This window comes from Mya arenaria, chromosome 4, assembly GCF_026914265.1.
Source record: "Mya arenaria isolate MELC-2E11 chromosome 4, ASM2691426v1".
NCBI classification, from domain to species: Eukaryota; Metazoa; Mollusca; class Bivalvia; order Myida; family Myidae; genus Mya; species Mya arenaria.
In genome coordinates this window covers 45,306,099-45,378,187 of record NC_069125.1, presented here as the reverse complement: position 1 = coordinate 45,378,187, position 72,089 = coordinate 45,306,099, and the positions used below count along the sequence as shown (strand labels likewise).

At 33.6% G+C, this 72,089-nt stretch overlaps 4 protein-coding genes across 11 annotated transcripts; 1 reads left to right on the top strand and 3 right to left on the bottom strand.

The window, feature by feature from the left end:
* Positions 1-1,969: 1,969 nt before the first annotated feature.
* Positions 1,970-10,366, top strand: LOC128232502 (universal stress protein in QAH/OAS sulfhydrylase 3'region-like). 3 transcript variants are annotated; one of them, XM_052946076.1, is made up of 5 exons: positions 1,970-2,175; positions 5,015-5,095; positions 6,014-6,094; positions 8,474-8,580; positions 8,759-10,366. In XM_052946076.1, exons 2-5 carry the CDS (start codon positions 5,029-5,031, stop codon positions 8,969-8,971), a joined length of 468 nt encoding a protein of 155 aa, XP_052802036.1. In that variant the 5' UTR covers positions 1,970-2,175; positions 5,015-5,028; the 3' UTR covers positions 8,972-10,366. The 3 variants fall into 3 exon arrangements, with proteins under 3 accessions (XP_052802036.1, XP_052802035.1, XP_052802037.1); XM_052946075.1 differs by lacking the exon at positions 1,970-2,175 and having other exon boundaries at positions 4,814-5,095; XM_052946077.1 differs by lacking the exons at positions 1,970-2,175; positions 6,014-6,094 and having other exon boundaries at positions 4,814-5,095.
* Positions 10,367-49,816: 39,450 nt separating this feature from the next.
* On the bottom strand, positions 49,817-50,454 carry LOC128230844 (uncharacterized). The gene is made up of 2 exons (XM_052943286.1): positions 50,166-50,454; positions 49,817-49,998 (listed from the first exon to the last, which is right to left on the bottom strand). Exons 1-2 carry the CDS (start codon positions 50,452-50,454, stop codon positions 49,817-49,819), a joined length of 471 nt encoding a protein of 156 aa, XP_052799246.1.
* A 2,279-nt stretch (positions 50,455-52,733) lies between these two features.
* LOC128232647 (universal stress protein in QAH/OAS sulfhydrylase 3'region-like) lies at positions 52,734-57,407 on the bottom strand. Of its 6 annotated transcripts, none has more exons than XM_052946333.1 (5): positions 57,335-57,407; positions 56,500-56,908; positions 55,703-55,783; positions 53,992-54,098; positions 52,734-53,783 (listed from the first exon to the last, which is right to left on the bottom strand). In XM_052946333.1, the coding sequence occupies exons 2-5, from the start codon at positions 56,564-56,566 to the stop codon at positions 53,562-53,564; spliced, it is 477 nt and encodes a 158-aa protein (XP_052802293.1). In that variant the 5' UTR covers positions 56,567-56,908; positions 57,335-57,407; the 3' UTR covers positions 52,734-53,561. The 6 variants fall into 6 exon arrangements, with proteins under 6 accessions (XP_052802293.1, XP_052802291.1, XP_052802288.1 ...); XM_052946331.1 differs by having other exon boundaries at positions 57,319-57,403; XM_052946328.1 differs by having other exon boundaries at positions 57,240-57,368.
* Positions 57,408-67,017: 9,610 nt separating this feature from the next.
* Positions 67,018-70,073, bottom strand: LOC128229664 (universal stress protein in QAH/OAS sulfhydrylase 3'region-like). Its single transcript, XM_052941441.1, has 4 exons — positions 69,831-70,073; positions 69,482-69,562; positions 68,057-68,163; positions 67,018-67,884 (listed from the first exon to the last, which is right to left on the bottom strand). Exons 1-4 carry the CDS (start codon positions 69,895-69,897, stop codon positions 67,666-67,668), a joined length of 474 nt encoding a protein of 157 aa, XP_052797401.1. The 5' UTR covers positions 69,898-70,073; the 3' UTR covers positions 67,018-67,665.
* Positions 70,074-72,089: the final 2,016 nt, after the last annotated feature.

Below are 72,089 nucleotides of genomic sequence, written 5' to 3'. Positions count from 1 at the left end.
TTGTACCCAGACAACTGTTGGTTGGCAACCAGAATTTAGGAGGTTGGGAATAACAGTAATTCTTCCAGAATGGTTTACGTGCCTTGTTTATCTGACTTATTCTATTTGCCATTGTTCCATTGGTGTGTTTGTCAATATTGGCTGGGATAAACCAGAGTCTTTTGGATTTGTTCTTATTTAATTGACTAATTAGAACTTTGGAGTCGGCTCTAGGCAGGTAAGTGGCCTTTTTTCTAATAGTCTTGGTACAATGGCACTGGGCAATTTGGATCATCTTAGAAATAAGACATACAACTTAAAAGTAACATATTATTGAGAATGGATGTTGTTGTTTTTTGTTATCTCTTAAAGTCATTTTTAAAATCTGTTTGTTCGACACTTGTTTTGATAATACTTCCTTTAATTTTAGTTTTTTAGAGAACTATTATTATTTATTACATACAGTTCTCCACACCTGGTTGTTGAAATAGTTTAGGCCTAAATGCTCTTGGGCCGGTGCCTAACCGTTTACTTGTTTTCCTTCCGACCTAAAGTCCAAGTCGTCCCACAACAGGTGGTTGTGCTCCTGGCGCCCTCGTAACCCAAGATGCATTGTTGCATTTAGCCATTACGTGTTTGTAAATGACTGCAGATGCTAAAATTGGTAAGATAAGATCATTAACGTATCAATATAAACAACGAACGTAATTGATAACACGTCGAATTGACAATTTCAACAATATTTCCGTACGCATCTGCGTACGGGGATTATCATTAACATTACTTAAGCGGGTGTTGCTTTCCCCGATGTCATAGCGAAGAAAACCAAGTTTGACATTTAACATCTGATTTGAATTGAAATGCGACCGGAGGAAGACAATTGCCTGCGCCTAGAAGATTCTTTTGATAGAGGATGTTGATTTCGTCTTTCGTGAAGGGGTCAGGCCTGTTTGGCTTGTTTTTTTAGCCATTTTTCGTTGGGGTCCACTGCCTTTGCCCGCAGAACGTCCCTTGTTTAAATTAACGGTTGTTGAAGGCGTTGTTTGCGTAACCTTTCTCACCAAGGTGTCTATTGAAACGTGTTAGCAACCCGTTTAGAGTTGAGGGCTCCAAAACGTTTTTGGTCTTCTTTTTTTGACGCTCATCAGGAATCTTTAAAAAATAAAATCAATAGTAATTGATACATTTTCGCGTGATTAATGTCTACATTTTAAATTTTAATTGCTTGCCATGGATGCATATTAATGTAGACTATTATTATTATTATTACTATTAATATTATTATTATTATTATTATTATTATTATTATTATTATTATTATTATTAGTATTATTATTATTACACCTGGCTATGTTCATATCGAGGTATTTCGGGGGATATCCGCCGGTTTCCCTAATCTCTTTGTCATCTAACAGCCAGCTTTGAAATCGATTAAAGTCACCGGCAGTTTTCTTTTTTTTTGCTTACATGTTCGTATTTCAATGAATGCATGTTTTCAAATAAATGGTCTAAATCTATACGTCTATTTGCCAACGACTCGAGCGTACTTTCAGCGGTAGCCATCTTAAATGAATACATGACGTTATCGGTCGCGTGCTGCAGATCCATAGGCCGCCAAAAATATTCGATAACCGGCTGGGGCCTTAAAACTGATAATCGCCGAATATTGCAAAAAAAACAAACGCCTAAACCCTGCACAAATGATTTATTATATATAGTAACATATCTATATATAAATATAAGGAAATAAGCCATTCAACAATAAGTAACACTTCCGAATTGGTGTAATTTGCCTCATATTAAAACTCCATAATGAAACAACTTTACGCGCACTTTATACAGACAACAGTCGAGTTTTACTACGTACGCGACGTTGCATGTAAATGCTCGTATTTAAGCTCATTTATATGGAATTTTTAATTGTTGCATTCAAATAACGCAACAAGATAAAACCGAAGCCAAACCTTGTTTAAAATATGACTAACAAATCCATGACGGAGTTAATCCTTTCTTATCGCTGCTATGTTTATGGAATAAACGCACGTTAAGTTGGTTTGCTATAATGTGTTCAGTATATTGATACCTCCTGTCATCTGAATGTTACTATAATTCAGAAGAAAAGTTCAAGAAAAATGTTTGACAACAAAGTGACAAGGGGAATCACTGTCGAATCAACGTGATTATTCCCGTGGCCAGGTATGTATATATTGGCCAGTTATATATTTATTATATATTTAATCAACCAGCTAATGATCTCTCTTGACGTACATATTTTCACAAAAGTTAGTTAAAACAGAATTGTCATTTTTCTGACATTTGCATGCATGGTTGTTACTTACCCAATTATCTAGTCAACCTGGACGTGCCTTTAAGGCCCGGTTGTTCCCATGACTATCTGAAGTCAAATATTGCAAATGTGTAAAAAAATATGCAATGAATGGTTGGACCTTCATGCATTGAATTTGTTTGTAATGCAGTTATATATGCACTAACAAGCTAAAGCTCTCGGACCATTATCAACCTGTTATGCCAATAATGACAGAGGGCACACCGACGCAGTTAATTTACTTGATTGAATATATGAAGTAGACTGTACTGTATAACATGTTAACATCACCGCAACCCATGTTAACATCGTGTTATAAAAAGTAGCATTTCATATCGATAACAACACGTAGAACAGGTAATATAACAAATTCAATATCTCTGTTTAACCTGAGGCTAATATTGCGATTTTAGAACTATTACTCATCCATACCAAACTTTGGGTAAAACTATGTCTTTAGGTAAGTTTTGTTCTGAGAAATAAGGAATTGAACCCAGTATTATAATACTGCTTATTTCTTTTATGCGTTGGCGAACCTACTGAATACTGAATAATATAAAAACAAAGAATGGCCAGGCTCTATGCAAATTTTCCCTCCTCCTGCCCATAACACTGTCCACGAATAGCTACGACTTACTAAAACTGAAAGTATAAACTTTACTTTAGGCAACCAATACACAACTTCAACAACTTGTAGCAACGTTGTGTATTATTTGCTAAAGTAATGTTGTCATAACGTAGAAAACGTCCAAATCCATACCTTGGTGATAACGTTTAGACAACGTTAGCGGAAACGTTGCTACATCGATTTCATAACATTATGGGTTGTTGCTGCATTTATTAGTTGCATAGATGGGGTAATAAAAACGAACGAAAAACCTCTGTCCAATACAATAGTAACAATATAATGAAACACATAGCGGATAATGTATTATCTTGCTCGGTGAATTTACGTAGCGCAAGTTACAGTTAAATTTATGCCACAAGGATGAATTATGTTTATTTTCATTTAACGTCTTGCACATGTCTGGTCGACCAATATAAAGTGCATGATTCAGAAGTTAGATACGTATAACTTACTTTTCTTTTCTCAAAACAAATAGAGATTAAAAATTCTTATTAAAAAAAATAAACTTCAATTTTTATAATTTTTCGATTAATAATTCGAGAGTATAAACTCACATATATTTGTTCTAAATTCAAGACTGCGTCTATCAAAACGAGCATGTTGTAATAACGTTAACACTATGACAACACTTTAGATTAAGGAAACCGCAGTGTTAGTACAACGTTATCATAACTTTGTCCCATCTTTAAAAAAATCATTATCAATTCAATACTTCCAAATCATTATAAGATGCCTTGTTTAAATTAGTTATTCCATTATTCCTAATTTAAATAATAATTAGTGGAAACGAATTAGAAATGAATTTAGGCACTAACATTGTCACAACTCTGTGAAAAGTTATACAATAACATTGTTATGACACAACCTTCACACAACGTTGTTAGTGTTTGCTGGGATACTACTCCAAGTGCACTACGTCATCCAGTAATGTGTCTACAACTCATACAACATTTACCAAGATGGAAAGTGATGTGATTGTGCGGGTATTAGTGAAACTTTAACTACAATTCGCAAACAACTTTCAAACTAAACTGCGACTTGTCTTTGTGAATTTACAAGTTTAATTTTGCAATCTCATAATCATAACGCATTACTTTTATGATGAATATTTTATTTCTACTACATTTGTTAAATTTGTCTGGGAGAAAATACAAACACAGTGATAGCTGTGAAATTACCCACGATTGAATAAAGGGACTTTACGAGAAAAGTTCAGAAAATCAGTCTTCATTTACAAATAAAAAACAATGGCGTACGGGTTAGTCATTTTTTAAGTCAGTTTTCCTGAAAGTTTATATTCAAACTTATATAAATCAGAATAACTCATTTTGCTACGGATTCCCCACTTCTAGATACCATCGCGTGATACAAGCAGGATAACGTGTGAAGTCTGGTCAATAGATATGTTCTTTCCTAATCAAGAAACTCATTTTCTTGGACGTTCGTCAATAACATGGCCTGATATGATATAGACAATGTTTTCAAAAGAAAAATCATTTAGTAAGATCGTGAGTGAGCATACCATTGAAAATAATATGTCTTATTGAACAGCTTCTGATATAATTTAGAACATGTGTGAACATGAAACTTGATTTTATGGCACAATATGATGTAGGTGATAAAGTTTGTTGGTAGTATTGAAAAGTAATAAAGCAAAATATACAATATGAATAGCACGTGGTTTATATTCATCATACAGTATATATTAATTGATCGTTAGCCTCATTCTGTACGTTTTTGAATGTCGAGAAAGGTTCAGTGGCCAATCTTTAACATGCCAGACGCTTCATGGAAATGTTCTCGGTGAAATATTTACATGGAATCGGTGAATGAATTTCTGCGATATCTGTCAGAAACAACATATGAAATCGTCAGTTTCTCTGGAAGCGTTGGATTAACAAATAGCCGCTTGGAAAGTTAACTTGATTTCTTTCAAAATGCAGTGAATGTTGAATGCTTTTTTGGCTTCGTAAAATAGCTTGTCTACGAAACAATTTAAGAACTTGTAAGCATTGTTGTATTTTACAAGAATCTTATCGACCATATTTCGTGTGTATCAAAGGAAAATTTATCTGCAACAGGGCTGATTACAGAAATGGAAAGCAAGCGCACGATTGTCATTGCTATAGATGACAGCGTACATTCGGAGTTTGCATTTGACTGTAAGTTTTAAATATTTTATCAATTTTCTTGAAGATTGAAATAGTTGTTCTCTTTGTTTTAATAATTCTTATTTTTTACTACTAATAATTTTAATAATTGCCAAAGCATATAATTCATGTTTCATTTCTATTGCCATGCAGATAAACTCGTAAAAAACAGTGTTTTAAAGACGCGCAATATAAGTTGATGCAAAAAAAAAATATTTTTTAATTATAATGCATTATCATGTTCTACTCATTTGACTTAAATGATCAAAACAAAACAAAAAACAACATTAGATTTGTGTACAAATGAATAAATATTAGCGACATCTTTTCTCTTTTTTTATCTCATTTTTGACCACGTAGCTATTAAATAAATAAACCAATTTTTAAGGCTAGTTTCATCCGTAAACAAATAATATGTTTTGTGTTGTTTATATCATTAAAACAAATGAGTTAAACTTAAGTATGCATTAAAATGAAAACAAATAATATATTTTTGCATCAACCTGTCTTGTGCGCCTTTAAAGCTGCACTCTCACAGATATACCATTTTTACAACTGTTTTTATTTTTTGTCTTGGAAAGTGCAAATTTTAGCGTGAATATCTGCAAACCAATGATATAAGATTGCTGACAATAAAAGCAGATCATAGATTTTCATATTTCCTTTCAAAAATGTTTTATGGCTTAAACCGTTACTAACGGTTTAAGAAAAACATAAATTTATGAACTTAAATATAAAAATCTGCGATCTAAGTTTTTGTCAGCCGTCTTATATAACTGGTTTCCGTGGATTGTCGCAAAAATTGGCTTTTTCCAAGACAAAAAATAAAAAAAATTCAAACATGTGAATGTCTCCAATTATAGACACATTATGTGGTCATGTAACATAAAATTATACACAAAAAATATAAGCACGTACGCTTTTTTACAGTTTACGTAGACAATGTCCATCGCCATGGTGATCACATCGTCCTTGTGCACGTGCCTGAATATAGCAACATACTGTCTGCTTGTGAGTACTTCTACATGTAAATTACAAACGTATCTTGATCGTAGTCTACTTGGCAAAATTGAATGTGATGACGCTAGGTTAAATATAAAGCTGTTTCCGCCGTTTTCATATTTTACTACAAAAACGTATATTTGCCATACCTTTAAATACTATTTATCTGAGTATATTTCTTTTCTTTGGTGCATATGGACAGTCGGGCCAGGTAAGGAATTCACGTTTTATTATTTTAAATGAAAATGTTATGATAGCCGGTAACGCTTTTTAATACCGACACAGAAAATTAATCTGAATGACCATGCTAATTGTCGTGGAATAAATTTTTCATTTGCTTTTACTTCATTATGATAAAATACCATCTTCATTTAGATACAAACAACATCTGGTTGGGATTTTGTTTTTAATAATTAAGATTGCAAATGAAACAAACTTTGGACTGAATGTGCTTCGCAGCCAGTGTTTCAGGCGATTAGTTTGAAAACATGACAAACGTTTTGAACTGTCAAAATAGTAGTTGCATTCAAAACAGCAGTTCCCCCCATCCCAACTTCTGACCAATTAATCGTGTTCGAGAGGGACAGTTAACGACGATCCCGTGAAACATGTCCATGTCATTGCTCAACACCACTGGTTCATGTTTATAGTCATGTTTATGTGTTCGTTTAATGCTAACGGTAGCTCACGTGAGCTTACTGTTTCGTTTTGTTTCCCTGTTGCTTCGCAGCGCATTTACTGCACGCGGGCAACGTGAGGTGCAAATACTTAAAGTAAGCCTTAACTAAACTCGGGGCAGAGGTAACCTTAACCAGGGTTACAATATGCCTAGGCTAAAATGGACAAAAAAACCTAGCATTATCTATAAACAAATAGCGTTGCAGTATTTTTCAAAATATTCGTCGATTTATTTCCACAGTAGTTAAAGCAATATTTATCATAATTATTGGTTGAACCACCAACATAAAGGTTATGCAAATTTAAGTCGTTACAATATTGTTTGTCTGATTGTGTTATATACTTTTGTTATGGAAATATTTCCGTAGCGGAAGATCGCGGATAATTTAACGAATTAGAGTTTACAAATTTTTAAAAAAAAACATGTAAAAAACTTATCTTTATCCTGAAAGCGGATTTCTATTTTCTTCTTTTCCGTTGTGAACACTATTTAATTTTACTGACCATTCCGGGGCAGTACCTAACAATCCTTGATAACCATACCTAGTTTTTTTATATATAGTATGTATGCACTGTGTTGCTGGTGGAGTTTTGTGCTGTTCTTCCATGTTTCTTGTTTGTGAGTTTGTGTTATATGTCTTTGGCGTTTGCCCGGTGCCGTTGGGCCGGGTTTATGTTTAAACTTTTTGCTACTGAGCTTGTTTCTGTAGCTTTTCGCATAAATATTGTCGTTTCTTTCGCATTAAGGTTTTTTTAGATTAGCAAAACATAAGGCGTGGTAAATTTTGTCAGAATTAAACATTAATCCGACCATTATGTAACAAAAAGCATTGCCTAAAATATTCACGATAAAGAAAGAAGGAGGGTGCAAGCTCTTCTCGGTAATTTAGATGTTAAACAATAATGTTCTTTATGACTAAGAAAAAAACGTGTTTTCTGCAGAAACAATGTAAAATGACGTGTGATATGTTGTTGTTAAACTGCCAGTCTTAACGTTTAAGCGCATTACTTATTTGAGGTCGGGTGGCAATTATGAACCTTGTATACGTTTAATACGTTATCATGTATTTGTATATCTTTAAGGGCATCAACCTACACATATATGACTATCTTTAAATAACAATAAAGATGAATTATTTCGTTGTATGCAAAATTAGTAGTAGCTTGTCGACGTAAATCACAATCATCTCAAGCTAAGTAGCAAGACTATGCATACTTTCATCCAGCATTTCTTGTATTAACAATTTACAGAACATTAGATCTATGCATAATCGGAAATGTTTATCATTTGCAATTAACTGATAATAGAGAACGTATGTAGCGGGAGCTTATCAATCAGGAAAATTCTGAATATTTGTGTAGGCTTAAAACATCGCAAATGACGGTACATTGCCTGACAATTGTATACATCCAATCCGCGAGAGCCCAGACAGTTTTAGGTTTCCAGACTAAAAAGACCAATCCATTACAATAGAAAGGCATTCAAACAAATGGATGTTTTAACAGCTTGTGTTCTGTTACTTGCATGTTTATCGAAATCAGGAAGCCTTCCTATTTTGATCAAGGCTACTTCATAACCTCATTTCCTTCGTTAATTGATTTGTATGTTTGTCTATTTCGCTTTTGAAATATGATACTAACTTAAATACACTGCCAGGATTTTTGAACTTGTAAACAGATTCTTAAGATCTTTACTTCTGTTTGTTTCAGCTTCTCTATTGACTGATCCGAACATCATTGCTGAAATGATAAAAGATACCGAAGAACGGACAAGCGAACTCGTCGACAAATACTCGTTTAAAATGCAACAAAAGCAGGTATTTTTAAAGAAGGTTTACTATAATACTGATATAGGAACTAGACCGTTGTAACATGATATGGTATTTTACTGCTTTGCTGTTATATGAATGTAAAACAATAAATTGGAAACAATTTGAGCATTCATTTCTCTTAAAACTTTTAACGACGAGTATTTGTACTACTCTTTTCTTACAGTTACACGGCCACGTGAGACAACAGTGTGGAAAGCCCGGGGAGGCGATTTTAGAGTGTGCCAGGGAAGAGGCCGCCACCATGTTGATACTTGGAACTCGCGGAATGGGATTAATGCGGCGGACCTTCATGGGAAGCGTCAGTGATTATTGCCTCCACCACGCCTCATTTCCCGTCCTTGTCTGCAGACATAAACCGTTCATAAATGACAAATAATGCTCATATCTATATAAAATTATATACTATCCAAGCTTCATATGGCTACTTCTATACAACATAAGTGCCGCGGTAAACGAGATTTAACATTAATACTATATTTGCTTTTGTAAAACCATCAGCTGAACGGGTATATCAAGCAAAAATGTTGAAGAGAAATCTTACAGAGCGTAATTTGAGAGCGACACGTGCTTTGCATTAGTGGCAAGGTGCTCTGACCGTTCAATGGTAGCGTCGGCGGAAAAAATGAGTTTTATTACAAACTATCTACAATGCATAGTCGTTCATGTCATTTAAGTGAACTACGTGAAGCACAAACTACAATACCTTGCAAATGCTCTATACCGCAGTTTTGATACAAATGAAAACACGGCATTTATGGATTAAATACGTACAACTTGCAAAACATAATTTACGGATGTACCTTGGAAAACTGGAACGGCAGCTCTCCTTTGTTCATTTATTTATCATTTACTGAGCTCGTTCTTAATGCCAAAGACGTGAAAATGGACAAAACAGTTATTAGTTAAGACTTTGTCTTCTCGGAAGTATGTAAATACTGTGTCTTTGTTGCTTCGTGTGTCTTGACAATCGAAATATAGATTTCCATTGTGTTCTTTTCACATTTTTGTATACAAAAGCGACAACACAGTCAGGCAATCTGATTACATAGCATACGTTTCTACTCTCCTGCGAATTCCTCGTCTGTGGCTTCGATTTTGAGAATTGTAATAAACTGACATGAAACACCCTCGAAATTGTTTTCTAGGTTAAATTGTTTCCTTTTTGTAGCGAATATAATGTTCATCGGGTGCGGAATGACCTAGTGGGTAAAAGCCGGGCGCCTTTAATAAATAATTTCCTATTGAAGTATGATTCAGAGTACCAATATACGTTGTAACATTATAATTAAATGTTGAAATTGCTTAACCAAACATCTATTTTAAAACATAATGTTGAAATTTTTGTGCTCTTGTTTATTCGTTTTACCACGTGTGTTTTAAAAAGTCAGACGAATCCCAATGTTCTTATAGGCAAACTTATCAACTGTATTAAGGACCAACTATAATACATACTTTTAAGGGTTGTACTTGCTATTGTACCTTCTGTAGTTTTTAAAATTTTGCCATTCATATCTGCATCTCTAAAAATGATGCAATTTAAACTCATCTGTTTTATTCTCTTACTTCTTTTAGTGCTTAAGACTTAATTTTGTCCAATCGGAAGGAAGTTCTTAAGGCCCATTTATTTTAGCTAAAGCATGCTTGTAAGCTTTAACCTTTATTCAAATTGATGCAGAGTTGAAGACTGAATAAAATTAACCGCAGATACCTTGTCGAATTTCATCATTAATAGTGTGTGTCTCTTGATGAATTATTATCACTAGAATCAACATCTGAGTTTGTGTATCATAAAGACGTTTAGATAACTGTTAGTTTATATACGTTGTGAGAAAATTTAAATACTTATATATATAGTTTAAATATTCATAAAATATGTTTATTGATATTGGTGTTTTTGAACCTTCACGGAAATGAATCCACTTGTAATATTGAACACAATATATGTGCACGAATTAAATCCAATATTCTTTCTTACAAAAAGTGATAAATGTAATCCCCACAAATTTATTTAACCAAACCAATGATTTTACAAATATAATTTTTGTATAAAGACTTCCTTACTTTTTAAAGAATATTTATACGAACAACTAAAAAAACAAGTACAGTAGTCGAAAGTTAACTTAATTTCCCAAAGACCCCAGATCAGAGAAGTTTGCCCTTGTAAAATCAAAACAAAAACGTGCCAGTACATTCTACAAAAAAATAACTCAAATTCTATACGAATCCTTTTAATTCCAAAACTTCTAAACACGGAAAATGTAGACAAATTTTAAACATTCAAAAGAAGTTTCGTCAAATACATAGAGATTTGTATTTCAAAAAGACTTAATTAATTTATGAAGCAAATGTCAAAAGATCTGGAATAACAGTTTAGTTGTGACAGAACATGGAGGCACGGAAAAAATAGAGAGCTTTGACCATTGCACGACTAGGATTTACTTGACTCCGTTCCACAACATGACCTACAAACGTAACACTAGCATGATAATTCACTTTTTGCAAGATTGATGTTCATCTTGTATTCAACGAATCGATCGGAGAAGCCCTAATTTTTTGAACATGGTCATTCTATGTGTCGGAGTCAATTTTGTTATCATCGATGTGTTACACCTACCAATATCAGAAATCAAAATAGGAAATGATTGAGGAATTTAACGACATGGAGTAACGCCACACACATTGGTTTGCCCTGAACGGTAGAAATCCCATCACCCTTTTATATCTGCAGCGACACCGTATTTGGGCTAATATCGCAATATTTAATTGGGTAAGATTTACTGTAATTTCAATTGAGATTGGCGTTCATAAGGCTTGTAAATGATTCCTTCATTTTTTTCCATTAGGGAGACGTCTTTCCTGTTTACATCCTCTTTAAAATTAAGACCAAAGTAATGAAAAACGTTCGTATATTGCCGGCCCAATCAAATATAAGGGAATGGGTTCAACGTGCTTTATGTACATTCTACCGTACTAATAATCTTACAAATCGATGAAGGAGTTTATCCGTTATTAAGGTGTAACGATGATAGAATAATAAGAATGAAATAATGTCGTTCGTTATCATGCTTTCATTTCATCGACACCTCAATTTGTCACTTGAATGTATCTTAACATTTAAGCGGTAAGTGCATTTTGTCAAGAAATATGTTCGTTTACCTGTTCACGTAGCGACAATTACATCACTATGCAATCATTGTTATCAGTCCCGGTGTCCGGTTATATTTTCGCACGACATAGTTAAACTTTTAAGCGGTGATCACAATTGATGTTCACATTGTAATGTATAGACAGATGAACCATTGTGGGCAGAGGGAACATCCGTTTATCAACCTCTAAATAATTTGCCAAAAGTAATCTCCTTTTAATATGTAACATGGTGCAAAGATACACTTTCTCATAACCTGAGTCAATTAGGACAATTAAATCATCTTTTTAGGATGCTTCTTTCCTGAGTTATTTTAGAACTCTGCAACCTTTTTATATTGTCCGATAGAACATGTAAAGTACTCAATTATTTATCTTTCTTGCTTATATGTGTAATAATTTGAAACTATTACTCTTGCATATAGGACAGAGTATTATTGTATATGCCTTAGTAAACTGTCTGGTCTGTTCCAATCCTATCAAACATTGTGTATGTCTGTATTGTATAAATTAACATCTCTACGACCTCATGTTAACATCATGTTTATTTGTTAACAACAAGTACAACATGTATTGTATGCAATTAAGTATCTTAATTACACATGCGACTAATATTGTGATTTGAGAATTATTTTTCATGAACATTAATGATGCTTTTATATCTTCATCAATTATATAAAAGTACTTATATTTTGTTAAATAAGGATTATTTACACCTGAATTATGAATGAGCATTTTTTCTGTTTGAATTGAGAATGAGACAACTGTGAAAATTAGGTGTTACAGAGGCTAATGAATACTGAAATATATATATTATCCAGTCTGCCAATACACTGGCCAGGATCAGCTGAAAATACCTAAAACTTCAATATTTTAAAGTAGGAACTCCCCACTTTATACGCCGAATGGAAATTTGTAAAGGAAAGAAACCGCGTATGCGTTATTACCATTAGAGAGCAACGAACATTTAAGCTATAACCAGTCTGTCCCAATTACAGATAATGTGCATGAATGAGCTTATCATCAACTTTCGACTAACATATTATTTTAAGTCAGTATATTCATTTGAGATACTGATCTGAAATCGACAAATCTGCTTTCTATCGATAAAATGCACAATGAATAAGTAAACACTATCTTAAAAGATATTATGCTTTCATCAATCACTATAAGATAAATATTCAAATGATAAATCTTATATAATAGGACACTGATCTTTTTTCTGATGTTGTTTAATGTTTAGTGCACAAGTAAAACGTTCATCTCATATCTGGTGTCGGTGGTTGTGAAACACTAGAAATAAGCGTGGTGATCAATGCTCTATAGATTATATCGGAATTTTATTAAGTGATCTATAACTTCAAAGGAAGACATAAACGGAAGAGGGTTTTCTTGATTTATCAAACCGTAGAGCCCCTTTATAGTAATAATTAAGTGGAAACAGTGGAAACTGCGTACTAAAAACTAGTGGAGAGATTTAACTTCTTTGAGCTTATTTCATTGGTATCGACAGATTTCGTTTTGGAGGTTACCTTAATCATGCAATTTGATAAATTAAGGTTGTAACACTTTCAACGCTACAATAGCTATTTCCCCTGATGGTGTAGTTTGATTATCGGCATTTATTGTTTTATGGCTCATTCATGTATAATTCTGATAGAAGCACGATGTATGCCGCTGTCAGTTTTCCCAAGCATGTCGCATTTAACAAACACGATGAACAAAACGGAAAATACGTGTCACCATTAAGGGCTAATATATTGATTAAGAATATGATTTACAGATGTCTGTCATAAAATGCAGTCATTATGAGAAACAAGAAACTCATATATATATTTTTTAAATATTTTGAAGGTCCAGGCGAGTTCTAGCCTTGGGAAAAATAACTCTGATCTTCAAAATATTTCTTAAAATATCACAGCTCAATGCATTATTTTTCTGAGAAATACTATAGTGCTTCAAACAATCAAAATTGTCCGAGAAAAAGCAGACATAGTTTAATCGTACATATGCATAAATAAAGAGATTATATCCGCTTACGGCCGTTGCAAAAAAGTCAAATCAGCCTTAAATTCTCAATTACATAAACAAAGATTTGTTGATATTAAGGCCAGTAGTCCTGAATGTTGTAATCAATAAGCAACAAATTCGAATTCCGCTACGAATTGTCCTCTCCTTGACGCCATCGCGTGATACAAGCAGTAACACAGGTTAAGGTGTGTAGTCTGGTCAATAGGGATATTCTTTCCTATTTTTTCTGCATGCAATGGCTGTCTTAAATAAGATGAAAAAAAAACTCATTTTCTTGAACGTCTGTCAATTACAAAGCCCAATATGATATAGGCAGTGTTTAAGAATGAAAAATTCATTAATTTGTTAAGCTCTTGTAGGAGCTTAATATTGTGTTGCATGTAGAATGTGTGTGTATTTTAAATCCAGACTACGATATGGTGTAGGATATATAGTTTGCTGGTAGTAGTAAAAAGTAAAAAAGCACGGTATTCAATATGAGTAGCACTTGTTTCATAATCATCAGACAGGATACATTAATTGATCGCTAGTTCTATTCTGTACGTTTTTAAATGTCGCAAAACGTTTAATTGAAAATACTTAACATCCATTCAATACGGTTCATGGCAATGCATTTTCAATGAAGTATCTACATCATAGCATGACATATGTGAATGATTTTCTTTGATATATGCCTGAAACAATATATGGATTCGCCATTTTTTCTCTGGAAATGTGAGATTAACAAGTGGCCGCTTCGAAAATAAACTTAATTTCACAAACAAGTTTGAAATATATACTTGGTTATTGAGCAGTTAGTTTATAAGAAAAAAATAATTGCCAAATACTTTTGCACCGCATAAGGTGTGTTCCAAAGGACAACATCTGTAACAGGTCCGATTCCAGAAAAGGAAAACTAGCGAACGATCACCATATTTATAGATCACAGTGAACAATTGGAGTTGTTTTGTAATAGAAATATTTGCAATATTCTTTGTAATTATACCATTTTTTCATAAAAATAATTGAGTAATTTTTCAACTTGTTGCATTACCTTTGCGCTGTTGTTTGCAATCAATTGTTCTTTCCTCTATTTAAAGTACATTAATTCATCCTTGTTTGAACACATCAGAGATAATATAACGTTACGTCTAATTGGGCACGGTTTGTCTTACCTTGCGCATTCATGTTTTTTACATAATCGCAAAACACAAGGTGTGACTCATTCTGTCCCTCATTATCAAAACGTAATGCCGACCTTTATAATCGTCATCATTTATTCGTAGTTTTATAAAATTAAGTAGACCATACCCAAACCATAATCTTTGTAAATCAATCAAAATAATTTATTCCTTGTTATGCAAAATGAGTAATAGTATCGAAGTAAATCTCTATCATACGAAGCTAAGTAACATGAGGATTACCATCCTCCAACATTTCAATATATTAACAATTCTCAGCAAGTAAAGTCTACGCAATATCGGAAGTGATTATTGTTTGCAAGTAATGGAGTATAGAGAATGTATCTATGAAAAGCTTATTACTCTTGCGATGGGTTTGTCCAATGACATTTATTTTATGCATTAGCATAGCAGTTTCGCAGAATTCTGAATATTTGTGTAGGCTTGTAACCAAGCGAATACCGGTACTTTGCGTGACAATGTAATATATTCAATCCGTGAGAGCCCAGACGATTTTAGCTTTCCAAATTAGGATGACACATCCATTTCAATATATAGACATTCAAATAAATGGATATTTTAGCAGCTTTTAGTGTCTCTTCATTCGTATGGAGGTATTTTCCTCATAAATACTCTCCGTTCGTACCTTGTTTTGTATGTTTGTCTTGCCTTTGTCGTGAAATACTGACATAATGCGTTGCCAGCATATATATTAATTCTTTTTGAATATTTTGATGTTTGACAGCTTCTTTGTTGACTGATCCGAACAGCATTGCTGTAATGATATAATACACTGAAGAACAGACCAGTGAACTCGTTGGCAAATACTCAAAATGCATCAGAAGCAGGTATACGTTTTGGGAGACTGTTGTACTATGATGATGTTATATTTGGAAATGGTAATTAGCTTATTGAACTTTGGTTTGCCCAGTTAGTTTACATTTTACTGATCGTGCCAAGGCCGTGCCCTAGTTTTTTTATTTAGTATATACGATTACTGTACTTGTTTGTGTAGATTTTCATATAAATATTGTACCTGTCTTAAATATGATATGGTGTTAATTGGTGTGACATATCTGAATATTATTCTTGTTTTGCAATTTAACCCCGCTTAAACCTTCAGCGACTTTTTCCACTTTTCTTACAGTTACATGGCCAGCGAATGCATGTAAACATTGTTTCCTTGTAGTTTCGTGCATGAAACTGGATATTGACCATAAAACATGGATATGGTCACATTGTCGTTGAATTAACAAAACAGAAACTGCATTCGAATCAGTCAGGCAATCTATCTGAAAACATTGTAATATTGATACTTCTCCTGCAAAATCTCCATCTGACGTTTCTAACTTGAGAACTGTCATGAATCATTCTCGTGTGCTTTTCAAGGGAATAATTCCGTACTCGTGTCCTTTCCAGAGGCCAAGATTATTTGTCCCTGATGAAACTTTAACAAACGACCAGATATATGTAAGATAGAAACTTGAGATATCATATGAAGAACAATGTGAAGTTTAGATGTCTAATGTGACCAAATATGTTAATATTTTATCGACGGCACCTTGTTATTAGAGCGATTTGTATGCAAGTGACAGGATAAAATGTTGTAGTATAATTTAAAAAGGTTGAAACTGTTAAATGATAAGGATTAAAGGTTCGAATATAAGATAATTATTAAAGTTTGTCAGAAACTGATCATATCTACAGTGAATACCTATATCGCTCATTATTTCAAGGTAGGTAACCCAACTATTGTTAAAAGGAAATGTAATGTGTGTGCACTTTTTTGTTCCAATTTTCTCTTCGTTTTAATTTACCCATGTGCCATGAAAAATCTGAAGATTCGCCATGACTTTATAAACAACCTAACTTTCTAACTTTCTACAGCCAACTAGATTATATATATTTTCATATATTGTATTCATAATATATATATTCATATTCATAATATATATTTTCATATTATGTTATATATTATGTTAATAATATATTGATTGTGGATACTTTTTATTATACATATTTTGGTTTATAATGACTTTCCATGTGAAACAAATACTCGACGAACTAATAATACGAATATAATTAATGATATTATGATTAATTTATTTCATTTTTTTTAATGATCAACATTATAAATTGTCCAATGAAAAGGCTATATTAATGTAGTTTTCGATACATTTATTTCAGTACGTCGGCAGTCAATGGTAATTGATTGTAATCAGGTGAAGGAGCTATATATATCCCTTCGAATGTCTCAATTGAAGTTATCTGTCTGTTTATGCAGTTTTTACCTTAGATACACCATGAGGCTTCATCTATTGATAGACGTAGACGTTAAAAAAATCATTTAATTGTACTAATAATTATTTAATAAGCTTGATACCTAATTCTACCAGATTTAATGGTATGTTTTTTTTTATATATGAACAACTGATAGTATGTGAATAAATGCAAATGTATTTGATTCTCTTTCGTATCAATCGGCAAATAAGCTATATTATCAAAAAATCTACAATAATAGAGACGAACCGAGTCTCATGAGATAATTGCTTTTTGATCTTTAGATAAACAACGCAATTTAGTTTAATGAAGATGATCTTACGCATTTTAGTTGGTTGAAGATGATCTTACTCGTATATTTCAGAGTGATCTAGGGTTAAAATACAGCATATGAATAGCTTAATTCGTAAACCTGATACATTTAAGGTCACCGTCCCTCCACATTTGCAAATTTATCATTGAATCACCGTTTGTGTCGTCTGAGTAAGAGCCGATGTTTTATACGACATTAATATGACAAAGTATTGAAGTATTTTCCTAGTGAACGACAAGTGTCATCTTCTCAGACTTGAGTGTATTTTCTCATAGTTGTCACCATCTCATGTCATCGTCTCAGGCATTACCAACAGTGTAGCAAAACGGTTACAACATTGCAAACGCATAGATCTCTACTATAAGGCAATGCTTATGTTATAACAACCTTATTGTCACGGTTAAGAAATGATTAAAGATGCACTTTTACTTCCAGAAAAGATTTACCACAATTAATAATATTGTTTTAATATTCCAGAAAGGATGAATAAATGTCGAAAACAATGGTTCTTATGAAGGAAACCGAGTTTAATTTGAAAGAAATGAACATAAATCACGGTATTTATACCTTATGAGACTATAGTAGACTACAGTAAATCTTTTAGCATTCAATATTTTCGTGCTTTCTGCTATTAAATACACAGTTACGCTCTTGTTATCAGTAATTAATGTTTTCCATCAATACATTATTTAGTAAGTAGTTAAAGGTTTATCAGTCAAAAATTATGTTTGTTATACATGTGTATGTATTAATTTTGAATAAGAGTGTCACTTTAAGCATATGAATAATGCATGTGTGTGTTAAAATGTATTGAATATATAAAAAACAATAACATACTTATACTTTCAGAGGAATTTTATACCAAACTTCAATTTAAATACTATTCAAGTTTTAAACTATGACTTTTATTTTACATTCCTACATAAAGTAATGTAGGGTAAAGCATTGATATTTTGTTGCATTAAATTTGGTAAAAAGTAGTCCTTCAGGTCAATTTTACATAAAATGGTGTTATTTAAAGGTTTATGTTCCGAATGCTACTAATATGAACATCACCGCTATGATGAATTCAACCTTTTCCAACTCTAGCAAAAAAGATGCGCATCTACTGAAAATAATCTAGAATCGATCGAAATTAAAATGAAGCCAGTTTATCATCATAACTATTTAACTTTCGCGTGATGGAAGTTATTTACTGATAGTACAGAGTGTAAATATATAATGTTCTCTTCTGTTATCCTACAAGCAATAAATGTTTCAAAGGAGAAAAACAAAACGTTCTATTTCTTAAACCGTTGTAGGCATGGGAACCGATTGCCCAAAGACAGTGTTTCTGAACTTAAATTGAATGACACGTACTATGTTAAAAGGTGATAAAACTCAGATAGAAGTAAACTTTACAATATGGACAACACTTATTTCATCCATCTTACAAAATGTATTAGTTGATCGCCAACCTTCTACTGTATGCTTATGAACGACAGAAATGATTGAAAATTCAATCGTTAATATTTAAGACGCAAAACAGAAACTTTCTACTAAATAAGATTTAGGATTTTTTCGAAAGTATTTTTCTGTTATATCTGTCAGCATCAATATATGTGTATATTGTTTTTAGATCGCTGTATCCAAAGATTTTGTTAAATTAGTTGCAAAGAGCTGTGAAGGTTAAAATAATACCAGAGCTTCGTAAGATAAACTGTTAACAAATGAATTAAACATTTTCGTAAGCCTTGATTGAAATTGATTTAAGCATTCCAGGATTCATCTATTGTAATACTATTTGCATTTCCGACTTCCGTGTAAAGAGAATTATCTTTGTAAGTTAGTTTAAGTGTGTGTGTTTTTTCCAGGTAAGCTTTCAAATTAATTTTGACACTCAATTGCAATCAAACCATTAAAACATCCACAAATTTCAGACAAAATGTATATGTGTTCAGTACACATTGTCTCAAAGTAGATTGATAATAAATGGATCACAGTAAATGTATCATACTTTGCACTTTATTAAATCGTATACTCTTAAATAGCCAATGTATTTTGGGGGGGGGGGGGGGCGTCAGTGATAAAACACGACAATTTCGCACGTTTGGCTAAATATCGCGGTGATAGAGTACGTTGCATGACAAATAATTTATCTGCAGCACGCGTGTATCGCACTCGTATTTGTCCTCAAAACTCATAAGATGAATCAATTGAAAAAAGACAGGCGTTCAAAGAAACAGAGTAATGGTTTTTTATGACCATTTGTTTCCTGGGGGAATAGGGTTCAAATGACCATTTAAGTTCATGTAATTATGTTGATGATGTTGTTTGTGTTGTTTTGTTCTATCTACTAGCTCAAAGGTAAAAAAGTTTGCAAAAAAACATGCGAATAATACAATGCATGTTTTAAAATCTCTTTGTGTTTTTCAACCCAACTGAGTACTACAAATACTGTAGAGTTTTCGATTTATTTATTTTTGATCTCTCGAAGAACATTAGCCTTCATAATTTTGTTCTTGCTATTTTATTACATTTTCATTTTGCTTTTACTCTTTATTGGTACAATGATGCATTCGTAGTAAATCTGTATGAAAACATGATGTTAAACCCTAGATTTGCTAAGGCGAGCAACGTCAGATTGTTGATTTTGAATGACTGAATCATGCGTTTTAAGAGTTGGCCCTGTTGCTCCGACGTGATCCATTGACTTGCCTTTTACTGACCATGCCAGGGCGGTAATCTCACCATTTAGTGATTTTAGTTTAAACATATTTTATTCATCAGCGTATACACACATATTATAAAGACAAACAGAAAACACATGTACAATCTAGAAAAGGATTAGAACGAAAGATATTGATGAATGTCTTGTTTGTTTGGGATGTTTATACGTTTGTGTCTGTCGTTCAGTGTCGTTGTCGCACTTATACACAACAGAACAACCATCTCGTTGGAACTTTAAAACACCATGCCATAGTAATCATAGTCATCATAATATTGGAGTGCTGATCTGTAAATCCAGACTAGTTCGTAACCACACTCATTTTCATTGCCGTCTACAGCACTGTAATCAATCTATATCACCAAAGATATGTAAAATACCATAAGCATGTCTACCAGATAGTACCGAATTTTTACTTATGAAACGTCAAAATTTCGCGAACTAGAAGTCTCTACTTGTAAAACTTTTCAACCTCAAAACCAAACTCCAAGTTAGCGCCGAAATGTTTTTGTCCATTTTTATAAATTTGCATGTGTACTCATGTTTGTTACTGCTCATGGCAAGTGTTATTTTTAGTTCGTGAGATGGAACTCCTTTCTCATCGGCTGAATCCGGTGGTTGTGAAAAGTCCAGTAACCTTTGCGCCAAAAATAATGCATTTTATAATTGCTAAGCAATGATGGGTTTAGCAAGTTATCACACAACGTTTGAACTGCCACAAAATTATGAAAATACGTATTTACACCAAGGTTTTACAATGGAAACAACAGTGACAAGATAAACATGTGTTGAATTTGCAGGGTTAAGGAATGACTTTCTTTGAAAACAAAAAGGCCAACTGATTTGCAATTTAATTTGCAAGGTAGTTGAGGATGATTTCCATCTAATTTCATACATCACCGTGTTATTCAATGCCTCAATATATGTTTTTTGTTACAATTTGTTCTTATGTTTACATATCGTACTAACATTCTAAGACTTGAACACATCCGATGTGAATCTGGGATTGATTATACTGCATAGGGTTTTAACACATACCAAATGCGTAGATTGCATTGTATTCATTTTGGAGTTTCAGCTACAAGCTCTAGCCTTCCCTATGTTAAATGTTTAGTCAAATTCACTATAATTATGCCAGTTTCATCCTATCATTACAGTGATTTGGGCATATCGCGAATATTGTTAAGTTACCAGTTTGATCGTTTAAGTACCTCATGAGTGTTGACTGCCAAAAAAAACCAAAAAACAAGCAAACTATTGAATTGGCTCTATTTAAATCCACGTATTACTCTTATTGGTAACAGTAGTTGGCATAATATCATAACATTTCATTACTAGCTTAGTGGCTTTAGTAAACATTGAGGTATGATCCTTTGTTATACAATTTGATCAAAAAGGTGTTGTTTCTTCTTTCATACATTTGCCACCTTTGACGGGTATCAGATTGATTCATATCTTTTATCGTTCCTTTCGGGTACTGAAGTGTTAAACTCTATACTAATCCCCCAGACCTTTCTTCGGATCAGACCGTATGCATTTACTTATCTCTGAAAACATTTTCTTGTCCATGAAAACATGTCAATCTGCTTCTTAAGAAAACATTACAGAGTACCATATTTCCAATCGTGATTTTCAGAACTGGCAGTGTTTATTGTTAATTATTACAGTGGTATGATGTTTTATGTCCATGTGGTGTTTAGCCATAGTGTGTTGCTTGTTTCTTATAGTCTGGGAAATTGAACAGTAACAATACCATTATTTGTTTATGTCCTTTTGTATTTAGGGTTGTGTCAGTATTTGCCTTTGTCTATATTAATAAACATTCGAAAGGTACGGAACCGAAACAAACAAAAACATGATTTGATATACAATCTGCATGATGATCTGCGATTGGCGTTTAAACGGTCACCGTCAGGCAATAAAGTGCCTACATTATAATCGTTGAGAATGAGCGTTGAAGTTGAAACTATAACACAAAGCTTATCATTAAAAAGGATATCTTTTTTTTGGTAATTAGCTTCAGCATGTAAGCAACTGTTTAATATTGATTTGTGTAATTTGGTAGCAAAAATATGAAACATTATGTCAAATATTCGTATCTTACCATATCCACAGTTTGTATAAATTATGTTGTTGTTTTATCCCCGAAAACTAATTAAAACAATACTTTTCTCAGTTCATTATCATACGGTTATTGAGTACTGTAAATAAAGTGTGTTACGTAGGTGCCGATAATGTTTCTTTGGAATGTGGATGTTACCCCATATGCACGAATATTAAACATAATGGGACATCGGTTTAAAAAAAACATAATCATAAATATTTGCTAACATATAAACAGCATTATTTAAATTCTGATCATTCACAACATAACTTTCGATGGGTGGGTGTCAGATTTTCCCTCAGGCAAGGTAGACCTCGGACGTAAGTCCGCTTGAATAAAGCAAAAACAGGAATTTAATTATGTGACGAGCTATGTGATATTGTTGCATTTAATAGTCTTATAGTAGTAAAGTGTATATCAATTTACAGCATCGTTTTTGACTGACCCTAACATAATTGCTGAAAAGCTAAAATATACCTAAGAAAGGACATGTGGGCTCGTAGAAAAGATGGATGAAACCGAATGTAGTATTTCTTTGCAAAAACATTCCTCGATGTGTTTAAAAGCATATTCAGGATTTTCACCAATAAAATATGATCGGAAGGCCAAACACATTTCTTTTTTAGTTTTGTGTTTCAACAAGTTTAGATTCAAATACTCGTTGCTCCACGTTTAAATGTGTTGTGGGGAGTTGAGCCAAATTTATATTAAGTACTATTTTTTCCGATATTCTTTGAAATTCGGTTTGCAGAATGGTAGTTCTTCAATATGAATATTTGTTTGTGCCAAAATGCTCAAGGCTGTTCCATCAACAATGTACTTTGGCGTTTTGCTGATATACTTTTAAATATAATACGAGGAACGTTCTTTAGGAAGCTGCGACGTCAACGTAGCTGCTATATCAGGATTTTTTGTAAACTTACATATAAAGAATACTACTATAAAGAGCATTGGTGTTTCTAATTTTTGCACGTTTTCCAAGTGCACAGGTACTTTAATTCGATTTAAAAGGCAACATAACATTTTATACTGTTTGAAATATCTGTTTCAAGAGAAATTATCAGAGAAATGCAAGATTAGCGGCCTACTGGGTAAAAGCGCATTAGCAATTTGATAAAACGTAGACAATGTGTAAGGGGAAATGGCACGTTCGTACCATACTGTTGCAAGAAGAGTATCCTTGTTTAAGAAGAATGAGCGTGAAGCATGGCTCTATTTTTCAGACGGCTAGCAAAGAAGATAGCAGTAGTTTCAAAGTTTCAAACTGGTCATGTAGAATCTATTTTTGATATCGACAGGATTGTAGATTGAGCACAGTATTGTAACAGGCATATTTAATAGGGATCATGCTCTATCAATTTCATACCATCTCTCTGAAATGTATATTTCACTTTTTATCAATAGCTTTACGGGTTTTACGGCATTTTCAGATTGAAATTCACGCATCAAAATGTGTTCTTTGTGGAAAACTATACACGTTTCTGCTATGACACTAACTATAAATGTACGAACCGGTCTTGCAACAACGTAATATATTGAACTTTGAATGAACACAGAATATTTTAGAAAAAACAACGACATAGCTCCAATCCTTTGTCACTATGGTTATTTATTAAGGATATATATGTGACAACGTTACTTTTGGCAGCCAATACACAACCTCCATACAACGTTGCTACTACGTTTAAACAATCATGCATTATAGCCGTTGTAACAACGTTTTATGAAAGCTGTGTATTGATTGACAAGGTGAAGTTGCCACGCCCACATTCATAAGGTTATTATAACTGTATGGTAGTCACAACGTTATGGCAAATCGTATGGACAACGTTATCGATTCCGTTGCTACAACGTTGTCACAGCGTAAACTTTGCTGGTTTGTTGGTGCATTTAATACGGAGCTATATGTTGAAATTTCTTCTGAATGTTATACAACTGTTTGTGGCTATATTTACATTCCAAGTTATAGCACTAACATATTTCTGTCATTGCAGTAAAACAAATATTAGTTAGGATTTGGGAAATGATAAATTTGACTTTTAAACGTTTTAAAAAAACAATAGAGAAGTTCCATCTTCGTGTATCATAGCAAACACATAACGGTACTTTTGGCAACCGATAAACAGACCTTCATACAAAGTTGTCACAACGTTGAGACAGTCATGCAGTATGCGTTGTAATACTGTTTAACGAAAATTGTGTATTGATTTCCAACGTGACGTTGCCACATTCATAACGTTGTTAAAAAACGTTGTTTCAACGTTATGGCCTAACGTTAAGACAATGCTAGCGGTAACGATGCTACAACGTTGTAACAAGGTCATGTGTTTGCTGTGTTTGCCGTAACTTAGAATATTATTTTATCTGAGTATGTTTTTTTTTTTTGGTGCAAATGTACAGTCGGACCGGATAAGGAATAAACGTTTTATTATTACAAATCTAATGACAGTCGTATTGATAAAACCATTAATATATCACTCAGAAAAAATGAATTTGAATGGCCATGCGGATTGGCGAGAAATAAATTTATGATTTTTTACCACATAATGATCGTATACCATCTTCATTCAAATATAAAAAAAAACATTTTTTAGTGTTTTCGTTTTTAACCAATAGGATTCCGAAAAAAAACTTGCTAACAATACAATTTTCTTCGTAGCAGGTGATTCCGGGGTATAGTTTAATAACATGTTAAATGTATTAGATCTAATTTTGTCGGATCAATGAAAATGCCTGACGTTAAAACCAGTGGTTGCTTTGACCCAACCCCCACTCATCCAATTTCTTAACAATTAATCTTATTCGAGAGGGACATTCAATGACGATTCCGTGAAACATGTCATTGCTCAACACCACTGGAGTATTTTAATAACCTGCGATGTTTTTGGTTAATTCTCACTTGAGCTAACTGTTTCTTTTTGTATCCCAAACGTGAGGTGCAAACAATTAGTATACTTAACTCGACGCGATGCAAAGGTATATTTATCAAAACCTTCCTCGATTCGAGCAGGCTTATTCATAACTACACTTCCTTCAAAAATTAATTTGTATGTTTGTCTTTTTCGCTTTTGACGAACAATTTCTACGTAAATACATTGCAAGGATCTTCGTACTTGTTAACCGATTCTTTAGTTCTAGATCTAAATGCAACAAAAGCAGGTAATTGTTTTGAAAGATGGTTTACTATAATACTGCTTTGGCAAGTTTGGAAACATAAACTCGCCCGTTCCTGTTGTTATGACGTGATTTGTTATGGCTATGATATATCTGAATGTAGAACTCACATAATCCAAAAATTGGGAACAAAGCACTTATTTCACTTAAAGCTTTCAGCGACGAGTATATATACTGCGCTTTACTTACAGTTACAAGGCCACGTGAGACAACAGTGTGGAAAGCCAGGGGAGGCGATCTTAGAGTGTGCCAGGGAAGAGGGCACCACCATGTTGATACTAGGAACCCGTGGAATGGGATTAATGCGTCAGACCTTCATGGGAAGCGTTAGTGATTATTGCCTCCACCATGCGGCATTTCCCGTCCATGTCTGCAGACATAAACCGTTCAAAAATGACAAATAATACATATTAATGACAAAAAAATTATATATGTATTATCCAAGCTTGATATAGAAACATTTATATAACAAAAATGCCGCAGTAAACGAGATTTAATATAAATTCTTATTTGCTTTTGTACAATCTTCAGCTGAATCGGAATACCAAGCCATTGAAGAGAATCATACAGTGTGCATTTAAGAGAACGACGCGTACTTGTCATACGTGGCAGTCTCTAGAGTATGTTTTCATAAATGTCTTTAAAGTGGGCTACGTGAAACACATATTACACTACTGTACTAATGCACTTAAACACATTCGGGATTAAATAAAAAAGAAACAACGCCATCCATGAAATTAATCAACATATAAATTGTGGAACATAATAATAATACGCATTTTGGAAAGATGGAACGGCAGTTCTCTTATTTAGCATTTATTCATCATCTACTGAGCGCGTTCTTTATACCAATGACGTGGAAAGGGATAAAATAATTTATAAGCTACGCCTTTGTCTGTTCGGATGAAAATAAACACTTTGTTTTTGTTGCAGCGTGAGACTGACCATTCGAAATATGGATCTCCATTGTTTTCTTTTCACATTTTTTGCATGCAGAAGCGACAAAACAGTCAAGCAATTTGATAACATATTAATCGTGATACTTCTCCAACGATGTCCCCGTCTGTGGGTTCGATTTTGAGAATAATACTAAACTAACACGAATCACTCTCAATGGTTTCTTTTTCGGGAGCAAAGAAAAAGTGCATCTGGTGCAGAACGACCTAATGTGTGAAAGCCGGGCACCTTTAATGAATTGTTTCTTATAAGTACTAATATACGTTGTGATATTACAATAAAAAAGTTTAAAAAAAATGCTACTTGGTATTACTGAAACGTCCCAATCGTCGGTTATTATTAAACATTGAGGTCCCTGAAATTGGGCAAAGGTGGTTTACCAAACATCTACTGTAAAAAGAATTTTTAAAATTCGTGCGCTCTTGATTATCTGTTTTACCTCGTCTTCGATACATGTGTCATATAATACATATGTCAGAATATTCCCCATGTAATTTCAGGCACGCTAATAAGCTATATTAAAGTTCCACTAGAACACATATATTTTTTGCGGTACTTGATATTGTACCCATTGTCGATTATATTGTTTTACCACGCATATCTGAAGCTCAACAAACTGATGCAATCTAAAACTTATCCATTTTCTTCTCTTTAATTATTTTTGTTCTTGAAAATGTATTTTTTTTTCAATCTGATGGAAGTACTCGAGGCCCATTTTATATTGATTTATGCATTACTGTAGGCTTTGACCTTTATTTAAAATAATGCAGAGCTGAAGACAGAATGATATTAACCGCAGACAACATTTTCGAATGTTATCACTCAAATTGTGTGTCTGTTCGTGAACTGTTATCACTAAAATGGCCATCGGGCTTTGTGTTTCATAAAGATGTTCAGGTAACAGTTTCTTCATAGATATTGTGTGACATTTTAAATACCTGGAATATTCAAATATTCATAAAACATGTCCACTGATCCTAGTGGTTTTGAATCTTGAACAAGTAAAATCAATCTTAAACATTCTTAAAAAGTTTTAGTTCGGGCACACATGGAAAACAGCCGTTAGTTTGAAGTGTTTGCAACTGTGTAAATATTGATTGTACATTTGTGTATTTAGTAAAGTGTTGTTTGGGCCATTGCCTTTTAAACAGGTTTATTTTTGAATATTAGTCCACTGCGCTTGTCTCTGTAGTTTAATAAAAAATAGTCAAAGTGGAAATCTAGTTTATTCTAATGAATCTAGGTCCCCATGCAGACACAGCTTAGTTAATAAACAATACATTACTTAATTTAAAAAATACATGCATGTAGCAAAATGCATGTAATGTACTGGTTTTTATTAAATAACTAGTTCGAATAGGTTTTACCCGATTGGGAGACTATGTATTCGAATGAAACGTACATGCGTATTTCTTTTTCTGTTCGTATCATTTCGTTTATCGGTAAATAAGTTATAATCAGATAACCTAGAAATATAGGAACGAGCCGGGATAAATCTATATTTGTGTTGTGATAATTTGATTTGGATTCATAGATAAATGACGAAATTAAGATTGTTCTTCAGATGATTTTTATCATATACTTCAGAGTAATCTAGGGTTAAACTCAGCTCTCGAATCGCTTAACTCGTCAACCAAAAACCGTTTTGATCACCGCCCCTCACTATTTGTAAATTATTTTACAGTTTAAACACCGTGTAAATGTCGAGAAATTACCATTGTTTAAAAAAGAGCCGAGTATTAGCAGGATGTTTCTATAAGTTCCAAAAGTATTGAAGTATTTCACAATTGCAAAACAAACAGAGTGACAGAACGGTTATACCATACGGTTTACATCACAGTCGCATAAATCTCCACTTTAATAGTGTCTACTAACTCTGATATTCATCTCGAATAATGTTAATATCTTTAAACAGAAAAAGGAACCATAAAATAAATTTTGGGTACCTGATATAGCGTTTAAGCGCCAGACCCCTTGATATAAAAGTCTCATAGTTGTATATGCAAATTATATCCAAACGCTTTGTCATTCATGTCCCAAAATATTTATGCGAAAAGCTACAGAAGCAAGCTAAGTAGCAAAATGTTTAAACATAAACCCGATTTAATGGCACTGGGTAAACGCCAAAGACATAGAACATAAAATCACAAACAAGAAACATGGAAGAACAGCACAAAACTCCACAAGCAGCACAGTGCATACATACTATTTATAACAAAGCTTTGTCATCTAGTAATGGCTCGAGATGACTCACATTCTGTTTTTATCAAACCAGTGTTAAAGTATAATACTCGTTTAATCTGCTAAACCTCAACGCAGCGGTTTGCATATTGCTTTGATTGAACCAAATTTAACGACATGGTTAAACACCTCACATGATGGTTTGCCCTTCACGGTAGTTATCCCGATACCCTTTATCTAACTGCAGCGACACCCTTTTTAGGCTTATGTCGTTTAACTGGTCAAAGTTTACAGTTCTTTCATTGGAGGATGGCGTTTTGAATATTTGAATTGTTCTCTAAGGTTCTTTCCTACAGGGGACACCCTTCCTGCTACCACCATCTAAACATTCTTAGAGCAAAATAATGACGTTTATATTTTGCCGGCTCAATCAAGTAAACGAGTGTACAGTTTAGTATGCTTCTAGTACACTCTACCTTACTACTTCAGATCGATGACGAAGTTAATTCGTTCCTCTTTTCTAACGTTGATGTAATAGAAAGCATCAACGCCGTTTGCTATTATGCTTTCATTTCATCGAAACCTCGATTTGTCATCTGAATGTGTCTTTTCATTTACGCGGTATGAAGATTTTATCAAGAAATATGTTCATTTACCCTTTTACATAGCGACAGGGGAAATCACCATGCAATCATTGTCATCAGTCCCGGCGTTAGGTTTATATTTTCGTTAGACATGCATTATTTCCTAAGCGGTTTTGACCCCTTGATGAACACAATGTAATTAAATGACAAATGAACTAGCAGGGTCCGTTTTTCCGTCTAAATGATATGCACTAAAAATGAATAGAAACGGCGCCGTAAGGTCCTTTGTCCAGAAGGCACATCTGATTTGGTACGTCCCTTGATTCATTACCAAACAGGTGTACGATTATGGACAATGGGCACACCAACACCGTTTTTAACCTTAAAATAACTCCGTTAAATACGTAACTAATTGCAGAGATACATGTCCTCGTAACTTGTGAAAACTCAGTTGAATCAACTAATGAAGATGCAATTTTATCTGGAGTTATTTAAGAACTCTGCAACCTCATGTTAACATCATATGCATTATAAAAGTTACATTTCATTTTTTATTACAACAGGTAGAACAGGTAAAATATTTTTGTTGCCTCCGCGTGTAATAATGCAATTTTGAAATTATCAATCTTGCATATTAGATGATGTTTTATTGTATATTTCTAAGTAAACTTCCTGGTCTGTTACGTTCTTGTTAAACTTGGTTATGTGTTTTTCAGTTTTATGTCTGTACTTTATAAAATTTTAAGATCTCGACAACTGCATTGTTAACGTCGTGTTTTATGAAGGTTATGTTTCATTTTGTTAACAACAAGTACAACAGGTTATGCAATTAAGAATCTTAATTGTGACTAATATTGCGTTTTTAGAAATAAAATTCATGCATATTTAAGATGCTGTGATATCTTCAGGAAAGTTCTATTTTGTAAAATAAGGATACAGAAAATACGAGGGAGCACTTTATTCTGTTTAAATTTAGTATGAGACAACTGTGAGGTTTGGAGAAGCTACTTATTATTGAATTATATATATATGATTCGCAGGGCCTACGCTTTCCTCTTGAGTCTACCAATTCACTTATTGGAATTAGCTGCAAGCACCTAAGAAGTAGGAACTTTTCTCTATACATGCAATTGGAACATATTTACAAAAAAACTGCGTATGTAGTTTAGGTAAAAATATCTTAATTTCTTAATTGCAGAAAATCTGCATGAACATGCCAATATTCAGTTTCGAAAAACATAATATTCATTTCAGATACTGACCTAAAATCGACAATTCTGCATTATATCAACACAAAGAAAAATGAATAAGACTGATATTTGAAATGTTATGCTTTCATCAAAACACTATTGGAAGACTATTCGGATTATATTTTATTAAAACAATATATCTCCAATATGACATTCCATTCCCCTTTACATTTGCTCAAAATTTATAGGGCAAATTGCACCGATTTGGAAATACTACTCAGTGTTACATGTGTATTGTTTTTGTTTTATCCTATTAACACATAACAGTGTTGTACAATGTCAGACCATTGGCTACTTTCCATAATTGTAGGTTTTGAAACTGAATAATTAGTGGTTTAAAAAAAAAACTGGATCTACTTTTTGTTGTTTACATTTTCACAACATTGTTTATAATCCTACGTGATATTGCGCATCTTTGTCGAGTTCAAATATAGTTGTTAAGCCAAACAATTCTTTTTTTTCAGATAAGAAACGTAACTTTCTTTCAACATTAGGTTGTTTGATATTTTGTACACAAAAGAAGCGCTTATCTTATATCTGGTGTTGGTAGATTGATTTATGTCATGCATACAAACGTTTGCGGAACATTATTATATAGAGGATATTTGTTTATTTCAGTGTAAGATTGTATTTTATTTCACGAGTGTCATAGAAAAACATATTTTCACGAATGGCTAAGCCACGAGTGAAAATATAGTTTTTCTATGATCACGAGTGAAATTGAATACGATCTTACGCTGAAATAAACAAATTTTCTGTTTATTTTATACTTGTTTTTGGAGTTTGCTAGTTCCGGTTTGTTGAGAAAAAGTTCTCTGCTTTTCATTCTTAAAGTTTATTATTCGCTCGTTTTTTAGTGCAAAGCTCTTATGAACAGTAATCAATGAAGTTTTATAAGTGCATATATGTTCCAAAAGTAACGAAAACACTTTTATTTTAAGCAGGGCAAGAATACATAACCAAACTATTACGCCGCCATTTAATGAATGAAAATTTGGAAGGTCAAATGTGTTAGCAAAACAAATGCGGATAATCATTGGATTGAAACATTTTTCTTAGTTTTAGACTGTGTTTCATGAAACATGAATATTCAGAACTGTCTGTCAGAGACCAGTCTGTTACGCTTGAAAACAGGTTTGTTTTCCAGGTAAAGAGCGAATACCACGCTAGTTGACAAATTTTAAGGCGTGGGTGGGGTAAAAAATATCAGATTATCTGATTATTTCACTGTTGAGTGAATTCTCTGAGAAGCTTGTTTTACGTATTATAACGACATTCAGTTCAAAATACATTTGAACGATGATATAAAATTATTTTTATGTTCGAACAGTTGTTTTTGTCTGTATTTGTTTGGTACGAAAGCAAATGTTCGAACATTCAGTTTCAAGATCAAGAAAACATTTGAACAACGGGATAACTGGAAATAAACGGTAAGTTGTTAATTTCCAAATACATATTTATTTAAATTTATAAAACATTTCTTTAACTTTTAAACATTTTTTGCCAACATTTTCTGGTTCAAAGTGAAGTGTTCTGTTTTGATCAAGGGGAAGTAACTACAAAGGATTTTAAAAGTAGTTCTGAAAGTTGATATTTTCACTCCTTATTTTGCAGTGAAAATATCACTGTTGTTATTTCACTGATAAAACCCCATATTTCATCGAAAAGCATGAAAGAAAATTTATTATTTAATGACTCATTGAAATATGATTCTGATAAAAGCACGATGCATACAGCTGTCAGGCATTATCGTACTTAGCAAAAACGGTGAACAAAACGTGTCACCATTAAGGGCTAATTCATCGATTAAAAATTTGATTTACAGATGTTCGTCATTAAATGCATTCATCATGAGACCCAAAGAACTCATTCTCTTGGTTAAATATTATGAAGGTAGTAAATATTAAAATTATTCGTAAAATACGATGTTTATTTCAGTCGAGAGTTAGGCTTTGGGAAAATATCTTGATCTTGAAGTTTCCACAAAACACATAAAGCTCAACGCATTACTTTTCTGAAAAATATTATACTGCTTTTTACATTCCAATGTGTCGAAGAAAAACGCAGACATAATTTTATCTGTGAACGAACTAATGGACAAAGGAAAGGGATTTTGCCCTCTTTCAGGCGCCACAAAAAGTAAAATCAATCAGCCTATATCACCCTTTAATATCTCAATTCCAAAACCAGCTGGCATACTGGATAAACCATTATTTGTTGTTATTTAGGCCAGTCGTCCTAATAGTTGTTATCCATAAGAAACAAATTTGATTTTCGCTACGAATACACCATCGCGTGATACACGCAATAACATAGGTTAAGGTGTGCAGCCTTGTCAATGGGGATGTTCTTTCCTTTTTTCTGTGCATGAAATGGTTGTCTAAAATCTGATTTTCTTGAACGTTCGTCAGAAACAAAGCCAGATTTTATATAGACAAAGTTTTCGAATGTAAATTTCATTTAAGGCGTTGTATGTAGAACATGTATGTTTCTAAAATTTGAACTACAATATGGCGTATGAGATATAATTTGCTGGTATTAGAAAGTAAATAAAAGCACGGTCTTCAATATGAGTAGCACTTGTGTCACAATCATCATACAGGATACATTAATTGATCGCTAGTTCCATTCTGTAAGTTTTTGAATGTCGCGAAACGTTCAATGGAAACATGTCAGACGTTTTATCAAACTCGTATCATATACCGAGTTTCTTTTAAATATGTATGTGCAGCAAAGCGAACTGCAACGTATTTTAAACACACAGATGATAAATTGACAAACACCTCAACTAGTAATACATGCATACTTTGCTTTTTTTTCAACAGAAGCAAAGCATTAGGCGCGGCTCATTTTGTGACGCAATATTTACAATTAATGGCGTTCATTATAAACGCGATTCTTTATTCGTAGGTCTGTGTTAAAATTAAACGTTTGCCAATATCAAGACCTCCAAATAAACAATAACCAGCCCATAATCGACTATCTTTGCAAATCATTAACGATGACATATTTTGTTATGCTAGTAAGTTTTAATTTGTTGAAGTAAAGCACTATCATATCAAGCCAACTACCGTGCGCTAAGGACGAAAGCACCATGTTGATTTATTACTTATAAATAACAGATGAACGGCGGAAAATTATATTTGCGTTTGCATAACTTAAAGCTCAGTCAGAAGAAATGAATATACAGTGTACTATTAAAGTGAACGACATCTTATTTTCATGCTTGTCTGTCAGTGAGGGTCTGAATTCTTAATTCAAAATCTTCTAGAATGCCTTGTTTCTATTATTTAGATAGTCAGCCAAGTGGAGCAGGTGTTAAACAATTATGTTGTAATGCACTAGGCTGCAAGTCGGAACTCTGTGAAAACGCAACAATTTCGGAAAATGCTTTTATGCATCCTTTTAACTGTAAATAGGTAGAATAGGTGAATAAGAATAAGAATACTATATCAGGTATACATTAGAACACTGAAACGGTAGCTATCCTCTTACATTACTCCACACAAGACTCATTCTGCAACCGGTTTAACAGCGTCAGTGTATAACCGTGATGCTCTTCGATTTTCTTTTTTAGGAAATGAAAAAACAAGTACATTTATTGAATCCAAATATTCATCATTATTGGAAATACACTGTGACGTTGAATTTTGAAATTAAAGCATTGTATTGGTGAAAAATCTTTAAACATGTTAAATTTCAGTACAGCACTACCATTCAGAAATATTCCTTGTTTGGCATGTTTCTAATTTTGAAAATCTTAATATACAAGAGTTATATGATGAGCGAAAACAAAACCACAACAAATTTAAATTTAAATATTTGCATTATATCATAAATCCTGATAAATACAAAATAAAAAACAGCATATTGCATCACAATAACTAAAGTAAATGCCATAGGAAATTATTCAAGATGGCGTACGAATCGACAAATCACCGTGATGTTTCCGAAGTGGGATTTAATACATAACACTGGGTCACAACAGCGTTTCATTAGTGCATACGAGGTAAATCATGGATAATTTACTAAATAACAAGCTCACCTGCAATTCATGCTGATTTCTATGCTTTACCAATAATTATTAGTTAAGTTTCGAGATATGTTTATCATGAAATCTCGAGAAAACCTAAGATTTTGTGGTAAAATGGCAAACTTCTCAAGGAGTAACAATGAAACATGTGAACAACTGAGTGAAATTCTCATCAAGTATTGTTTCGTTTTGTTAATGCCCTAGGACAACAGGTTTGAAATCAGTACATGTTATGCGAATAATGTTAAAACCGTACATCCATAATATACAAAATTACTTACATATTTATCAAGTATCACATTACTTACAGTATTTAGGTTGTATGCTGGGCACATGGCTAGCTCGTCTGTTATATCGGAACGGCGCATAGCCGTCTAAAATGTCATGCTTTGAGATCTTCTATACACAGGTTAGTGTAAATTACCTATATTTTATTTTATTAAAGGTTAATGCATAACTAAATGGTGCATAATATGGGTAATCAATATCTTCATTATTGGAGGCAATAGGATATTGAATTGAATTGAATTGAATTGCCATCAGGAAAGGTGCGTTGACGTAAAAAGGGAACAAGTAATTTTACGTATTGTTTCTTTGTAGTTACGTGAATAAAACCTAAAGCCTAAAATTTGAAATAAAACGTGTATCTGGTCGTATGTTCACATTTTTCAAGAATACACAAAACAGGAACTTTGTTCGAATCAGTCAGGCAATCCATCTGAAAACATTGTGATATTGATATTTCTCCTGATACTTCTCCTGCGAATTACACGCCTTACATGATCCGAACTTAATAATGGGAAATGAATCACTCCGATTTTCAGGAAATATTCAAGTTTTCGTGTCTATTTCAGAGACCAAGATAACTTGTCCGTGATGAAACTTTGACCAACGACCTGTTAGGTGTAAGGTGGAAAACTTGAGATATACTATGAACAACTATAATTATGAACCTTAGATGCCTGATGTGACCCCTTATTATTGTGGTATTATTTGAATATGTTTTAAGTGTAGAGAACTTATATTTGGATATTAGTCAAGTCCACAATGAATGCCCTATATGTATGCCTTTTATTTCCCAGTTTTACTCCTCGTTTTGCTTGATCATGTGACATGAACAAATCGATAGATTCGCCAACGTACGTGTGTAATGTTACTTTTTATTTGATTATACTTATATAAGTAACGGTTACGATGTACTACACACACACACACACGCGTGCACGCACGCACGCACGTTTTAAATCATAATTTATTTATTTCAATTTCTTTTATTATATAACATATTTAACACTGGATACACCATGCAGTTTCATCTATTTGATCATAATATCAGATTTAATCGTATCTTTAACATATGAAAACCTTATCATATGTGGATGAACGTTCTAGTATTTGATTATCTGCCTTATCATTTCATTAATCGGCAAAACAGCTATAATTAGATAACCTCAAGCTATAGGGACGAATCGGGTTTCATGAGGTAATTGTATTTTGATTCTAAGATAAACAACGTTTGTTGAAGATGATCTTTATCGTATATTTCAGAGTAATCTAGGGTTTGGATAAGACACTCGAATCGCTTATTTCGTAAACCCAATACAATTCAGGTCAGAGTCCTTCCCCGTTTTATTAATGAAACGCCGTGAGAAAGAGCCGATGTTTTATTAGACATTTTTATTAGTTTCCAAAGTATTGAAGTATTGTCCTAGTGAACAACAGTTGTCATCCCTCAGGCATAACCAACAGTGTAGCAAAACGGGTTCATCATTGCAAAAGCACATATCTCTACTATAAGGCAATGATTCGATCAATCGGTTAAGCAAGTGATAAAGCATATGACTAGGTGCATGTTTGTGTGTTAAATAATATTGATTATAAAACACACACGCACACACGCACGCACGCAAATACGCACGCACGCACGCACACACACACACACACACAAAACGTATTCATGTTTATAATATAAGTGTGTGTAATAAGTTCCTACCGCATTACGCAACTATTTAAGAATACGTTCAGACATATAAAAGGGTTTAGCATTGACACTATTTTTTACATAGTATTTGGTAACAAGTATTCCTTCGGGTCAAGCTTTAATAAAATGGTGCTACTTAAAGTTTCGTGTTCCGAATGCCATTTATATGAACAACACCGCTATGATGAATTCAACCTTTTCCGACGCTAGCACAACAGCTGTGCATCTACTAAAATGTTCTAGAATCGATCGAAATTAGAATTAAACCAGTTAATCGTCATAATGATTTAACTTTCGCGTGATGGAAGTTATTTATTGACAGTATAGAGATTAAATAAAGCATGTTCTCTTCTGTTATTCCTGCAAGCAATAAAGATTAAAAAGGAAAAAAAATAAAAACAAGATTTATTTCTTGAACCAATTTCAAAGACAGTGTTATGGATTTAAAGCGTATGGCACAGTATTGTGTAAAAGGTAATAAAACTCAGATAGAAGCAAAACGTACCATATGGACAACACTTATTTCATCCATCATACAAGACGTATTAATTGATAGCCAACTTTCTACTGTATGCTTATTAATGACAGAAAGGATTGAATGGAGACGCAGAACGGAAACTTTCTACTAAATAGGATTGGTTTATCGCCATGTTTTATTGTACTTTGTGTTTTATCTCTCAACATCAACATATATACGTAGTTTTTTTCTAGATCGTTGCATCCAAAGATTTTGTTCAGTTAGTTGCACGGAGCTATGCATGCAAAAATAATTCCAGTGCTCTGTAAGATAAACTGTTTACAAACGTATAAAATATTTTCGTAAGCCTTGATTGAAATTGATTTGAATCTTTTGTAAGAACATTTGCATTTCCGCATTCCGTGTGAACAAATCATTAACAGGACCGATTCAAATGATGGCTGCCAAAACGAATAATTGTTAGTGATACAGATGACAGCAAAAATTCGGAGTATGCTTTTACTGTGAGTTTCTGAATTATAGAATTCTAAAACGAACCACGCTTTAAGAAAGCAAATCACGATCATGATACTGTTCTGAGGTTAAGTGCCAGTATTGTCTTGACTTGTCAAACACATTTTCAATATCTGAAATTGTTTCAAAATTATTAAAGTATCGCTCGTTTGCTTATATTCATTTCGTATATTTGATATTTTACAGTTTACGTGGACGATATCCATCGCCATGGCGATCGCATCGTCCTTGTACACGTGCCGTTATTCAAAAACACCCCCTCTGCTTGTGAGAACTATATTGCATCGTCGCCAATGGTTAATATGTATGTTTTATTGATTATGTTATCTTTCTATCCTTTGCATTATTATTTCATTTGGTACTATGTATTGCTTAGCCAGTCAAGCTATGATATTCTTTTTTATTGTAAATATACGTATGCAGCATTTAATATAATAACAATTTCAAGAAATGCAAATATAATCGGAAATATGTATAGGCTGTCATTTAGGATAAAGTGGACACATTATCCCTTTGCCGGATAATATAGGTTAAGTAAATTTACATTTTACTGATGGCTCCAGGGCGGTACATAACAATTCTTGATAAACATCCCTAGCTTTGTTTATTATATATCATGTAGTGTGTTGTTTGTGGAGTTTTGTGCTGTTGTTCCCTGTTTCTGGCTTATGATTTTTTTATGTATGTTTTGTGGCGCTGACCCTGTGTCATTAAACAGGGTTTATGTTTAAACTTTCGACTACTGGACTTGCTTCTGTAGTTTTTCATATCAATATTGACGAAAATAAAAGTAGCCAACAATTTTAATTGGTACCATTTTAAATCAACGTGTTACCTTAATTGGTTACAATATTTTTGGCATTATATTTTGGGCACATTTCATCACTAGCCTAGTGGCTTATGTAAACCTTGTGTTGAACGCCTTTGTTAGCCATACTGCCTGCAATAAACACTGCAATAAATACTGTTTAACTCTATGCTCGTTACCTCGTTTACTTTGTATTTACTTATCTCTGATAACTTTTCTTATCCATGGAAACATGTCAATTTTTTCTCCAGAAAACATGACAAAGTACCATCTTGCCAACCGTGCTCTTCAGAGCTGTCAGTACTTAGTTTCTATGAGGGAATTATTACAGTGTTTTTATATGTTTAATGATCATGTGACGTTTAGACCCATGTGTGTTGATTCTTTTTTATGGTCTTAGAAATTGAACAATAACACTTCATTATATGTTTGTGTCCTTTTGTATTGAGGTTTGTCCCAGTATTTTTATTTGCCTTTGTTTACATTTTTTACGTTTGAGTATTCGAAAGGTAGGAAAGCGGAATAAAAATAAACATAATGGATGGTAACCATCATCCATTAAAGTGCTTACATTATAATCGTTAAGAAAAATCGTAAAAGTTAAAAATATTAGCCACAGAGCTTGAATTCCAAAGTTGTTTAAATATTTAGTTTAAACATGCAAACAAATTTCTCAATATTTATTTGTGTAGTTTGGTGGCCAAAATTACGTCAAATATTCGTACCTTACCATATCCACAGTTTGTGTAAATTATATTGTTTGTATTTTTTCCGAGAAATAATTAAAATATTTTATTTGTCAGTTGGACGAACATAAATCACAAAAATAAATTTAATGCATAGCTCAAGTCGACGTGATATAAGTCGAAGAAAAAAACATGCCTGTAGATCGCAAAACAAGTTGTTATTTACTTCAGGAATAACATGTACACACATAAGCTCGAAACAATGATTTGTTTTGATAGTACTGTAACAAAAGTATTTGTTTTCGTGAATACACTTTACTCATATGAATAAATAGAACGGAGATAAAAAAAAAAATACTGCACATAATGAAGGAGTAATCTTAAAATCATTCTGTTCGGTTAACATTTTGCAAACAAACATTTAAGGTAAAAAAATGCTTTCCAAAACTCGCTTTGTCGCTGATCGCCAACATCGTCGGCAACCGTGGTACTTACTTCCGTTACACTTCATATATATCGTGGGACAAATGACTGACAAAATCTCGTTTTAATGAATATGCATGAGGCAGGAGAGACAACTCTTCTTCCAATGATTTCCCATATGTTACACTCAAATTACACTCAAATAGTGTTTGATAACTTAACAGTTTTAGTAGTCTCCTTGGCCTTGTGGTCTTGACTAATGTCAAATATTATTGTACTGAAAACGCAGACCAGGCTCACCTCCGGCAATCGCCAGAATATTATTCAACCGAAAAGCATGTGGTACTTTGCGGAAACTGCCTCATCAATTATGCATGATTACGAGATTTTCCTAGCCAATTGCCCACGGTACACAATAAAGCAAAGAGTAGTGTGTATCGGGGGTATCCGACGATGCTCGCCAAGGGGATTGAGAAACATATAGAAGACTGTTATATTACCGTATAACCTTCACCTATTCGGGGAAAAGCAGATATCTAAAATCAGTACTTACAAAAAGCAACATTCAGGGCCGTTTTATATAAGGCTTCGGATTTAATTAAAGTATATTTTTTAAACACACCGTACTTCAAATTCAATCGTGCGAGCGAGAGTATATCATTTCATGTGTTTTCTGCACCTCTTCTTAATTGAACACTGTATCCTTCAAATGTACCACTGTTTCCGATATATATTCATCCTTTTCTGCAAATTAAAACAATTGTATAAACTGTGGTACTGCTTTTTGGGGAGTATGAGTGCTGGGACAAGAACTTGCTGTCTTCCAGCCTGATGCAACATGGATTGCTTGGAAAATTATCGGTGAAAAACTTCAGTAAGTGCATCTTCTTGGGAGAAAAGCGACATACCTATTTAGGTTTAAACTGAAAAAAAAGAAATGTCTGGTTGTCATATACGTCAAACGCTAGAAATGGCATTTTTCCAATCTGAAGTGTTGTCTGTTTGCATTGAATGTATAGGTAAATTAATTAGTAGTGTGTAACCTAAATTACCAGCATGTAACGTGAAAGGTACAGGGCTAAGTTTATGAGATATGTAAAAAAAAATCACGTATTACCCAAGACATAGGCGAAATACTTTGTGGAGCATATTACATTTATTTTGTTTTTGCTTTATAGTGTCTACAGATTACAGTGTACTATTTTACTCACAAGCGTTTGGCGATCGATAATGTGTTGTATAACCGCTATAGACACGTCTTTCATCATTTTCAAAACAGAATATCCTGCTCTCAAAACAGGGCATATACAGGAATATGTGTAAACTCGTAAGGTGTGTACACTTAACATTTCTTTAAATTGTATCGGAAGGAAGCACATTCCGAAAAACGTACACCATTACAAAGGTGTTGTCCATGGGTATAATTTTACCGGTTATAAAGGGGTAATGTGTTAATGTCGTCCCTTATGACAGCCTACATATTTTTCTTATTATATTTGCATTTTTTGAAGAAAAAAAGTATACTGACTGCTACTTGATACGTCTGTTTACAATATCAAAAGCGAATGTCATAGTTTGACCGACTAAGCAAGACATAGTATCAAAACAAATATTGCAAAGAAAAGAAAGTTCACATAGTCAATAAACATACATATAGACCTTTAACAATTGCTAAATCTATATATTTAAATAGGAACATTTCAATTTGAGACTACAGCGACGACGACAATGTTATAACATAGTACTCAGAGGCCGAGAGTATGTTACTGTATTCAGGCACGTGTAAAAGGACGATCCAATCGCCACGGCGAAGGACATTGTCCACATACACTGCAATATAAATTAAGAAACTCACAGTCAATAAGAAGTGTTCGTTTGTCGGACATCATTAGAGTCGGTCCTGTTGAAGAGGGCGCTTTGTTCACATGTTTGAATGGTAACCGCAGTCGCCTCACCACGTATATTGTGTAATAACATACTTACAGTCATTAGGTGTTTCAGTGGTCTACATAATTTATGTAAACCTCCCACCAACAGGGCCAGCCACTGTATTATCTACCTTCACCATATTAAATCGTTCGACAAGGCAAAACAATACTGGCCCTTAATCTCAGAACAGTTTCATACTCGTGATTTGGTTTGATAAAGCGAGGTCAAATAAAGAAATCTATAATGAAGAAACTCACAGTCAAAATCAAACTGCGAATTTTCATGGCCAATTAAAGCAATATCAATTGTACGTTTTTCAGCCATCATTGTAATCGGTCCTGTTGTAAATATGCGTTTCATTCAATATGGAAATGCAAATGTTGTTACAATATATTAATACTGGAATGTTTGAATCAATGTCATTCAAAGCTTACGAAGTAGTTGTTTAATTCACTTGTAAAAACGTTATCTTATAAATATAGTTTCCTAACAAATAACTGTGCAACTAATCAGACAAAATCTGTCTATACGACAATCCATTAATAAATATATTTTTACTTCGATGTTGGCAGATAGAGCGGAATAATACATTAACTACTCAACTATTTCTGTCATTCATAAGCATACAGTAAAATGTTGACAATGTTTATATATCTTGTATGATGGATGAAATAATTGCTGTTCATATTGTAAATGTTGCTTCTTTCTGAATTTTATTACCTTCTACACAATACAGTGCCATAATACTGTCTTTGGAATACGATTCCTCCGCCTACTTAAGTTCAGGCGTAATCGTTTAAACACGTTCTAGGGAAATAAAACTTGTAGTTTTTCTACTTTTAGACCCTATATTGCCTACAGGAATAAGAAAAATGAAAACATGATACACTATATCTAAACTCAATACTGTCAGTAAATAGCTTTGATCATGCGAAAGTTAAAATTTATGATGATAATCTGGTTTAATTCTAATTCCGATCGATTCCATATAAGGCGATACACAATAGTAATGCTAGCGTTTGCAATGGATAAAAGGGGACTTAATTTTCATAGCGGTGTTGTGGAAATCAGTTGTACTTATGTTTATATACCCCATTTTATGTAAATTGACCCTAAGAAATACTTTTTCAAAATCATATTTTAAAATTATTGTCAATGCTTAACACCCTTTTATAAGGCACAAGTACCTGCTTTTTGGCAGTGGGAACTTGCTTTTTTCAGGTTATAAAGCAAAAGTTAAAGTTGAAATGAATTAATAATTTAAAGCTTGTATAGTATTTACAATAAAGTTTTATATAAATTTCACCTGAATTTACGTTTTTTTGTTTGTTCAATATCCAATACCACACACACACAAACACACACGCGCGCGCACACACACACGCACGCACGCAAGCACGCACGCACGCAAGCACACACACACACACACACACACACACACACACACACATACACATGTACTAGTCATAAGCTTAATCGTTTGCTAAATCTTGATTTATAACTATATCATTGCCTTATATAGTGTGTGTATACCACGTGATAAATTACGTCGTATAAGCTTTTTCGGAAGGCAAGGTTTTGCTTAAAATGAAGACTTAAATCAAAGACAACTTTTCTTATACTACACAATTTTCAATACAACAAAGTGCAGTCTATGCCACTAAAAGAGTACCGCCTTTGTTTTATTACCGAAGTTTGATAAGGTGGTTAGTTTCATCCAACACTTCGACAAACCTGTTTCCAAAATAATGTTTTGACAGTGCTCCGTCAGACGGCCGTATTGTGAAAAGGTTTGTCGAAGTGTTTGAAGAAACTAAACTCTCAATCAAACTATGGTAAAAGACCGAAGGCGTGTCTCCTTAAGTGGCGTAGACTGCGCCAAGTTTCATCTAAAATGGTGAAGAAATAGTGAAGTTATCTTTGTTTTAAGTCTTCATTCGAAGCAAAATATTGCCTTCCGACGTAGCATTTATGACTCAATTTATCACGTGGTATACACACACTGTTATAGTAGAGATCTACGCGTGTGTAATGTTTTAACCGTTTTTGCTTCACTGTTACACTAATGCCTGAGAAGATGTCAGCTGTCGTTCACTAGGAAAATACTTCAATACTTAAGAAACAATTTTTTGTCAAGTAAAACATCGGCTCTTTCTCACAGCGTTTCAATGATAAAATGGGGAAGGACGGGGACCTTAAATGTAATGGGAGTACGAATAAGCGATTTGAGTGCTGTATTTTAACCCAAGATTACTCTGAAATATACAATTATATTATCTTCAACAAACTAAATTGTGTAGTTAATCTAAGGATCATAATACAATATGTCACTATTGTTTGAGATTATCTAATTATAGCTTATTTGCCGATTGATGAAATGATACGAAAGATAATCAACGTTTATTCGCATACTATAAGGTATTGATATGTACAAAACACACCATTAAATCTGATTTAATAAGGTAACATGTAAATCGAATAGATATTAGTACAGTTAAATGTGTGTATTTAAAAATCGGCATTTTCAGTAGATGAAACCTCACGGTGTATCTAGTGTAAAAAAAACTGCACAAACAGACAGATAATTTCAATTATGATATCCGACTATGTATCTTACCATCCATTAAGTCTTCATTAAATGTGATATAACTGGGTATCAAGCTAGTTATTGAATACAAAGTAGTACAGATAAATGCATATACCTATTTAGAAAAACGTCTTCATGGTGGTGTATCGAGTGCTAACATCCAGACGAACAGTATACCTGGTAAACAATTGATTTGTTTGTTTATTTGAGTTTATCAAGGTCTGCCCGCTCCCATTGGCTGCATTATGGCTTGACCCCGCCGTGACGCCATCACGACTTAAATTGTGTTTGAATGCCATAACTGACATGAGATAGAAGTGACAGCAATTCGCAGTCAAATCCAGACATTGGGAGACTTGAAGAAACAGAGTGAGATACAAGAAATCCGGGTGCGATACCCTAGCTCTTTGCGAAGAGACCTCTTGGTTCTTTAACGTGCTCAGTGTAAAGCACCGATACACGGGATACAACTTTCCTGGGTAGAACCAGTACTGAGTACACCACTTTCCCAAGCACTACCCTTTAAATGCCAAGCGCCAGGCAAGGGAGCTACTTGTACCAGCTTTTAACGTCTTTCGGTATGACGCGGCCCGGGATCGAACCCACGACCTCCCGCTCCGTAGGCGGACGCTTAACCACAAGGCCACGGAAACGGTTGGTAAACAATTGAGTCTTCACAGACTCACCTGATTAAATTCAATACGGACTGTTGATTTACGTAAATAAATGTACAGCAGGTTTGATACTGTCATCTCTTTGATATAAATGGCGAACAGTAGTTGAAGATTGTAAATATATGTGTTTGAATAGTAACCGCAGTCGCATCACAGCTTAAATGGTGCAATAACATACAATATTTCAGTTTTTAGTGTTCTACATTAAATTATGTAACTTCAAACTTACCGGGCAAGGCACACTTAAATGTATCGCTTAACCTGATTTAAAATGTATTTTCATTGGACAAAATATAATGATGACCATTAAAAAGTTATAGGAAATAGAAATCAAGTAATTAAAAATTAATTATTATATATATTGATAAATTTGTCGAGTTTAAGTTACGTGATGTAAATCATTATGAACCACAGCAAGTATAATAAAAAGAATCCACAACAAACAATTAAATATAATCTAGTGGGCTGTTAAGTCGTTCAGTTTTATTATATACATGGCGAATCTTCCGATTTTTCATGGAACATGGATCAAATTAAACGAAGAGTAAAACAGATCAACAGCATGTACACATATAAAAATTCCTTTAACAATATATGTTGGAATAACTACCTTCAAATGATGAGCGATAACAGAGGCATTCACTTCGTATTTGGCCAGTTTCAGAGATTTCAAAGTTTAACAATGATCTAATAAGATTTGAACCCTTAAGCCTCATCATCTAATTTGTATTCAGATCTAAAAAAACAAATAAAATTACAATACAACATTATATTGACACACCAAATCGAACTTTTATGAAATGAACTAAAGGTAACGGACACACAAAGAAGCATGCCTTTTTATTGAGCAATCGGTGATAATGTTAAATTTTGATGCCTGGTTACCTCAAACCATATCATCATTTGATGTTGCCTGCTTATTTATAAAATGAAAATTAATTGAGCGATGATATATAATAGAAAGAATTACTGCATTTCGTATTTTTATTCTTTATTTCAACTACTTGCATACCGAAAATGGACTAGTTTGCAATATTTAAAGGGAAAAACCCTGTTTGTTTTATCTTCTCGATAGAATATTAATATATCAGTTATCTCCTTTTAAACATATTCAAACAATACCACAATAAAAAGGGGATACATCAGACACCTCAACTTCAATATATATGCAAAAAGCTACAGAAACATGCTCAGTAGCAAAAAGTTTAAACATAAACCCGGTTTAGTGGCAATGGGCAACGCCAAAGACATAGAACACAAATTCACAGACAAGAAACATAGAACAGCATACAACTCTACAAACAGCACAGTGCATAAATACTTTATATATATATATATATTATTTGTTTTATTGATAAGTTTCCTCAAGAGGTTTGTGCACATAAACTGGTTTAAACCCCCAGTAAATTTACATTTTACTGACCGTTCCAAGGCGGTACCTAACAATTCTTGATAAGCATTATCCACGTAAACTGTAGAAATGTCATACAAAAACTATACAGGTTTGTTTTAATATGTTGCGTGTATACTGTTGCATTCCATTACCACATATGTGTTCAAACAAGGAAGCATTAAAACTAATAACAAACGACGTCAACAAGTTGAAGTATTTATTAAAAAGTTTGCTACTCAATTATCATTAAGAACAATGGTAGTACTAGAACAAAGAAAACAAATATTTCTTTTACAAAACATTTAAAACATTCGTAAAAATGACAAGTTTCAACTCACAGTCAAACGCAAACTCCGAATGTTCACTGTCATCTACAGCAATGACAATTGTTCGCTGTTTGCCATTTCTGGAAGCGTCCCTGTTACAGATGCGGTGCAAAAGTATTTGGCAGATACAACTATACTTATAAACTGTTTACTGTTTATTAATAAAGCTTATTATGATGTTGCTAATTTAATTAAGTATATTTTCGAAGCGCCAACTAGTTAAGTACCTATTCCAGAGAAAAGGGCGTATCCATATGTTGTTTCTGACATATATCACAGAAAAAAATCACATGTTATGATGTAAATACTTCATCGATAATGAATTCCCATGAAACGTCTAGCATGTTAAGTGTATTCTCCATTGAACGTTTCTCGACATTCAAACACGTACAGAATAGAACTTGCGATCATTAAATGTATCTTTTATGATGATTTTTAAATAACTGCCACTTATATTGAACACCGTGTTTCTATTTAGGTTTTACTTATACCAACAAACTATATCTCCTACACCATATTGTAGTTCCAATTTTTTATACAAATACAAATACAAATACATTTGTATAGCGCAAAAAGTATTGTTCAATATTCGATTGCGCTTCACACAGTTCATGCGCTATTTCACACAAGGTATATACAGTCATTTACACATAAAATCTGGTAGGCTCCTAATTATAAAACAGTCCAAACAAATAAGTTTTCAGTTCCTTTCTAAAAGTAGGTTCACTTTTAATGTGTTTTATGTCTCTAGGAAGAGCATTCCACCATTTTGGCCCAACCACAACAAGTGATCTGTCAGCAATTCTGGTTCTGGTTCTTGGAACAATAAATTGAATGTCATCAGAAGATCTTAGTCTGTATTTTCCCTGAACACGGTTTAACAAAGACCTCAAATAAGAAGGAGCTGTTCCCTGCACAATACGGAACACAATGACAAGAATTTTAAACATAATTCTTGCCCTCACAGGTAGCCAGTGAAGGGATTTGAGGACTTCGGTAGTTGGATGACCGTATGGTGTGTTGGTCACAACTCTTGCTGCTTGGTTCTGAACTTTCTGAAGTCTGTTAATCTGATAGGCAGGAATTTCCGTAAATAATCCATTGCAAAAGTCAATATGAGAATGAATAAGGCCGTTCACCATTATCTCTGTTGATTTTTGTGAAAGGTGTTTACGAATTTCTTTCAGATTTCTAAGCTGAGCATGCGCAATCTGACATTTTTTCTGATATGCATGTCAAAATTAAGCGTACTTTCCATATGTACACCCAAATCTCTGACATTATTAACACATTTTACTGATGATCCACCAACTCTCACACTTGAAATGTTAAGTTTTGCTAGCTGATGTTTAGTGCCATACATGATAATTTCTGTTTTTGAGTTATTCATTTTCAACTTAAAATTTGTCATCCACACAATTATATCATTGAGACAATCATTAAGCATTTCAAGCACATTCGCCTCATTTTGTGCATTTCCAGCTTGAATTCTGAAAGCAATTTTATGATCATCAGCATACCCATACAGTCCAGCTGGGTATTTTTGTACAACTTTGTTCAGAGCAGCAATATACATGGTAAAAATAACTGGGCCTGCACAGGACCCCTGTGGTACACCGAACTGCAGCTGTTCTGTGTTGGAAGATGTGTTCTCAACAATAACTTTCATTGTCCTTTCAGTTAAATAGGAATTTATCCAGTTCAAAGGAATACCTTTAATACCAAAGTCTTCCTGAAGAATTCGAAGTACAATTGGAATATCCACTGTATCAAAAGCTGCACTGAGGTCAATCATGACAACGATAGTAACTTTATTGTTGTCAAAAGCATCCAATAAATCACAATACATTTTCATCATTGCAGATTCGACACCATGACCCTTTCTGTAAGCGTTTTGATATGACGGAAGAAGTCTGTTTACTTCGATGTGATGAGTAATTTGTTGTAATGCAGATTTCTCAAGGATCTTTGATAAAAACGACAAGTTTGACACAGGCCGATAATTTTTAAGTTCTAGAGGGAGACCCTTTTTCTTCAATAGAGGCTTTATCACAGCACGTTTCCACTCTGTTGGAAACACCCCAGATGATAATGATCTATTTACAATTTCTGTCACAACTGGTATAAAAATATATACCTACATGTTCTACATGCAAACTCTACTTATCAACATAGCTAATATATATAATCCTTTTGTAAAAGCTGATTGCTTTAATCAAGACAAGAATATGCCATTTGAGATGAAGAATTCGCCAGCTACATTTTAGCGGCTTTTGTATGGTGAATTCTGGTATTGATGGCTGTGACACACACATCGATGTTAACACAATTGACTCCGACACAAGGAATTACTATCTTCAGAAATTTAGCGTCATGCTAGTATTACCTTTTCAGGTCATGATGTGGAACAGAGTGAAGTAAATCCTAATGATGCAATGGCCAATGCTCTTTGGTTTTCATGTGCATCCATGTATTGCTGATGAAGTGTTTTGTTATTGATATTTATCGAAAATGCTGTAACAATTAAACAGCTATTGCAGAACTTCTGAGTTATTTGCTACAGAAACGTTTTAAGGTAGTGGGGTACGTTGCTCAACCAATTTTCGACGTTAAAAATAAATATTTTCTAAATGTACTTAAAATTGGTCAGCATAAAGTGCCAAGCTTCCTTTAATCATTTATGCGAAATAAAATACCTTTCCTATGAAGGTTAGTGCAAAAAAATCTTATATGGCACCGTAATTTCTTTAATTTCAAGGTAAATTGCGTCATCAAATATTTAATTCTCATCGAAAAAACATGTAAATTGCTATAAATATACAATGAAACAAGCATAATACGTTTTCATTTTCATATTTGCACACACAAGAAAGATAAATTAGAAATATCAGAAAAACACGCATTTTTAATATTCATTTTCTTCGTTTTTTAACGTACCCTTGCCGTCTTCAACGTCAAAATAAGTGTTTAAGATGACGGCGGTCCCCATGGCTATTTTTTGATATGTTATAGCCAAATGTTCAAACTTTCAAAATGTAAAATAAAAAATGGAGATTATCGGGCTAATGTTTGCAATATTAACCGTCACAATATCAACAACACGTAATTTCAAAGTAAACGACTTTATGTTCCGTTGAACGTCGACGTCATTGGTTATAATGAACTAACTAGCATATTTAATCACGTTAAACGTCTATATACTGACTACTACTACTACTAATAATAATAATAATGAAAGTGTTGCCAGCTTTTCCGTCATTTTTGCGCTGGTTTAGGGATCTATCACCTTTTCCGCCGAAACCTCTACCCACTGTTCATCTGTTCCCCTACAATTCAATTATTTTCAACATTTAAGTACAATAAGAAAGATACTATAGAAGCATTTCCTTGTATAACTAAGCTTCTAGTTCAATTATATGCGTCATTGGAATGAGCTTACTTGAATTAAGTACAGTTATGTTTTATACCATAACTTTATAATAGTTCATTTGTAATGTATGACTAGTTACTCAGAATTTCGAATTTCTTCTTCCACTGCACGTGAACATGACTGGGCGGCAACTGCCTCAATGCTCTCGCCAATTTCACGCTCCCTGTTCTTGAGTGTCTTCTTATTAACAAGGGGGAGGTTCATGTAGGCAAGAATATTATTCATTTGTTGTTCCCCAACGCCTGCGTTGATCATGGCTGAAAGAATCGAAGCATTTCAAAACATATATACAACCTATTTGGCGTTAATTAGGGATTTTTGAGAGGTAACATTCATTAAAATAATAGTAATATTTATGCATACTGAAAACTGCAGCAAACTATTACTCAGCTTTGTATTTGTAATTTTCGAAAGAAATATTTACCTGCAGCTAACTTTGTATTTACATCAAAGTATCGAGTCCCGGTTTTGTGCTCACTAGCCTTGTGTCGTTTTCCAGTCGGCACTGTGTTGTCAGCCAGACATGACATGCATTTTATATGAAGAATACTCCCAAGACCGTATATTGTTTCTGATGTTATGTTCCTAAGCGACAACCGTCCCGCGCACTTGCAGCATTTTTTCAAGCCGTCTATTAAAATCTTTAATTCAACAACTCGTCTTCCTTCCAAGTTACACTCGCCTATCTTACGAATCTGTACGAGGTTCTGCATCCGTTTCTTGGTGTTTTCTTTAGTAAACTTTCCATTTTTCTTATAAAATATATTATAGAATAATCATGTCTTCTGCTTAGTTGCATCGATCTTCTGCATTTGTATTTTATATGACGTTGTTTCTGGTTTTATTGAGCACGTGCACGGTTTCGACAAAAACGCACACTTGCTAACACAGATTGCACGTATCGGACTTTTGATCAGAAGGTCCGGGGTTTAATCCCCACTCGGAGCATCATTTGATGAGAGTACTGGTTATCATCCAGGAATGTTAAATGGTTATGATTTTATGTATATGATATAGATCTTAAAAAAGTTATGTAACATTCTTATGTATAGATGATGATCGCAAATTATAATAAATCTTACCTTTACCAAAACGCATGCACGTGTATATGCATAATCGCTATCATTCATGCAACATATAAAATTAATCAATCATTAATGCCAACCTATCAAAAACACATTTTGTTTTAGAAAATCATAATTCCGTTGCATTGGCTAAATGCTATTTTAACATTTCTTTCTTGGTTATTTGACAACAAACCGGCTTTTTTGCATTCAATTTTCAAAATATCAAAATTTAACGCCAGCATTACAACAACGTACATCAAAACAACGTTGACGTCAGCAACGTTAAAGCAAACGTTTCTGAACGCATTGTTTTAAATTGGTTGCTTAATTAGCCCGAAAACACATATATTTTATTACATAACACGAAAGGCTGAATATCAGGCTATTAAATGATAGAGAAAAATATAGGTAGTGCCGTGCATTTAAGGAAGTTATTTTCACTTCAATGCCAGTCGTTGAACGTAAATATACGTACACAACTATCTAATGAAACTTAGCTTATCTCCTGCAAATTAAATAATATGCACATTTGTTGAAAATGGATATTGTATTAGTTATATAACTGTATTAAGGCATCTTTACAGCAATTTCCATTTTATAAACACAAACGGCTGATCAGTAATGCAAAACGTATCAAAAACGTAAAAAAGGGGTATCGTGTTAGATAGCGTCTTTTTGCACTTACCGACAACGCCGACATAAGTCATTTTGGCAAAAATGAGGAAAACATGCCTGACACATCATGCTAGCCAAATTTCAAAGAATTTGAAAATGTACCCCACCACCTTAAGTCAATTTTGAAAAACAAAATTGTGAAAGCCATACTCAAGAATACACTATTTTCTAGGCACCAGATTTTGACAAAACGTTTGCTGTGGATGCCAGTGGTATTGGTGTACGGGATGTATTGATAGAAAAGGACAATGATTGGGTTGAACATCAAGTTTATAAAGCTGCTCAAAAGATTAACTAACATCCGAAAAAAATACTCTGAAATAGAAGAGCTTCTTGCTCTCGTGTTTTCTACTAACCATTGTGACTCTCGATTGACAAGATTATTTTACTCCTTCGCATTCACGCATTCATCGTTGTTTTCAGTGATCGCTGTACCCATTCTTTCTAACACAAATTAAAAAATAAAAATCGAAGGCTGCTGAGGTGGATTGTTACTGCAGAAATACATTCTATTACATTACACTTTCTTTTTTGTGGAAGGGTGAATTGTTATATGTAATTTAAGTTCAGTACTTTATGGTTTTCATAATCTGCTAAAGATTCAACAAAATAACTATATCTTCCCATTTTGATATTTTTAACATGTATTTGACGAGACTTCTTAACAATGTTTAGAAGTTATGGAATTAAAAAGATTTGTATAGAATTTGTAGAATGTTGTAGAATGTACTTGAACATTTTTGTTTTGTATACAAGGGCAAACTTCTCTGGTCGTTGGGGAAAAAATAAAGTTTCTTTAAAGGTTGGCAAGTCTTTATACAATAATAATATTTATAAAACCATGGTTTTAATTAAATTCATCTTTGAGGATTACTTGTAAGAATTATATGTAACTGCTGTTGGATTTAATTTAAGCCCATACAGTGTGCTCAATATTACAAGTTGATTCAATTCTGTTGGGATTCAAAAACACAAGGATCAATGATCATATTTTATGAATGTTTGGATAATATTTCAGGTATTTAATTTGTAACACAACTTATATGAAATAACTGCTGTCTGCACGTCTTCATGATACACAAAGCAGGTGTTGTTTCTAGTGATAACAATTCGCGAACAGACACACATTTTTAATGATGATATTCGAAAAGGTATCTGTGGTTAATATCATTTAGTATTCATCTCTGCATTAATCTAAATAAACATTATAGCATACAATAACGCATTTACAAAAGAAAATGGGCCTTAAGTACTTCCATCTCATTGAACAATGGTTTTAGATTGCATCAGTTTGTTGAGCTTCATATATGCGTGGTAAAACGACAATAGATTCATTTTCAAGTACCACCATGTATTCTTTTGGGCTGTTTATACAGTTGATACAGCTTGCCAATAAATACATGGAGAATCTTCTTTTTATGACACACGGATCAAAGCCATGGTAAAACGGAAATATAAGAGCACACGAATTAAAAATTCTTTTAAACAAGAGATGTTGGGTTAAACACCCATCGTCCAGTTTCCGTGATGTCAATGTTCAATAATAACTGACGATTGGAACGTATCAATCTTGTCTAATACATGTTTTAAACATTTTATTAAAATACTACAACGCGTTTTGATACTCTGAATCATCCTTTAATACTCAGTAAATAATAAATAAATGATACACAAGAGATCTGCAGTTCTAGCTTTCCAAGATAATCCATTGGTATATTATGTTTCACAAGTTCTACGTATATTAATATCATGGATGCCGTTATTTCGATTTCATAAAATCCCGAATTGCTGTTAAATATGTGCTTCACGTGGCTCACTATAAAGACATTAACGACAACGCATTCTAGAGAGTTTGAAATAAATTAAATATAACGCAAGTTCAGTGCATCTTGCTGAATGCAAATAACGTGACGTTCTCTTCAATTACGCAATGTGATTTCTCTTCATATTTTTAGCTTGGTTCTCCAGTTCAGCTGAAGGTTGTCAAAAGCAAATGTAGTTTTTATTTTAAATCCGGTTTACCGCGGTATTTTTATCATATAGGAGTATCAATATGAAGGTAGTATAGTTTATATACATTATGAGCATTGTTTGTCACTTATAAATGATTTATGTCTGCAGACAAGGACGGGAAATGCGGCGTGGTGGAGGCAATAGTCACTAACGCTTCCCATGAAGGTCCGCCGCATTAATCCCATTCCACGAGTTCCCAGTATCAACATGGTGGCGCCCTCCTCCCTGGCACACTCTAAAATCGCCTCCCCGGGCTTTCCACACTGTTGTCTCACGTGGCCGTGTAACTGTAGGTAAAGCGTATTGCTAGTACTTATCGCTATCAGCCTTAAGAAGAATGAATGCTTACAGTGTTCCTAATACTTAGATTATGTGAGTTTTACATTAAGACATATTATAGCAATAAATACCATATCATGTTTCAACGACAATCCCAGGCTAGTTTATATATCCAATCTTTTTATAACAGGTTTAGAGAATACTTTTTTTAAATACCTGCTTTTGTTGCATTTTGAACGAATATTTGTCGACGAGTTCGCTGGTCCGTTCTTCGGTATCTTTAATCATTTCAGCAATGATGTTTGGATCAGTCAAAATAGACGCTGAAACATATAAAAGTATGTCAACAAGAATCGGTTTATTAGTACGAAGGTTTTGGCAATATATTTACGTTAGTATTGCACGTCAAAAGCAAAAGATGAGCATGCAAATACAGCAATCAAGTGATTGAAAGAAGAGTCAGAAAAAGCTGCTTAAACGTCCATTTGTTTGAGTGCCTGTCTATTGTAATGGCTTGGTCTTTTTAGTTTGGAAACCTAAAGCCGTCTGCGCTTTCGCGGATTGAATATATACAGTTGTCAGGCAATGTACCGGCATTTGTGTGGTTTTAAGCCTACACAAATATTCAGAATTTGCGAAACTTTCATGTTAATACCGGCAATATAAGTCATTGGACAAACACATCTCCAGGATGAAAAGCTCCCGTTAGATGCATACTCTATACCCAATAGATAACCAATAATAATAACTTCCGATTATGCGTAGATCTAATGTCCTTAAAGTGTCAATACAAGGAAATGTTGGATGAAAGTATGCATCGTCTTGCTACTTAGTTCGATATAATTGTGATTTACGTCGACAAGTTAATACTCATTTTGCATACAACGGAATATCTGATCCTTTTTTTGATATTCAAAGATCTCAGTATGGTGGTGTCCATTAAGACATAAAAATAAATGATTTTAAGATTAAAACGTACATTTCCGTCCAATTAAATCGCCATCCGACCTCCAATTAAGCAATACGTTAATTCAGTAAGACTTGCTGTTTAACAATTTAACAGACTTGACGGCATTATATTGTTCCTGCAGAAAACACGTTCTATTCTAAATCACTAAAAACATTATTGTGTAACATCTTAATTATCAAGAAGTGGTCGCACACTACTCACTTATTTTTCATTTATAATTTAGACAATAGGTTCTGTTACACAATGGTCAGATTAATGTTTAGTTCTGAAAATATCTTGTCACGCCTTTTGTTTTGCTACCCTAAACACATTTTACGCGAAAGGAACGACAAACCTAACTAACGTGATTGTCGTAAGTTGACTCTGTCGAACACGAATAATTGTTAAGAAGTGGGATTGGGGTTGGGGTGTCAAAGCAACCACTGGTTTGACCGTCAGGCATTTTCAAACAAGTTCCTTGTTCCGACAAAAATGAATTTAAAGCGTTTGATATGTTTTTAAACGATTCCCCCCCCCCCTGTAATACTGGTGAAGCTCATTCAGACGACAGCTAGTTTCTTTCAGAATCATAATTAATTAAAATGGAATCACTACCATTTGCTGTCTGTATCAAAATGACGATGGTTTTCCATCATTATGTGGTAAAAAGCAATGATTTTTTTCTCGGCAATCCGCATGGCCATTCATTTTTTTCTGAGTGAAAATAAAAATATGGTTCTCATAAAGACTCTCATTACATAAAGATTTAAAATGATAAAATGTGAATTCCTTACCTGGTCCGACTGTCCATATGCACCAAAGAAAAAAAATACACTTAGATAAAAATAGTACTTAAAGGTATGGTGAATGCACATTTCTGTAGTAAAATATGAAAAGCGACGGAAATCGACATGTATTTAAGCTAGCGTCACTATATAATAAAAGGTCATGATATGTTCGTAATATAGAAATACTTACAAGCAGACAGTATGTTGCTGTATTCAGGAACATGTACAAGGACGATGTGGTCACCATGACGATGGACATTGTCCACGTAAACTGTAAAAAGGTACGTGCTTATATTTCGCATGTATAATTCTATGTTCCATAACCACTAAAGTGTCTATACCATGAGAAATACACGTGTTTGAAATGGAGGCATTAAAAGTGCATATTATAGGTTGATGCATCTTTTACTTCGTTTTAATGCATTATCATGTTTATCTTATATGACTTTAATGATCTAAACAAAAACAAAATATTTGTTTACAGATAAAAAAAAAATGTGAAAAATTGGTTAATTGAATTGATAGCAACGCGGTCACAATCCCCCACTCAAAAAAGCGCCAAAATATCGCTGATATTTATTGATCAGTACCCAAATCATTTCCCGTTTTGTTTTGACCATTAAAGTCAAACGAGATAGTCATGATAATGCATTGTTATTAAAAACTGTTTGCAACAACATATAGTGTGCGTCTTTAAAACATGTTTTCTTTAAAATGTTATGGAAACGAAAATGATACATGTATTATATACATTTGCATTTTCCCCTGCGTGGGGGGGTGCATTTTCTAACGTTGTTATAACTTGTGGCCCAACCCAATTGTATAATTATATTATTTGTTGAAATGATTTATATGACGTGCGTATATTATATACAACAAAATATGATTAAACTAAATTGGCATTTCAATTAGAAATTGAATCATTAAAAAATAGAAAACAAATATCTTAATTTTCAAAAACTGACCACAAAGAGAGTTAAGACTCACAGTCAAATGCAAACTCCGAATGTCCACTGTCATCAATAGCAATGACAATCGTTCGCTTGCTTTCCATTTCTGAAATCAGCCCTGTTGCAGATAAATTTTCCTTTGGAACACACGAAAAATTGTGCAAAAGGTTCTGGCGAAATAAAACAATACTTTTAAAGTGTTAAATTGTTTCGTAAACAATATGTTTGAGAAGCACACACAATGAATCAAACATTCACAGTATTTTGAAAGAAATCCATCAAGTTGACTTTCCAAGCGGCTACTTGTTAATCCAACAATTCCAGAGAAACTGACGTTTTCATATGTTGTTTCTGACAGATATCGTAGAAATTCATTCACAGATTCCTTGTAAAAACTTCACCGAGAACAATTTCCATAGAGCGTCTGGCATGTTATGGGTTGGCCACTGAAACATTAAAACACATTCAAACATTATCGACATTTAAAATCGTTCAGAATGAGGCTTACGATAATATATCATGTATGATATAATTATGAACTCACTAGCTACTCACATTGTATAGTATGCGTTATTACTTTTCAATACTACCGACAAACTTAATCATCTCCACCATATTGTTCAATAAAACAAAGTTTTATATTCACACTTATTCTAAATTATGCCAAATTGTATGCTCACTTAACATCTTACTAAATGATGAGTGGCATCGATATGTTACGGATGCTTTGTTTTTTTCTCATTTATTTTTACACAAGGTACAAAACAATACACATACATTAAGGCAGTAATAGCATAATAACTATTTCATGTTGTTGTTTTTTTTATTTATAAGCCCTAATCCCCCGCCTACACACAAGCACGCCTACACACAAACGCTGACAAACACAAACGCATCCACTCCAACGTACACATTCTTCAATCTCTCAATGATGCTTTGTTACAGCAGTCACGCAAGTAATGTTTATACACGATTGGACCCTGCAGCGAATTGTGCTGTATTTGTTTACTTAGGTTAAGTGAAAATATTTTAGTAATATATCGACTTTTCCCTACCAGACAAAAGGAAAATAAGAAGCGTTCAAGAGGTATCATTTTACTAAGTTCGTCGATTGGTTCTTGAATATACACAAATGTACTGACCAAACCGAGAGTGTGTATGAGTGTGTATGAAACATAAACATGTGGTAAAATGATTCACTCTTTCACAATGTTAATACATGTGTAAAATGTCCTTGTTGGGTGTCCCGTTGAGTGTTTGTTAGGTATTGAATTTTGTGAATTTAAACAGTTCATATTTTTAATCCTCGTTTCTATTCACATGTATGGTGGTTAGTAGGGATTGATCTATAAATAGACACAGACAGTTATGGAAACTTTGGCATTGTGGTAATTGTTAATGATATATGTTTCAATATTTGAATACTGTGCTTTGAATGTGAAAACTATTTAACCAGCACCAAGGAAAACTCAATAAAGGGTCACAGAGAACCCTTATTTTCATTGAGGTCCTTAAAGGGACTGTACACCAGATAGGCACCATCTGTACAAATCTCAGGACAATTATCAAATAGAACATGTTACGCTTTGATAGCAAAATTGTAAAATAAAGTACCAAAATGTAAAATAAAATGTGTCGCAGACAGGGTTCGAACTCGTGTCGCCTAAATTGCAGTACAGCGTCGAATCCACTGAGCCATGACGGCTTACTCTAATTGAGTGACATAAGCAAGCTATACACCTACCTCGGCAATATCACATGATATCACATGATAACACCGACTAGCCAATCACGCATAAGGAATGAAATCTACATGGTAGACATACCCTGTATTTTCTTTAGTTGAAAATACAAAATAACTGCTAAACTTAAATAAATCGTAAAAAGTAAGTTCGCATTGTACACATCGATACCAAGTTTATGTCAGTTTTCAACAATTTTCTTTTTTTTCGCTATTTTATCATACGGAGTACAGCCCCTTTAATGTCGTTGGATTGACATAGAGAGTCATTTTTGTCTTACATGAAAAGGCTTTCAGGATCTCATGTAACACTTCAAGGAAACAAAACTATTATGAATTAAAAGTTTTAATACCATGCACATTTCTTGAATCCAAAGACAGTGAGTTGAAACAAGGTTTCCCGAGTCTGGATCTTACACGAGCGTCCATGGTGGATGATTTTTCACCCACCTTAGTTTAACAAACGAAAGCAAAAGCACATATTGGTAAATTTATATCTTTGCCCGCGGGTAATATTAGGCTTTCCAGCATGGCCAAATATTTGCACTACTTTTTTTGGGTGGGAGAAATATTCCGTATTCTGTGTTAAAAGCCGGATATGTATTGGATATGAACTCTCATTGGCTCCATACCACACTCTAATTTCGCTCATATAATGTATGAAGCCATTGAGTGTGCTAAACCCTGACATATTCAGCTACTATCAGTGAGACCAGTATTGCCCATAGCTTCATTTTCGCGTACACATCAAATATATTTATACATTAAATCACAAACGCGGCATATATCTTCATCAGCAACGCATTTAGCGGATGGTTTTATGTTAAACATACGATCTTATCAAATGTGATGTAATCGGTATCGGAATCATTTCAAACCTCGGCTTATTAATTTGGTAAATGTTCAACATTACGTAAAAAACAGTATACATAAAATATCTTATTTTAGTAAATTATGCAATTATGCAACACTTCCACTTGGTGTTCTGGTTAAAGTCCGCAAACTGACGAAAGTGCTCGAGAGAATCCTACTGTGTTAAGGTTTTCATTTTGTTATGCATGATAAGGGAGAGACACTAAAATAAGCTAGACACTTACAAATCAGATTTAAATCATATCATTAATACTTCGTGCAAGCTAAGAAGATCGAACACTTAAGTCATATTGATATTTATTAATTACACAGGACTTGTGTGCAAAAATGCAAAATAATTAGAGACCATGGAATAAAAAGGAGCCCGAACTTAAATCAAAATATGTATATCTAACGGAATCTTAATATGTATCTAATCATGTATGTTGGGTGTATGTTTTTTTATGATGCTGAGTGTCTTATGTCTTATGACGTTGAGTTTATGCTGTGTTATGGTGTATGTTGTCTTGTGGCTTAAGGTGTCTGATGTCCTAAGACCTTGGGTATCTGTTGTCTTGTGGCGTTGAGAGTCTAATGTATTATGGCGTTGAGTGTCTACTGTCTTATGGCATTGAGTGTCTAATTTGTTATGGCGTTGAGTGTATGTTGTCTTATGGCGTTGTTACTCTAATTTAGTATGGCTTGAGAGAATGTTGTCTTATGGCGTTAAGAGACTAATTTAGTATGGCGTTAAGAGTATAATGTATTATGGTGTTAAGAGTCTAATTTAGTATGGTGTTAAGAGTGTAATGTATTATGGCGTTGAGAGTCTGTTATCTTATGGTGTTAAGAGTCTAATTTAGTATGGCGTTGATAGTCTAATTAAGTATGGCGTCGAGAGTCTGTTGTCTTATGGTGTTAAAAGTCTAATTAAGTATGGCGTTAAGAGTCTAATTTCATATGGAGTTGAGAGACTGTTGTCTTATAGCGTCAAGAGTTTAATTTAGTATAGCGTTAAGAGTCTAATTTAGTATGGCGTTAAGAGTATGTTGTCTTATAGCGTTAAGAGTCTAATTTAGTATAGCGTTAAGAGTGTAATTTAGTATGGCGTTGAGAGTCTGTTCTCTTATAGCGTTAAGAGTCTAATTTAGTATGGCGTTAAGAGTCTTATTTAGTATGGCGTTGAGAGTCTGTTGTCTTATAGATTTGAGTGTCTGTTTTATTAAGACGTTGAGGGTCTGCTGTCTTTTGGCGTTGAGAGTCTAATGTTCTATTGGGACGTTGAGAGTCTGTTATCTTATAGCGTTGAGAGTATAATGTCTTATGACGTTGAGTGTCTGTTATCTTATGGCGTTGAGAGTCTGATGTCTTATTACGTTGAGAATCTATTGTATAATGGCGTTTAGTTGCTGTTGTGTAATGATTTTAATTGCATGCTGGGCTTTGAACTTTTTTTAGATAGATAAATTTCGGCAATGAGTGCATAACATGGACAATTAAAATAACATATACATTAATATAAAAATAATACATGCATGCAAATATGACTGGTCCATGCCCTGCACACCAACTCAATAAAGGGTCACAGAGAACCCTTATTTCCATTGAGGTCCTTTATTTCGGTGGAATGACAAAGAGAGGCATTTTTACTAACATAAAAAAGACGTTCAGGATCTAATGACACACTTCAAGGCAACAAAAATATTATGAATTAAATGTTTTAATACCATGCACATTCCGTGAATCTAAGGACAGTGAGTTGAAATGGTAGACGTTCCTTTAAACGTGACTGAAGGTATTTTATATACAACGTTTACGATCGTTTATTTAGACTATTTTAGTAACAATTTCTTGAGTGATATAACTGTACAACTTGTATGTAGCGACAGGTTTTTTTTCAGTATGAAAGTCGCATTTTAGGCATTTTAAGAAACGATTTGGTGTCTCCGAATTAATTTTTCATTAATACCGGTGGGAAAACACAGTTAAGTCAAAGATTACACGCCATAACAAGATTGTAAGTCCCTATGAACCTTATAGTAAGCAGAAAGGCATATACAATGACCTTTTGTTGCTTCCCCATACTTTACCAATCGCACTTAAAATGCTTTAAATTTCCTTTTTATGGTTATTAACACAAGATCCCTCATGAAAACCCATCTAAAACGGAAATGATAAGATGTTTACCACGTATGAAGGCTTATGTTGATCTCAACAAACGGTCCATAGATATATACTTCAGACAAACCATTAGCCAACATGTTTATTTCTCATATCTAACACTCTGTTGCTTTATAGAATGTTCTTGCACGCTTATTGAAGTCTAATGAAAAATTCTTTTTACAAACCATTAGGTTTTGTCGCTTCTAATGGTGTGTCTAGCCTCTAGTATCAATGTACGTGTTGAAAGACATTTGTTGTTTTGATTAAGATAAGAATATACAGACATTAAAACAATAAACTGGAATACATTTAGGACTCCACTTCTTCCCTATCACGAGGAAGAGACCACACCAATTTTATTTTTTGTTCAACATATTTTGGCCGATCACAAATACAACGAGCTGAAGAAATATATTCAGCAACCAACTTCTTGGTACAGCTTATCACATTGGCATGTTTATGTGCCTTTAAATGCAGGAAGGCGATAAGATTCTTGGGAATTTCGAAATATGCACGTATTATTCTGTCTAGTATGGTTACTTATATAAGAAATGATAACATTAGCTGACAATTAAGTAATTCACTCTTGTCAATAAAAGTCCATCAGTTCCCTTCATGTGTAAGGTTAACTAGGTGTTAACAAGTGTTTTTCGTGAAACTATAAATTAATGTATTCAAAGTTGAGGAAGTGCACACTTTCGTAATTGTTTTGCACTAGCAATGCTTGGGGGGATTTTAGAACAGAGGAATGTGAAAACTCAGTGATAGGAAATTATGTTATCACATATCGAAAGGAACATGTCTAGTACATAATTAGAAAAGGTTAGCAAATTGCTTAACGTTTGAATGAAATTTAATAAAACTTAATTGCAAAAATAAAGTGTCTTTAACCTGCAACGTATCTATGACTTCTTACCGCACTAGACCAACGGCTCCATGACCTCTACCTGTAGTAGATACACAAGTACATGCCTTCTACCTGCAGTAGATCAATGGCTACATGACTTCTACCTACACTAGATAAACGGCTCCCTGACTTCTACATGCAGTAGATCAACGGCTACATGAATTCTACCAGCAGTAGATCAATGGCTACATGACTGCTACCTGCAGTAGATCAATGGCTACATGACTTCTACCTGCAGTAGATCAATGGCTACATGACTACTACCTGCAGTAGATCAATGGCTACATGACTTCTACCTGCAGAATTTCAACAACTACATGACTTCTACCTGCAGAAGATCAACGGCTCCCTGACCTCTACCTGCAGTAGATCAACGGCTCCCTGACCTCTACTTGCAGTAGATCAACAACTACATGACTTCTACCTGCAGTAGATCAACGGCTCCCTGACCTCGACCTGCAGTAGATCAATGACTACATGACTACTACCTGCAGTAGATCAACGGCTCTCTGACCTCTACATGCAGTAGATCAACAACTACATTACTTCTACCTGCAGTAAATCAACAACTACATGACTTCTACCTGCAGTAGAACAACGAACTTATGTTATCCCTTATGACAGGATTCATATTAACTTATTACTTTTGCATTTCTTGAATTTTTTTTATACCGAATGCTACTTGATACGTCTTTGTACAATATTAAAGCGAATATTATAGTTTGACCGATTAAGCAAGACATTTTATGTTCTATCTCTTTGGAACTTACCCAGTGCCATTAAACCGGGTTTATGTTTAAACTTTTTGCAATTGAGTTTGTTTCTGTAGCTTTTCGCATAAATATTGTATCAAATAACAAAATATTGCAAAGGAAAGAAAGTTCACATAGTCAATAAACATACATATTGACCTTTAACAATTGCTAAATCTATATATTTAAATAGCAACATTTCTATTTGAGACTACAGCGACGACGACGATGTAACATAGTACTCAAAGGCGAGAGTATGTTACTGTATTCAGGCACGTGTAAAAGGACGATACAATCGCTATGGTGAAGGACATTGTCCACAGTCACTGCAATATAAATAAAAAAAACTCACAGTCAATAAGACGTGTTCATTTGTCAGACATCATTAGAATCGGTCCTGTTGAAGAGGGCGCTTTGTTCACATGTTTGAATGGTAACCGCAGTCGCTTCGCAACGTATATTGTGTAATAACATACTAACAATCATTAGGTGTTTTAGTGGTCTACATAATATATGTAAACTTCCCACCAACAGCGCCAGCCACTGTTTTATCTACCTTCACCATATTAAATCGTTCGACAAGGCAAGACAATACTCGCCATTAACCTCAGGACAGTTTCAGACTCGTTATTTGTTTTTTTAAAGCGATGTTAAATAAAGAAATCTATAATGAAGAAAATAACAGTCAAAAGCAAACTCCGAATTTTCACGGTCATTTATTGCAATATCAATTGTACGTTTTTCAGCCATCATTGTAATCGGTCCTGTTGTAAATAGATGTTTCAATCAATTTGGAAATGCAAATGTTCTTAGAATATATTAATACTGGAATGTTTGAATCAAATTCAATCAAAGCTTACGAAGTAGTTGTTTAATTCACTTGTAAAAAGTTTATCTTATAAATGTAGAGGCTAAATCTGTCGATACAACAATCCATAAATAAATATATTTTTACTTCGATGTTGACAGATAAAGCGGAATAATACATTAATTACTCAACTTTTTCTGTCATTCATAAGCATACAGTAAAAGGTTGACGATCAATTAATATATATTGTATGATGGATGAAATAATTGCTGTTCATATTGTAAATGTTGCTTTTTTCTGATTTTTATTACCTTCTACACAATACTGTGCCATAACACTGTCTATGGAATACGATTCCTCCGCCTACATAAGCTCAGGGCTAATGGTTGAAACACGTTCTAGGGAAATAAAACTTGTAGTTTTTCTACTTTTAGACCCTTTATTGCCTACAAGAATAAAAGAAAAGAAAACATTATACACTATATCGAAACTCAATACTGTCAGTAAATAACTTTCATCATGCGAAAGTTAAAATTTATTATGATAATCTGGTATCTCTAATTTCGATCGATTCCATATTGGGCGATACACAATCGTAATGCTAGCGTTTGCAATGGATGAAAGTAGACTTATTTTTCATAGCGGTGTTGTGGAAATTAGTGGTACTTATGTTTATATACACCATTTTATGTAAGTTGACCCGAAGGAATACTATTTCCAAAGTTTAATTTTAAAAATATTGATAATGCTTAACCCTTTTGTGAGTATGAACGTATGCACATGTACCTGCTTTTTGCAGTAGGAACAAGCTTTTATCTGGTTATACAGTTTGATTGAAGTTGAAATAAAATTAATAGTTTAAAACTAGTTTAATATTTATGCGAGAAGCTACACAAAACAAGCTCAGTAGCAAAAAGTTATGAACCCGGTTTAATGGCACTGGGTAAACTTTAAAGACATAGAACATAAAAACAAAACATCACAAACAAGAAACATGGAAGAACAACACAAAACTCCACAAACATTAATACTACACACAAACATGTTGTAGTCATAAGTTTAATCCTTTGCTTAATCGTGATATTAAGGCAGTATTAACTATAGCATAGCCTTATAGTAGAGATCTATCTGTGGGCAATGCTGTAACCGTTTTGCTTCACTGTTTCACTAATGCCTGAGAAGATGTCAGCTGTCGTTTACTAGGAAATTACTTCAATACTTAAGAAACTCATAAAATTGTCAAGTAAAACATCGGTTCTTTCTCACGGCGTTTCAACGATAAAATTGGGAAGGACGGGGACCTTAAATGTAATGGGTGTACGAATTAAGCGATTTGAGTGCTGTTTTTTAACCCAAGATCTTCAACAAACTAAATTTCGATATTAATCTTAGGATCCAACTACAATTCGTCACTATTGTTTGAGATAAGCTTATTTGCCAATTGATGAAATGATACGAAAGATAAACGTTTATTTACATACTTTAAGGTTTTGATATGTACAAAACAATTGAATTTGATTTGATTGGGTAACATGCTTATCGAATGCATGTATTTAAAATATCCGCATGTTCAGTAGATGAAACCTTACGGCGTATCTAGTGTAAAAAACTGCACAAGCAGAAAGAGTTCAATTATGACATTCGACAAAGTATCTTCGGTTTACCATTAAGTCTTCATTAAATGTGATATAACTGGGTATCAAGCTAGTTATTGAATAAGAAGTAGTATAATTAACTGCTTGTTCCTATTTAAAAATACGTCTTCATGGTGTATCGAGTGCAAACATCTGGACGAACAGGCAATTTTTTTTAATTAAGACATTCGACAAAGAATACCAGGTAAACAATTGAGTCTTCACAGACTCACCTGATTAATATCAATATGAACTGTTGATTTACGTAAATAAATGTACAGCAGGTTTGAAAAATACTGCCATCTCTTTGATATAAATGGCGAACAGTAGTTGAAGATTGTTAATATATGTGTTTGAATAGTAACCGCCGTGGCATCATAGCTTAAATTGTGCAATAACATACTCAAAATAGTTTGTGTTCTACATTACATTATGTAAACTACCAACTTACCGGGTCAGAAACATTTAAATGTATCGCTTCACCTTATTTTAAATCAATAACGACTGACTTACTAAAATAAACGTATTGGAAAACTTCAGAAATACTGTATTTTCATTGGACCAAATATGATGTTTACAATATAAAGGTTATAGGAAATATATATAAAGAAATTATAAATTCATTATTATATATTTTCATTTTTCGGGAGGTATTCATTATGAACCACAGCAGGTATAATAAAAAGTATCGCAAATCAACATTTAACCTAGTTGGCTGTTAATTCGTTTAGGCTGTTTATATATATATTTACATGGCGGATCTACCTATTTTTCATGACACATGGATCAAGTTAAACGAAGAGTAAAACAGATCTACAAAAGGTTAACATAAAAAGAATCCCCTTAAACAATGTATGTTGGGTTAACTTCCTTGAAATGATGAACGATAACAGGCATTTACTGCGAATTCGGCCAGTTGCCACAAAATTTAACAGTTTAACACTAATATGAGATTTGAACCTTTAAGCCTTATCATTTAACATTTATGCAAACTTAAAATTGTATTATAGCATTAGCCAAAATCGAAGTTGATTGAAGAGAACTCAAGGTAACGGACGCACAAAACAGCCTGAGTTTTTTAAGCAATCGGTGATGATGTTTAATTCTGATGCTTGGTTAGCCCAGACCATGTTGTAATCATTTGATGTTGTCTGTTTATTAATAATATTAAAACTAAATGAGCAATGTTATATCGTAGAAAGAGTTACTGCATTTTGTGTTTTTATTCTTAATTTCAACTACAAGCATACCGAAAATGGACTATTTTGCAATCTTTAAAGGGGAAAAAGCCTGTTCGTAATATATTCTCGATAATATATTAATATTCTAGTTCTCTCCTCTTAAAACATATTCAAACGATACCACAATACAAAGGGGACATATCAGATACCTCAACTTCAAATTGTCAAGTCTCCACCTAACACCTAACAAGTCGTTGGATAAAGTTTATCAGGGACAAGTTATTTTGGCCCCTGAAATGGAAACGGGTACTGGATAATTCCCTGGAGACGGACACGTGAGTGATTCATGTCTTCAGATTATAACCGTTCTCAAATTTAGACCGTCAGATGTGGAGAAGTTTCAATATTACAATGTTTTCAGAAAGTGTGCCTGACTGATTCGAACATAGTTCCTGTTTTGTGTCCTCTACAAAAATTTGAACACCAGACCATGGATATTTTTTATCTCCAGCTTCAATATTCATTCACGAAACTACACAGAAACAATGTTTACATGCATTCGCTTACACAAAGTTTTCGCTCCGTCCGTTTTCACGTCAATGCACATTTCCAAGTAAGCTATGTGCCATCAGGAAAGGTAAATTGGCGTGGAAAGAGACAGAGCAATTCATATACCGATTAAATTATATGATGACTTCAGTATGCTATATGACTTTTGTTATTTACACTAATATCACTTTATTTATTTATATTCCAAATCACTGTGTCATACCTATATGTGTCATTTAACGTACTGAAGTCATTCGTATTCTTATTCACTAGTTTTACGTATTCATCTATATATAGGCATTTCCCGAAGCGTTTATACGAATGCGAGTTGCAGCTGAGTGCATTCTTACAGGATTGTGTACACGTGCTCCATGTGGCTCAATATCGAAGTAATACAAATAACACATTCAAAAACATGTTAAATTACTTTTTGAAAACAACAACTCATTGACAAGCATGAAAAGAGTCGTTCTTTTCAAAAACACACTGTATAATCAATCCTTCTGACTTTTCAACGTTTTCTTTGTTATTCTCAGCTGAAAGTTTAGCAAAATCAAATGTTGTTTGCCGTTTTATTCGTTATATATAAGTACCCGTTTGCAGTTTTGATGGTATGTTAACTCTGTTTGTCATGTTTGAACGGTTTATGTCTGCAGACAAGGACGGGAAATGTGGCATGATGGAGACAATAGTCACTGACGCTTCCGATAAAGGTCCGCCGCATAACGCCCATTCCACGAGCTCCAAGTATCAACAAGGTGGCGCTCTCCTCTCTAGCACACTCTAAAATCGCCTCCCCCGGCTTTCCACACTGTTGTTTCACGTGGCCGTGTAACTGTAAGAAAAGGGGAAGAGTCGCTGAAGTTTTAAGCCGGAAAATTGCTGGACGATCATAACATTCAGATATGTCACTGCAATAATCACCGTATTATATTTAATTGACGACCAAATAAACACAATAACATTTCCAAATACAACAGCTTCATAGAACACCCTTCTCTGAAAACCTCCTTTTGTTGCATTTTGAACGAGTATTTGTCGACGAGTTCGCTGGTCTGTCCTTCAGTATCTTTAATCATTTCAGCAATGATGTTCGGGTCAGTCAACAGAGAAGCTAAAACATCGAAGTATATGAAAATAATTTACATATATGCTGTCAACGTATTATTGCAGTATTATACAACAACCTAAAACCGTCTGGGCTCTCGCGGCATGAATATATACCATAGTCACGCAACGGACCGACATTCGCTTGGTAATTAGCTTACATGAATATTCATAATTCTGCGAAACTGCTATGCTAAGGCAGGCAATAAATGATGTCATTAGACAAATCAATCCCAAGAGTAATAAGCTACTGATAGATGCATTCTCTATACTTCATTACTTACAAACATTAATCATTTCCGATATTGCGTATATCTAGCTTGCTGAGCATTGTAAATATATTGAAATGATGGAGAATGGTTTGCTTCATACTACTAAGCTTTATATGATATAGATTAACTTCGACAAGTTTATACTCATTTTGCATTAAACGGAATATTTCATCGTTATTCATTAACAAAGATAGTCGATTATGGATTGTTGTTTGTTTAATTTAGGATTCTAGCGAACTTTGAATTTAACATTTTTAATTATGTTTTAATATTGAGTCACAAACTGATGATCGCCTATACTATACTAAACAGGTCACTATATTTAAATTTTGTAATTTATTGTGCATTATTATAAATTTATGAATATTTTTCAAGTTCTGTAATTAAAAGCTAATTCCCTATCACTAACATATATGATGTATTATGCTCACTTTCTTATCATAAAATTCATTTACATTGGGAATATATGACTTATAAAATAATTGGTATTAGTCTGTATAGAGTGCGTTAGAAAATTGAACAGAACGTCTATGATAACCATTTTCGGCGTTTCTGGCATTTACGGTTCTCTTGTTAATCCACTCATTTCAAGGCAGCAAGCAGGCTCAATTTACAAACAGACCTGCGATACACACTGAGCGGTGTAAATTGTTCAAAACAGCTCATCAAACAGTGCTCTCTTATGGTATTAGTCATTTAGGATTCTTTTTTATAATAATCAATGTACTTGAATGCATTGTGTGAACATAGTAAATATGTGCTAGATTGTAAAATATGCTAACTGTTACGAGCGTTTTAAGTTGTCGGCGTAGATATCACAAAAATGATGAATTTATAATTTTGCACTCGATTTTGCAGCGATTAAATCAGGGGAAATTTTAGCGTGATAAAACTTCTGATGAATGAGAATGTATATAACTTTACGTTGAGGATTACTTACAGCATCAAATTAATTATTGTGTTATCACAATATTTTAAGCTTGATGATACCGATAACTACCTCGACGTCAACGAGGGTCATAATATTTTTATAATATATGAGCAAGTACTTACAAGCAGAGAGTATGTTACTGTATTCAGGCACGTGCACAAGGACGATGTGGTCACCATGACAATGGAAGTTGTCCACGTAAACTGTAGAAATATCATACATAAACTGTATAGGTCTATTTTAATATGTTGCGTGTATACTTTTGCATTAAATTACCCATTATGTGTTCAAACAAGGATGAATAAATGTTATTACAACTGATAACAAACGACGACAACAAGTTGAAGCATTACTTAGAAAGTTTGCTTCTCAATCATTATTAAAAGCAATGGTGGTACTAGAACAAAGAAAACAAATATTTCTTTTTTAAAACATTTAAAACATTCGTAAAAATGACAAGATTAAACTCACAGTCAAACGCAAACTCCGAATGTTCACTGCCATCTACAGCAATGACAATTGTTTGCTTGTTTGCCATTTCTGGAAGCGTCCCTGTTACAGATGCGGTGCAAAAGTATTTGGCAGATACAACTATTCTTATAAACTGTTTACTGTTTAATGAATTAGTTTATTATGATGTTGCTAATTAAATTAAGTATATTTTCGAAGCGCCCACTAGTAAAGTACCTATTCCAGAGAAAATGGCGTATCCATATTTTGTTCCTGACATATATCAGAGGAAAAATTCACATAGTCCATGTTATGATGTAAATACTTCATCGATAATGAATTCCCATGAAACGTCTAGCATGTTAAGTGTATTCTCTATTGAACGTTTCTCCACATTCAAACACGTACAGAATAGAACTAGCGATCATTTAATGTATCCTTTATGATGATTATTTAACAACTGCTACTCTTATTGAACACCGTGATTCTATTTAGGTTTTACTTATACCAGCAAACTATATCTTCTACACCATTTTGTAGTTCCAATTTTATATACACACATGTTCTACTTGCAACGTCATATTAAGCTCATACAAGCTTACATTCGAAAACATTGGCTATATCATATATGGCTTTGTAATTAACGAGCGGAAAATAAAATAAGATTTTTATTCTCACTATAGACAGCCGTTTGATGCAGAAAGCATATGAAAAGATCTTCCCTATTGACTATATTGCACACATTGACCTACGTTACTGCTTGTATCACATGATGGCGTCTATGAGTTGGTAATTTATAGCGTTTAAATGTGTGGCTTATGGCTGTCTACGCCTAAATTACAACTTTGCGGACACATATATAGCTATAGCGATTAAAAATGTCAAACACTTTTACTCAGGTGAGCGATTTAAGGTCATCATGGCCATCTTGTTTCTGTTTTAAGATCTAACGTTATTTGAGATGAATATCAAAATGAAAAGCATCTGAATGTATAAATATTTTGATTTGATAGTCAATACATTTAAACAAATGTTTGCACTGATCGTATATCATTGCCTTATTATGGAGACCTATGCGAGTGTGTTGTTAACGGTATGATGTAACCTCTTGGTCCCTCTTCTGGTTGTACAACGGAAAAATACTTCAGTGATTTTGGAACCTATAAAAGCATCCAGTTAAAACTCGGCACTTTACGTTTATATATGCTCCAAAAAAGTATCTCAACAAAAATATAGGTTTAGTCTTGATCGTTTTCATCTGATTATGGCTAATTTGATATTTGCAAAGCAAAATTGTAACAAGCTTGATATGTGAATATATCTTATCAGCGGAATCTGGCAAACTCTACTTATTAACCAAGCAAAGGAAATATAATCCCTTTGTAAAACCTGTTGGTTTCAATCAAGACAAGAATATGCCATTTGAGATGAAGAATTCGCCAGCTACATTTTAGCGGCTTGTGAATATGGTGAATTCTGGTATTAATGGTTGTCACACCCACATCGATGTTAACATAATTGACTCCGACACAAGGAATGACCATCTTCAGAAAATTAGCGTCATGCGAGTGTTACTTTTTCAGGTCATGATGTGGAACACATTCAAGTAAATCCTAATGATGCAATGGTCAATGCTCTTTGGTTTTCCTGTGCATCCATGTATAGCTGATGGAATGTTTTGTTACACTTTGTTATTGATATTTATTGGAAATTTGGTATAACTTAACAGCTATTGTAAAACTTCTGAATAATTTGCTACAGAAATGAAGTTCATTTTGAAAAACAAATCACAAAATTGTGAAAGCCATACTCAAGAATACACTATTTTCTAGGCACCAGATTCTGACAAAACGTTTATTGTGGATACCAGTGGCATTGGTGTACGGGATGTGTTGATACAAAAGGACACTAATTAGGTTAAACATTTAGTTTGTAAATCTGCTAAAAAGATTAACTAACATCAGATAAATACTCTGAAATAGAAGAGCTTCTTGCTCTTGTGTTTGCTACTTACCATTGTGACTCTCGATTAACAATATGATTTGACTCCTTCGCATTCACCCATTCATCGTTGTTTTCAGTGATCGCTGTAACCATTCTTTCTAATACAAATTAAGAAATGAAAATCAAGGGCTGCTGAGGTGGATTGTTACTGCAGAAATACATTATGTTTCATAACACTTTTTTGTGGAGGGGTGAATTGTTATATGTAATTTAAGTTCAGTAGTTTATGGTTAGATAATTCGCTCAAGATTCATCAAAATAATGTTTTCCCATTTT

What these genes read in the sequence shown, in the direction of transcription:
- LOC128229664 (XM_052941441.1), bottom strand. Translation starts at nt 69,897, where the DNA reads ATGGCAAACAAGCAAACAATTGTCATTGCTGTAGATGGCAGTGAACAT. An exon ending in TTCGGAGTTTGCGTTTGACT is followed by an intron (nt 69,563 to 69,830) that starts GTGAGTTTAATC and finishes ATATTTCTACAG; the next exon opens with TTTACGTGGACAACTTCCAT. An exon ending in CAGTAACATACTCTCTGCTT is followed by an intron (nt 68,164 to 69,481) that starts GTAAGTACTTGC and finishes TCGATGTTTTAG; the next exon opens with CTTCTCTGTTGACTGACCCG.
- LOC128232502 (XM_052946076.1), top strand. Translation starts at nt 5,029, where the DNA reads ATGGAAAGCAAGCGCACGATTGTCATTGCTATAGATGACAGCGTACAT. An exon ending in TTCGGAGTTTGCATTTGACT is followed by an intron (nt 5,096 to 6,013) that starts GTAAGTTTTAAA and finishes GCTTTTTTACAG; the next exon opens with TTTACGTAGACAATGTCCAT. An exon ending in TAGCAACATACTGTCTGCTT is followed by an intron (nt 6,095 to 8,473) that starts GTGAGTACTTCT and finishes TGTTTGTTTCAG; the next exon opens with CTTCTCTATTGACTGATCCG.
- LOC128232647 (XM_052946333.1), bottom strand. Translation starts at nt 56,566, where the DNA reads ATGGAAAGCAAGCGAACGATTGTCATTGCTATTGATGACAGTGGACAT. An exon ending in CAGCAACATACTGTCTGCTT is followed by an intron (nt 54,099 to 55,702) that starts GTAAGTATTTCT and finishes TATATGTTTCAG; the next exon opens with CGTCTATTTTGACTGATCCA. An exon ending in TCAAAATGCAACAAAAGCAG is followed by an intron (nt 53,784 to 53,991) that starts GTATTTAAAAAA and finishes CTTTACCTACAG; the next exon opens with TTACACGGCCACGTGAGACA.
- LOC128230844 (XM_052943286.1), bottom strand. Translation starts at nt 50,454, where the DNA reads ATGCAGAACCTCGTACAGATTCGTAAGATAGGCGAGTGTAACTTGGAA. An exon ending in AAATACAAAGTTAGCTGCAG is followed by an intron (nt 49,999 to 50,165) that starts GTAAATATTTCT and finishes CGATTCTTTCAG; the next exon opens with CCATGATCAACGCAGGCGTT.